The sequence below is a fragment of the Rattus rattus genome, chromosome 9, assembly GCF_011064425.1.
Source record: "Rattus rattus isolate New Zealand chromosome 9, Rrattus_CSIRO_v1, whole genome shotgun sequence".
Lineage (NCBI taxonomy): Eukaryota > Metazoa > Chordata > Mammalia > Rodentia > Muridae > Rattus > Rattus rattus.
This window is the reverse complement of record NC_046162.1, coordinates 26,216,500-26,286,211: the sequence shown is the minus strand read 5'-3', so window position 1 is coordinate 26,286,211 and position 69,712 is coordinate 26,216,500. Positions and strand designations below refer to the sequence as shown.

The 69,712-nt window shown below is 44.0% G+C and overlaps 2 protein-coding genes across 3 annotated transcripts; one reads left to right on the top strand and one right to left on the bottom strand.

The window, feature by feature from the left end:
• Positions 1–10,950: 10,950 nt before the first annotated feature.
• Positions 10,951–26,208, bottom strand: Slu7 (SLU7 homolog, splicing factor). Its single transcript, XM_032913133.1, has 16 exons — positions 26,111–26,208; positions 21,765–21,950; positions 21,096–21,249; positions 20,511–20,591; positions 20,108–20,272; positions 18,648–18,716; positions 17,418–17,465; positions 17,124–17,255; positions 16,779–16,876; positions 16,595–16,662; positions 16,121–16,260; positions 15,264–15,425; positions 13,699–13,803; positions 13,257–13,328; positions 13,040–13,153; positions 10,951–11,939 (listed from the first exon to the last, which is right to left on the bottom strand). Exons 2-16 carry the CDS (start codon positions 21,932–21,934, stop codon positions 11,760–11,762), a joined length of 1,758 nt encoding a protein of 585 aa, XP_032769024.1. The 5' UTR covers positions 21,935–21,950; positions 26,111–26,208; the 3' UTR covers positions 10,951–11,759.
• A 3,380-nt stretch (positions 26,209–29,588) lies between these two features.
• On the top strand, positions 29,589–40,953 carry Pttg1 (PTTG1 regulator of sister chromatid separation, securin). 2 transcript variants are annotated; one of them, XM_032912454.1, is made up of 6 exons: positions 29,589–30,188; positions 31,001–31,179; positions 32,849–32,942; positions 34,040–34,198; positions 34,865–34,968; positions 40,638–40,953. In XM_032912454.1, the coding sequence occupies exons 1-5, from the start codon at positions 30,101–30,103 to the stop codon at positions 34,942–34,944; spliced, it is 600 nt and encodes a 199-aa protein (XP_032768345.1). In that variant the 5' UTR covers positions 29,589–30,100; the 3' UTR covers positions 34,945–34,968; positions 40,638–40,953. The 2 variants fall into 2 exon arrangements, with proteins under 2 accessions (XP_032768345.1, XP_032768344.1); XM_032912453.1 differs by lacking the exon at positions 40,638–40,953 and having other exon boundaries at positions 34,865–35,021.
• The last annotated feature ends 28,759 nt before the right edge of the window (positions 40,954–69,712 follow it).

Below are 69,712 nucleotides of genomic sequence, written 5' to 3'. Positions count from 1 at the left end.
AAAAAAAAAAAAAAAAAAAAAAAAAAAAAAAGACCTGTGTGGCAGTTCTTGGAGAGTCTTCCCTTTGCTAACATGGATGGGTTTGGATCTGCGGGTGTGGCAGAGACTTACGGTGAACTGTACACAATGACGCGTTTTATTTAGGGGTATAGCGAAGATGGAAGTTTGTTCTTCCATTTCACGGGGAGAAAAAAAAAGTGAGGAGCTCAAGGACGGGTCTTTCCCCAAGATTACATCAGTGAGGGGGAGCTGAGGTGACCCAACCTTGGTCCTGGGCACACATTCCTTTACGAGAGCAAGACAGAGTAGTTTCCGAGGGAAAGGGAAAAGTGAGCGGAGGGAATTCTCCCGCAGCAGAATGGTTTCAGGAAAGCTGAAGTCGAGAAAGGGCTAGAGCTCTGACAGAAATGAAATTAGACAGAAATAGACACTGCATCTCCTCAACAGGAAGCGGCCAGAAATGCTCCAACCAGATTCCAGACGTAACTTGCTGGAGAAATCTCATTTTTAGAATCAGATGAAGAAAGAGAGGGTGGGGGAGGAAGAAAGGGAAAAGAAAAGACAAGGCAAGGAAAAGGCACTTGAAAAGGCTTTTCAAATGCAAGGCTCAGAAAGGAACGAACCAGGCTTGGTGGTTCACGCCTGTAATCCCAGCTCCTGTGAGACTAATGTAGGAGGATCGCTGAGAGTTTGGGGGCAAGCCTGGGCTATATAGGGGGTGACAGAGTAAGACCTAGTCACCAAACAAAACGGTCATGTTTGAGGGATTGCCTTAAACTGCTCTGCAGAGTCAAGCTTTGACGAGCAGCTGTGAACAGGACCTGCCCGTTTCTGCCGACGTAGTCGTGTGAGAGAAAAGGAAAAGGAGATTTTCCATCTCTGCACTTTGGCTTGGCAGAAAAAGCAGAAACCCCAGATCAGAAGTGGGCGTGGCTGAACTGTGCACACAAGCTGAGCTAGAGTCTAAGAAGAGACTATGGCTGCCGCGGTGGGTGTCTGCGGGAGCTCCGTCCGCTCTGCTCACACATGGCAGGTGTATTCGCCATCTGTGAACCCCATCTGTGTGCGTAGTCGTCTCTTTAATGATCTATAACTTCCATGCTCCAGCCATAGAGAAGTTGAGCTTAGGACCTGGGATGGTTGCAAAGTACCACGCGTGTGAGTTACAGATTAAAAGTGAAACGTGCTCATTAAAGAAAGGTCAAAAGAAAAACCAATTTTTAAAAAAAGGACAGGGTCTTTGCTATGTAGCCCAGTCTGACCTTGACCTGAGCATATGTCGTTCCACCAAGTTAGTCCATCTCATTAATGACGTTATGCAGATCAGATCTGATAAGGTGGTGAAGTACCCGCCATGTTTCAGTAAAATACCTGTGAGTCAGAGAACCAATTTTGCTGGAGTTTCTGATGTTCTAATACTACGTACGGAGCGTAATGTAACAGCTGTTTAATGGCAAAAAGCAAGTTACGATTTCTCATTCCTTACCACGGTGGTGAGGCCCGATGCGTGAGAGCCCGTTGGCCCCCTGAAGGGGTATTTCCCCAACCCACGTACCAAGTAATCCACAAGCCAGAGAGCAAAGCATGAAAGGCTCTGAAGCAAGCCTGGCTTCAGTGCTAGCTGCTCCAACATCTGGAGCTTCAGACCTAGCAGATCCAATGATGAGCAGAGATTCTGGATGGAGCCGGTGCCAAATGCCAATAGGGGTGAACCTTTAGAGCTTTTCGAGAAAATCCACACTCTGAGAAATAATAGCTCACGGTCTTCTGCTAAGTCCTGTGAAGGCTGAGCCCTTTACGAAGACACTGGATGCTATTCGAGTCTACAGCTCATAGCTCGGATTGGTGGACATTAAACAGAGGAGATAAGGAAGAAACTTTAGATGGCACAAGATTTACCCAGGTCATGTAATGGGAGCTTTCCTCTCACAAGGCAGCTGCTGCCTCCCCCTCCTCCTTTCCTCCCTCCTTCTTCCTCCTTCTCCTTCTTCCTCCTTCTTCCTCCTCCTTCTTCTCCTTCCTCCTCCTTCTTCTCCTTCCTCCTCCTCCTTCTTTTCCTTCTCTTCTTTTTAATTTATAACTTTGTCTGCAAGGGGTGAAGTGTTCCTGTTAGCATTCTGTCTAAGCTCCGCCCCACAGTTACCTGGCAACAGCCTGGTAAGCCTGACTCACTATAAAAGGGGCTGCTTGCCTCCTCTTCTCTCTCTTGCTCTCTTGCTCCTGCTCTTGCTTTCCTGCTCCAGTTCTCTCCCCATTCCCCTCCCCCTTCTCTCTCCATGTGCTCATGGCCTGCCTCTACTTCTCTCTCTCTCTCTCTGCCTTTTTCTGCCTCTACTACCCTCTTAACTCCCCTCCCCATGCCCTGAATAAACTCTATTTTATACTATACTGTTGTATGGCTGGTCCATCAGGGGGAAGGGATGGGCCCACCGAAGCACCCCCTTTCCCCATACCTAACTACACCTCCATAGAATGGACCACCCCTCTCTTTATAAACACATCAGTTCCTTGTAACAAGCTGAGTAGACAGAAGAAACTTTGGCCTGGTCTACAGTTTATTCTGACCAACAGTACTGATTGCTGTAAATGGATTACAAATTCAATCTCCTGACAAAACAGAAAGTTCCCAGGGAGAGTTCTGAGCATGATATGTGGTGTCTACTGGGTCTGAACTAGGCAATACCTAGAACGATGGGTGTAAGCTGCAGCGGAAAAGGGCTAAGCACTAGAGGTTTGGTGGGTAGTCATGAACTCACCAGGAGGCACGGAGTAGACCTTACACATAAGGGAATTAGCTTAGGATCTCTCGATATGAATCTGGGGAAATGCAAACACAGCTATGCACTATGTGGACGTACCTCAGAGCTCATCTGAGGTCATGAGAAGTCATTCTGGAACATATTAAAAAGGAAACTTGGTCAAGAATATGCTCACGTGAGGGCTGGAGAGATGGCTCAGTGGTTAAGAGCACTGATTGCTCTTCTAGAGGTCCTGAGTTCAAATCCCAGGACCTACCTGGTGGCTCTCAACCATCTATTGTGGGAACCGATGTCCTCTTCTGATCGGCAGGCACAAGGCACACATACACAAACACAGTCAAGATATAGCCATAAAATAAAAATAATTTAAACATAAAAAATAAAAGAATATGCTCTTGTGAAATTTGACTTACTTGTTTTTAAGGATAGAAGGGAGAATAATGGTAATTGTTTAATTGTTCTTGAGTAAACATGGAATAATGAAATCTAGGCCTTTGATCTCCAGTGTAGGAAATAAAGGCAGGAGAGAGAATAAAAGGAATGAGAAAAAATGTATTAAAATAAAATTAAAAGTCTTACAAAGGCAAAAATCTTTGAACATGGTCTAAAAGGGGTTTAGCCTGGTATGACAAAAATAGAGCCTGGATATAGACTTATACAATAGATAGAAGGGAATTTAATTAAAATTAAATACATAGATGAATAAATATTTTGGGGCTTTTGATCTTAAATTGTAGGTCAAGAGCAGGAGTTGAGTATAAAAATCTTACCTCAGGCAGATAACAGAAGTTTATGTTAATTCAAATTATATAAAGAGAAAGGGAATATATATCCCTAAAGATATTAATCTCCATAGAAGGGAGGATTTAAATATACTTAGATGAATAAATGATTGAGGCTTTGATCTTAATAGGTCAAAAAGTTGGGGGATAAGCAACATAACCTATCTCAGACAATAGAAACTTAGGCCTTGATCTCACTATTAAAAATTAATCATGTAAGAACAAAACAGGACATGGCGGGGGAGCGCTATCTCAACAGATACTTGTTTAGATTGTTTTTAATTGCTTTGAGTTGTTTTAATTATCAAAATGTAGATGACTACAAGTTTGGCTATATTTTGATATTAAAATTCCTCTGGGAGAGAGGTCAAGCTATACATTTAATGATTTCCAGTTACTGGACCAAGGACATGTTATTTTGGGAGAGAGGCTCTGTACTTGTGTTGACAGGAAAGGAGAAGAAACTTTGGACCCTTTCTAAAACGATGCGGATCGGGGAAGACCCCCTGAAGATCTTGGCTACAGACAGAAAAGAAAAACTTAAGAAGACCAAACAGGACAGGTAACTTGATCTGCTAATTCAATATGAGAACAGCCCAGTCAGTAACTGCCTTAGACATAAAAATGTCTCTAGCCAAAACCTAAATTTAGACAATAAATCTTGTTGATTATGAAATCCTTAAGATTCTTCGTGCCTTCCTTCATATGGCATGAATGAAAATTTATTACAATTGGTTATTGATCAAGGTAACTCATAAAAAGACAGTTATCCTTCACCCACTCAAAGAAGGAACAAAACTCATCCTTAACTGATCTGTGCACCGTGCACAATCCATACAAATATCTTAATAGTACTAACATTTTGGTTATGAGTTTTATTTATTGAAGAATGTACAGCTCTGACAAGATTTACCCTCAGGGATGCTGAACTGACTGCTGTTCCAGCCCCCTCTTCCTGATGCTGTTCAGAGACTTGCTTCCAGAACAGCTTCAGGAATTGCTGCTGATTCCAGATAGACTCGGTTTATCCAGTCTTTCCAATCAAAACTTCAGTCAAGACCTCAGCCTTCTAAGCATACAGAGACGGGATACCAGATGCTAGAGCTAGCTTCTTAAGTCTAACCAAATTTTCTAATTTTCCTACCCTTCCCCACCACTTTAAAGAATTTCTTGTCACCCCTATTCAGCAGGAAGAAGTTATGGAGGGTCATCATCCTGATCTCTTGGGTTCGAGTGCCTGGTTATGGTTATTTTATAAATTAATGGATTTTGGACAGGAAGGAAATGGCTGGGATGGATTACTAAATCTACTCTTAAACAAAACATATAGCCACAATCTTACATTGATAGAAATTTTTATAATTGTTACAAATTGAAGTTATAATTTTATATTGATACAGAGTTTATGGATTGATGAAGATTTAAAGTTTTCATTGATATAAATTTCTTATATTGCTACACAATTTGAAATTAATAGTTACTCTTAGATAGGCATTGTGGCTATGCAACTCATTTGAGAATACAAGGCTTAGACCCAGTTCTTCTAATAACTGCTATTACAGAGCATAAAGTGCGAGAAGGTTAACACTGCAAGCATTATTTCTTATGTAAATTATCACTTCTGCAAATATACAAATTATTTTTCTTTTCCTAGCTATATGTTTTTATCTTTCTTTTTTTCCTAACATTGGTGCTTCAAGCACAATATTAAACAGGAGAAGGCATAGTGCACAGTCTAATATTATTTCTAATTTTTTATAAAATTGCTTCAAGTTTTCCCTGCTTTCAATTACACACGTGTAACTTTTATTATGTTGAGTATATTCCCTTTAGTACTGTTTTATTTTCTATGTCTGTCATCATGTATACAGCATCTTCATTTTTTATTTTTTTATCCATTTAGATGATATGATTTTTGGCTTTAATTCCATTTATGCAATTTATTATATTTATTGACTTGTGTTTCTTGCACTATTCTTGCAAATTATGGAGAAAGTCAAATTTGTCACGGTATGTACTCCTTTTTTTTTTGGATCTAAGCTTATCAGGCCTTTGTCCCACCCCACCCCTGTCCCTTTCCTGTTATATTTTGTTTTCATTTCGGTGTTAAAGATATACTAGGTGCATTTAGCAACTTTAGGGTGCTCCTTCTATGTCTAGACCTCTTAATAGTTTAAGAAGAATTGACTTTAGATTAGTGAAATCCAATAATAGAATTATATTTTGATTCCAGCTGCCTCTGGATTTTTTAATTGGAAAACTTTACAATAATTTTACAGTTTTATTTGTTAAGGGTCTGTTTAGGTTGTTGATCTCATCTTGATTTAATTTCAGTGGTTTACTTAAATCTTGAGATTTCTTCTTGTAGGTTTTTGGATATAAAGCAGTAAAGTTTTAAATGAATTCCCATATAATATTCTGAATGAATTTGGTTGCTATTGTAATAATTGCCTGTTCGTTTTTGATTCAAATAATTTTGTTTTGGTCAGTTGTTTCAAGAGTCTGATGATCTTCTTTATCTTATCAAAGAACTGGCTCTAAAATTGTTGTTACTTTGCACTGCTTTCTTTGTTCCTATTTCATTAACCTCTGATTTTTATTATTTTTTTTGCCATCTATAGATTTTAGTTAAGTTTGTGGAGTTACATTACTATGTCATTTATTATGTTCTTTTGCATTTTTAATATGTTCACTTGCATACTCTTATCTGCTGAGCCATGTCTTTAGCCCCTAATACCTTTTGAATAAATGTTGAAGGTCGCACGTCCGGTAACTCAGCAGAAGCTTGTGTCTACCCAAACCTGCAGACAGTGACACCTACTGGCTATACTCTATTATTGTCTGTCTGAACTAATTTTAAAAAAAAAATCAGAAAACACATATGGTCCATCTGGACCAAGATGGATATTATTATGGAAGATTTGTGCATGTGGTTTTTTTTCATTTGTGTGAATGTCACATGTATGCAGGCCATCTTATTTATGAATTATACTCTAGCCACTCTAAATCTTTGAGCTTAGACAAGTACATCTAAGGAAATGCGTGATGTGAGGATATCAGGGGAAGGAACAGGGGTAGGAAAAGCAGCCGAGGTTGGTGCACGCTGGGTACTGGGTATTCCTCTCATCTTACCACACGACAGTCAGCAGAGTCTCTGTGGCGAGGTGCAGGAGGCCCTTGGCAGGTTTGCTGACTTTGAGCACTGACGTAATTGAAAAAAACCAACAGGCTAATGTATCAGGATATTTATCAGGATTATCGAATTTGCAGCATGGGAGAGAAAGGAGTAGTAGATGCAGCCAAAGAGTAAATTTAGAAGCAAAGTGTTATACAGGACATTCTTCCTTCCACTGTATTCCTTCACAATCCGCAATGGTATTGGGAATTGATTAGCCTCCTGGTAACAACCCTCACAGAGAAGGAAAGGGCCCCTGTCAGTTTGTCCTTAAGGATGGGTGTTGTGGAAATTGTCAAATCCCAATCCAGGGTTTCTATCCTACCTTTGACCATTTAGTTCCTGGATAAAAGACACATACAACCATTATATTTACAAGAAGCCTTAAACAGCACAAGAGCTGGGCAGATACCTACCCTCTATGCTATTAAAATCTACTTTCCTATCGATAACCCCGAGTTATTACTTACTATGTTTCGTCTGGGCTTCTCTTAATTCCAATTGGCCAGCACTCAGGGCCACATTTTCATGACTCACCTACCCATGGCAGGCTTCTCTCCTTTGTCCTCACCTTCTCCTCGCCCTTTCTGGTCCTCTTCTGAAACCCCGCCTATCTGCCTTCTGCCCAGCTATTGGCTGTCAGCATCTTTATTTACCAGTCAGAAATAACTTGGGGCAAGGTCACATAGTGTCTACCTGAGGACTCTCGCTTCCGGGGCAACCAATCTTGAAGAACCAACGTTAGCATTCAAATACAGGCAGCATCAGGCCAACCCATTACAGGTGGGAGATCCTCTCTTCTTGGGTCAGTTCCTAACCTATCAGATTTTATGTTTATTTAATGTTCTGGTGTTTATTTGTCTATTTAATTTCTTTTAAAAAGTCACTTAGTTAGATGATATTTCTTTTTTTCATGGATAACCACAAAGGTTCGCAGAACAGTAGCTCCTGTGTTCTGTCTTCTTTTTACATATTGCACAAATGCCATTAGTGGCTGCTGTCATTCATGTCATGCCTCAGCCAGCTGAGTGCCCGCCTTAAGAGGACTGGCTTTGAGATCTTCTAGAACCTGCCGTAGGATGTCCTGGCTCCTTTAATTAATTCTGGAATGGATCACACCATCTGACAAAGGTACCTGCTGAAGCTTCTTCTGGGCATCTGGGATCCAAAGGATTTGTGCTCTTTCTGACTTGTGCTGTTTTGGGTACACAAGATTTGACTAATCTTTAAGCTACGGCGTGAGGATTCTTCTCCTTGGCACATAAATATCCAAATTAATATGACGCCTGTAGTAAGGTACTCTCGTGTGATCCAAGTGTTTTCAACTGGCCAGATGGTGCTGACATATGCTTCAGGCTTATGGAGATTATGTCCGGGAATACCACTGCAATGTCTGTTGAAATAGATTGACAGTTTTGATGGCTGGAGGTCGGTGTTTGGAATGCACTGTTACTCACCACACACCTCGGATGCTGAGTGCCACCTTCATCATTGTACAGGCGGACCAGTAATCGTCGTCCTTCTTCCATCTGCATTTCTTTCTCACGGGACACATTTTCAGGGAATGTTCCAGAGATACCACAGAACCGTGCTTTTGAGTAAATTATAACCCCGAATTAAAAATGAAGCCGCATTACAAGCTAGTCTGTCCCTACATGCTATCCTGTCCACATCAAGAACCGTCCTGTGACAAATCTGTTCAAAGTAAACCAAGGCAGCATGGCAGTCCAACTCAAAGCCAGCCACTTAGAACTAATGTCCTGGGTGTAAGTGGTTTCCCAACAATTCACACATGGGAGAGCAGAGTCAGGCAAATTATTAATATCTATGAATCCTTTATGTATGAATCCTGTATTTATGACTTAATGTGTTTTCAATAATATTACAAATAAACCTGGTCTATCTCAAATCTCTTAGGAAGAATATCCCATGATCATCTTTCCATACATTCTGCACCAAAGACTTACGTCCACTAGGTGAAGAACCATGGACTAGATAAAGGAACCATTCACCAAATACTCACAGGAAGGGCAGATTTTGACAAAGTGGAGTATGTAGTGGAAACTTAAGGGTTCTTTTGAAGAGTCAGTGGTGTTGGATGGTGTTTTGCTGGGATAAACATGTGAGGGAGTGTTTTTCTGAAGTGAACACGGGTGAAAGACTAAGGCAGACTCATGAAGGAATGTTTCATTGAAGAGGACACAGGAGAGAGGATGTTCTGCTAAAGTAACACGTGAAAGGACACACGATGAAGGATTCTTTGCTAACAACATGCATGTAATTGATCTGCCTTACACTGCATAGTTGAATTCCATTTGTTGGGACTCTGAGGACTTGGGCTGACTGGTGATGCACATGCTGAGGTAAGACACATGCTGAGGCAAGACACGTGGAGGACACGTGATGTTTGGAGGACTCAACGGAGTGATGGGGACAGAGCTTGGCTTGCTGGTACAGTAGCTGTGCAACGCTTGTGGGTCTCACGCCTTTGCTGATCTTTGCTTCCCTGAGGCACAGCTGAGAACTTCTCTTGGTGTTCTGCTAACTGTGCATGGAGGTCAGAGGAATGTACACAGGTCATGGCCAGCTTTTACGTGGTATTGGGATCCAAACTAAGGGCTCGTGCTTGAGTCCAGCAAGTGTTCTTCCGCTGCCTCCAGCCTGGGGAATGCCATGAATTCAAATGACAGGTTTTATTAAAAGCCAATGTCCATGTCAATGCAGATACTAGAAAACCTGTCAGAGAAATTGCAAAAGACCAGCAGCCATCTGAGCCTGAAGCAGAGGAAGCCTTGACAGCTGAGGAATGCAACATTTGGATCTGACCCACGCTGGCTGAAATGCTTTGATTGTTAGCAGTCACGCAAGCTGTTCGGAGGTAAGGACTTGTGCTAACTGTAAAATACAAGTATCCTGTGCTCCATGACATGTATTCATGACAACACGACAGTTCCAGCTCAGTTCCAACTCTGGAAAAGGTGGCCGTTTCTGAGATAATAAAATGAAAGCTCACAAAGTGGGGCCCAGTGGTGCACACCTGTGTGTAACCCCAGCACCTGGGAGGTAGAATGTTTGTCCTCAATGTAAAATGCTACAAGATCTGCACATTACATCTCCATCCCCCAATTTAACAGTAATGTGACTAGGGACATTTTAGAATTCTAAAATCAGAATAAATCAGGCCTCAGAGAGGAAGGGAAACATTACCATAAAGGATGCTGAAAGTTTCTTGTAAACTCAAAAGTTAGCCACTTTCTTCAGCATTCCTATAACCCATTCCTCGGCCAAATAGTTAAGACACTGCAAATAACTCACAGCAAAATAGTCCCGATTGCACGTTCATCAACAAAATACACAAAATAGATACCAATAACTGACTTTCTGTTGAGCCACCTATGTCGGGGTAGATACAGAACACAACTTTGGCCTTTATGATCAGAGATCTGTTTGCGTTATAATTTTGTGGGCGTGTGTACAAGCATGGCATATTTGTAGGGGTTGGAGAATAGCCTCTTTCTCTGAAGCTGTTCTGGTACTTGCAGATTTGACTGAGCTGACTAGTGTTTGAGCCTCAGTTTGTCTGCCTCCCCAGGGCTGGGATTACAAGCATACACCACTGCATCTGGCTGGCCTGCTTTCCCTTTAATGTGGGTCCTGGAGCTCAAACTCACAACCTTATGCTTGCAAAGCCAGCCCCTTTCTGATTGAGCTAATCCCTCAAACTGTAGTTTTAAATCAGGCTGAATGCTGATACCACAGATATTTGGTGCTTTTCTTCTGCCTGTCTGAAGTGCTGACGTCACACAGTATCCTGGAAGTCAGTTTGGAACACATCGCTGAGTTGGTGTACTCAGACTATGTTCTCACAGAGGAGCAGCGTGGTCGGCATTGTCTTTGCCACGTCTCTAGGCCAGGCCAGCTTTAGATCACAGCGGTCTCACCAGCATGCATGTGTTGGAAGCTGTCCTCATGTCTTTAAAGTTTTTCCATTCTGTTTTTATGAAATGATACCTGCTGGGTACACAGACTAGGTAACTGGATATCAACCTTAGCTTTGTAACTGTTAAACGGAGCAGAATTAAATGACACACAGTAGTAAAAACACATCATAGATCATAAAAGTGACTTCTGTGTCTGAAAGTTCACATTCAGCAAGGTGTGAAATAATCAAAGTTGACCATTAAAAGCTAAGCATTTCAGATTAAGGGATAAGGAAATGTACAAAACTCCAACATTTAACAACCAAATGAAAAATAGATTTATTATCAGAATTAAGGGGACACAGATATTTACATGCCCTGTAGCTTTTGCTCTGGTGATGCAGATGAGGGTAGGATATTTGTTGTTGTTTAAAACCAAGACATTCTTAGACGGCAAAACCAACTGCTGTAACTGCAATTATGGAGTTAAATTACTAATGATGTCACGATTGGAACTGCTGGTTTTAAGAACTGGAGCTCTGGCTCTGAGAGGCCCTACATGGGTGGGGCTATACCCAAGAGACCAGAGACCTGACAGCACACAGCCGGAGCCTCACTATGGAACAGATGACTCGGTTTTTCCCTTCCTTCCTTCCTTCCCTCCTCCCTTCCTCCCTTCCGATCATTTTGCTATGTAGCCTAGGACAGCCTCATGCACTGCAGGCTGGTTCCAACCTTGCTATGTAGTTAATGCTGGGAGTCTCCTGCCTCAGTGTGCTGAGTGCTAGGATTACAGGTGTGCACTACCACACTCGGCTGACCTTGAACTCTTGGTCCCCTCCTCTACCACTCTCAGGTGCTGGCATTACAAGCATGAGTCATCATGCCAGACTCTGCAAGACACTAGAGAGGAAGAGATCTCAAATCGTTGATTAGGAAGGAAGATTTTAACCCTAATCATAACTGTATGCTCTTTCTTGCTTTGTTTGACTGTTGAGACTGACTTGGAGACTTCAGAAAACTTTATTAATGTCAGGCAGCAGAAGGACAGATGAAGATTTCCTATCTACAGGCCGCGAGGAGGTGAAAAGAACACACTGTGTTTGTGTCTGACCCTGACTAGTTACTGTCCTAGGAAAGAGGCCATGGGGTCATCCGGCCTCTGCCGTTTCATCCTGTAGGCCTCCATTTCCTCCTCTGTGGGCTCTCGGGTTTCATATACACTGTTGTAGGGCCGCTTCCGCTCATCAACCTGCATGATCTCCTTCACGTGAAGAAGGCGCGCCTCCTCTGCATTCAACGCCTGTGGTGAGAATGCAAACTCAGCACCATAAATCCCCACCACGAGACACAGAAGACCCCATGGGACAGGGTGCTCTGTAAACCCCACTGTCTGAAAGAACAGAGGAGTCAGTCCCTGCACTGCCAAACAACAACCGTCACTACTGGACACATTTGACTTTTCCCATAGAGCACAGAAGGGTCTATGACGTTCTTTAATCAGTTAAAGAAATTCTGTCGAGGGGCGGTGAGACGGCTCAGTGCATAACGGCAACTAGTGCCAGCCTGAGGACTGCAGTTTAATCTCCACAGCCCACGGCAGAAGAACCAACTCCTGCCAGTCTTCTGACCTCTTCATGAGTACACACACACACACACACACACACACACACACACACACACACACACACACACACACACACACACACACACACACACACACACACACACACACACACACACACACACACACACACCACACACACACACACACACACACACGCACACACACACACACACACACACACACGCACACACACACACACACACACACACACACACACACACACACACACACACACACACACACACACACACACATACACACCACACACACACACACACACACACACACACACACACACACACACACACACACACACACACACACACACACACACACACACACACACACACACACCACACACACACACACACACACACACACACACACACACACACACACATACACACACACACACACACACACACACACACACACACACACACACACACACACAGACATACACACGCACAGACATACACACGCACAGACATACACACGCACAGACATATACACAGACACATACACACGCATAGGCAGACATATACACAGACACACAAACAGGCAGACACAGACACAGACACAAACACAGAGAGTCAGACTCACACAATTGCCACTTATGTGACCTGGGCAAACAACACACACTCAGGGTGGTCTCCTCATTTCCAAAACTCAGCAGGTAGGCGGGAGGAATGGCAGTATTAGCCCCAACACCCTCCATCCCCCACCCTGTTTGGCTTGCTGTTTGTCACTTTTCTTATTGAGATGTCATAAAATACCTTTTTCAGTTTCTCCTGCTTCCTTTCCTCGTCGTCACTGTCAGAACTGCTCTTTCGGTGTTTCTTCTTCTTCTTTTTCTTCTTCTTCTCCTCTTTTAGTTTCTCCTGGTGCAGCTGACAGGGAGAATGGAAAGGCTATGTGAATACAGAGCTCTGGTACACGGTTCAACTCCCACCTCAGGACTCAGTGATTCCGAGCAGAGGATCCCACACTGACCTCCATGAGGGTCTGAGGTTTCTTCACAGGCTCCTCTCCAGTCGCATCATTTATAATACACTCCTCTGAATTCTGTGGAAGAAGAAATAGAATTTGAGTTGAAGACTATAGTTTTGAATCATTTGAAGAACAGGTTAGAATTTGAAATGTAAGAAGATATGATTTATGCAACCTTTAAGAACTAGAGAACAAGGGCTGGGGGTGTGGCTTGGTTGACAGAGTCCTGGCTTAACCTGCAAAGCCCTGGGTCTCAGCCCTCGAATCTCCAAAAGCCAGGCCTGAGCACATGTGTAACCTCGTATCTGGGAAGTGGTGGCAATACAGTCCAGCTCAGGGTCACCCTGGCCAGAGTGAATTCTTGGCTGGCCATGCCTACATGAAACCCCATCTCGTTCCTTACCAATCTCCTCCACAAAGAGAAAAGCTAGCGGGTAATACTTACAACACTCTCCTTCCCAGCTTCTCCAGTACAATAGGAATACTTAAAAAAAGAGTGGCAGCATTTGTATCCCCAGCGGCCTTCTTTCCAGTAAGATCCCCAGATATGCTGCAGAGAGAGAGAGACACAGGTTATTTGGAAAGGAGCCTATGATTAGAGACTTTCCCATCCTGCTGACAGGAGTATAAAATGATGTAGCCACCTTGAATGCATTTTTGGAGAAAAAGATTACATTGTTAAGTAACACAGAGACGGAGGCTAGATCAACTCCAAATGCTGGCAGGCTGGGCACTGTAGTTATAATGGTCTAAGTTCTCTTCCCAAAGCCTGCACGATGGCATGTGCCTATAATCCCAGCACCGAGGAGGCGGAGGAGGGAACATTCAAGTTTGAGTCAGCCTGGGTAAAACCATGTCTCAATAAACTGACTCCCACCCCACAACCTCCCAGAAAAGTCTCGGGAAGTCTTTACTGACACTCAGTGGTGCTGCTAGACAGTGCATAGACCCTGGACAGACTGCACTGTGCTGAGAGTGTGAGTTCTGCTTGACCCATTCTACTCTCTGCAGTACAGGTACAGCTTTTAACTTCTTTGATCCTTGATGTATAAAACTTTTGTTAGTTTAGGTTCACAACAAATGGGGTCAAGATTGTAGCTCGGTGGCAGAATGTATGAGGCCCTGGGTTCAATCCTCAGTGCCAAAAAATACAGACATAGAAATATTCTTTATGATGTAACACACGAAGGAACACATTATCACCTACTACACATTCTTGCCAAAAATATAGGTTCTCCTTAGTCTGAGCTTTGGATCTAAATTCTTGTTTTAGACCTGAAGGGAACAGGAGAAGTTATGATCCTGTTAGGGAACAGTCGAATGTAGAGCATGAGACAGTTTCCATGCCAGACCTGGCCAATGACCATCGTCTTGAAAATAAGCAGGACAAGGGAAAACCACCAACAAATGATCAATACAAGCTTAACTGAGAGGGAGCAGAGGGTAACGTGCTCCCCACAAGGCTGATGGGCCTGTGTGGACTCCTGGAATGCACACAAAGGTGGAAGCAGAAAATCAACTCAAACTTAACCTCTGCACATGTGCGTGCTTGCACTCACCCACGCACGCACTCACCCACGCACGCACGCACGCATGCACGCACGCACACAACCTGAGTAAGGCTAAATGAATTAAGAAGTTAATGTCAGTTTTCTGAGGCATGGCAGGCCTGCAGGGTTATCTAGAGTTCTCATTTTTAGAAGATGTATGATAAGGTGTTTGAGTGAAATGTCATATCTGCAACTTCCAAATATTTCTGCCAAAAGTTAGTAAATACAACATGCATGTGTTAATATGCACACTAGTGTACATTCAAACTCAGACAAAGTATAAATGGTTTAACAGACAAAAGATGTTTTGATTCTGGGTAAGCATGCAATAAATATAGTAACATTTTCTCTCACTTTCAGAAAAAATTTATAAGCAAGGCTAAAATGTCAACAACAACAAAGAGAAATCAATGTTCAACCATGAAGTTCTGTGGAAAACAGCACAGAGCTGAGCACTGACCGTGTGGTTATTGATCTTCACGTCTTCCTCGTACTTGGAACAGGCCACAGCCCGCTCCTGGCCTTTAATGACAGTCCCATGCCTGGAGTACTCCACGTAGTCTTCCGTCTGCGCTAAGAGCAGCTCAGCCGGAGGGGCATCCAGGTGTTCTTGGCCGCCATACTAAAACGACATTGAGTGTTTTTAATACATTATAACCAAACTTTTATATCAAATCTCTATGGAAGGGCTTATTTTCAATGACAACAAATAAAATATTTTGGGTTTTATTTCTAACTGAGAAGCATCACAAATTCTTCTGAGGTAAATGTTTCCCTTGGTAGCTATCTGGTCAGTGAGGTAGTTTCAAGATGGCCATAAGTCTCTTTGGGTGCGTACTGATATCCTTTGGCTCCATCCCAACTTTGCTGCCTCTCCCATCGAGAGATGGGGCTGATTTCTCCATCTCTGGAGTCTGGAGGTGAGCCTTTTACGTCTCCCACCAAAGGGAAGCTAGTAAACTCGACCAAAGCAAAGGCGTGTGCTGTGCACGGGGACGTACATTTGTACCCTTGCCTGGAACCCTCGGAAAGCATTTCACAATGCTGGACTAGGATATGAGACAGCAAGACGCTGTGATGCAGATGTGAGGGGCTGTTTAGGGACCCACTGCCATGACGACTCGTGAGAAAGAATAGGCATTTATCTTACACACTCCATCCTGGGGGGTTGTGATTGAAGCAAAAGTCTGTACCAAGGGAGTTGGTGGGAGGACAGGACCACGGTTCCTGATGGTCCATGGGTTAGAGGGGCTCTCTGTACTGCACACCAAGCTTAATGCTTCGTATGCAGTAAGTGAGGCCGTTTCTTGGTGGTACCTTTTCCAGGATGCTCTCCTTCTGCTGCTCTTTGAAGTCTTCTTTTTTGACTTTGAAGGACTTATACAGCAGCTCGAGTTTGGTAGGATCTGCCTGGAGATGCACTTCAGACCCCTTGTCGTAGGCTTCCCACGCGAACACTAGAGTAATTCAAAGTGTCTCAGTGAGTGCCAGCTCATGGTGGTTCTGCTTTTTTAGAGCAAGCTTTAAGTAGCTGCTCACAGTGCCTCTCCCATCCCCTCTCCCTCTTTTCTTTCTTGTCTGCCGGCTTTTCTGAGACAGTTGCCTCAGGCATGTGGCCTGTGGCCATCTTCCTGCCTTGGTCTCCCAAGTAGTAGGGTCATGGACATATGCCATCATGTCTGTTTTATAGAACTCCGGTCCTCAAGCCTGACAGCAGGCACCCTGAGCCATCTTGCTGGTCCTCAACCCTAAAGTCTACATACAAGGCTTTGGTATAGAGCAAACACTTACATTGTGTTTGAGCCATTGAAATGGTGTCGCCTGTGTATCGAACAAAGTTATCTCCAGCGTAGCTCACTCTGAAAGCACAGTAGGTAAAGTTGTCTCAGAGATTGCTTTCCTTTAAGAAAAACTCATTTACAGAATCAAAGCATTGGCCCCTTGTACCAGTCCGTAAGTTTAACTGGATACTCACTCGTCTGGATTCTTCCCTGCATTGGCGTAAGGGTTCTCTCTCATCGCTCTAGTTTTTGGATCATAATAGGCAGAATTTGGATCTAAATTTCTCAAATACTGAAAGGAAAACATTTGAAGACTGAGTTACCACTGACTTACAGCAAGAAAGGACTCAGCAGGGCAGAAGGGTAGGCTCTGAGAAACTGAACATCCATGCACGCTCCTGCAGAGGGAGCAGCAGATGCTGCCGTCCTTCGCAGCAGCTCTAATTACACTAATCAAACCACACACAGGCACTGTGCAGGCAGGGGCAAGTGTGGACCAGCCATCTGTCCGAGCTGTAGGTCAGGCTGGCCTGACTTACTTTTGCAATATCTTCCCGAATCCGGAGATTCCGAACAGTGATGCGCCTCTTAGAGTCGAAGTTCTGCCCCGGCATGTCAATGTCATCCGCGTACTTGTCTTCGTCCTCGTCTTCACTGTTATGATCCTTTTCCTGAAGGAAGAGTGGGGGACAAGAAAACTAAGCAAAAAGACGCAGCACTGTGGCCTTGTTTTCCCTTTAAACAAAGGCTATTGTGTGACTTAAAGCTATCATTATGACTACGCGCCACCGAAACTAGAGAGAGCGGCAGTCAGACGGACAGGCAAGCATTACCATCTGAGAATTGGGCTCCTCTTCTCCCCACTGGTGTTTTGGAGAATTCTGCATTGGAAAGAAGGAAAATAATTATACATCCTTTTCATTTAGTTTACAGTTATTTAGCATTTTAAAACCATACTATAAATGAGCATGGGTGAGTGTTTGATCCCCAGCACTGAAGAAAGGGGGGTGGGGGAGGTTGGCTGGTTCATTTCAACAACATGCTCTCATACTTCTCACCTGTCCTAGCACGTATATTCTGACACAAGCATGCTATTGTGAACAATTAATTTTATTAGTGCCTGTAAAACCAGAAGGCAAACAGACTTTATTGGTGTAGAATGTCTTTCATATGTAGTGTCTGTGGGTGTGCACGCATGTGTGTGTGCATTCCCTTGGAGGTCAGAACAGTGAGTTGCTTGGAGCTGGGGTCTCAGACAGCTGTGAGCTGCCTCATGTGTGTGTGGGGAATAGAACTGGAATGTTCTGCAAGAGCAACAGGAGCTCCAAAAAACCGAGCCACCTCTCCAGCCCCTGGGTGCAGGGTCAGTCACACTAACAGGAAGACTGAGACGACTGAAGGACCCGGTGTGCGCTCACTTCCATCTGGTTAGGCTTTAGCTGCATCGTGCTCGTTAATCCTGACGAGTTCCCTCTCCATGCAGTCTTGGGTCAGCACATGCCACTGTGCACATGTGGAGGCCAGTTCTCTCCTGCCACCTCTACGTGGGTTCTGCGGCTCAGACCAAAGCTGCCAAGCTTCCATGGCAAGTGCCCTTTCTGACTGCGCCATCTCACTGACCCCAAACCTCACTAGTTTTTTAAAAATCAAGTTCAAATAGAAAATGCTGTCAGAATGTTTGCAACCTAGGTTCAAACCCCACTACAGCATAGCACATATGCAAAAAGTGGATGGAGACAAGAAGTTCAGGTCCTTCCTAACTATAGACCTCTAAAATGAATTCTTGTTCTAAGTTCCATTTCAAAAAGCAGTGGTTCTCAACCTTCTGAATGCTCTGACCCTTTAATACAGTTTCTCATGTTATGGTGACCCCTAATCATAAAAATTTTTGTTGCTAGTTCTATCTGTTTGCTACTGTTATGATGCATAATATAAATATCTGTGTTTTCCAATGGTCTTAGGTGACCTGTGAACTAGTTGTTTGGGGTCATGACCCATAGGCCGAGAACCACGGTTTTAAAGAGTATGAATATTTTGCTTGAATAGCTTGTATCTTTACTTACAGCTTGCTCCACTAATTTTCCAGAGGCTAACTCTTCTTGCAGTTTCTGTGCTTTCAATGTTCGTTTTGCCTGAAAAATAATGACATTTAAATTTTAGTTACAACATTCAGGTGGCCATTTGGATTGTATATACTCAATGTGGGTGATTTTAGTGCTTTCTGAAATGGTCCTTAGACCTAGCTGTAGGATATCCGGTCTCAAAAAAAGAGGAGGAGGAGGAAGAGGAGGAAGAAGAAGAAGAGGAGGAAGAGGAAGAGGAGGAGGAGGAGGAAGGAGGAGGAGGGTAAAGGAAGGGCAGACAGGCTTATAGAGAGTTAGCCTCTTGCATGAATGAGTCTTGATGGAAACTGCAGAGGGAGCCCCAACAGCAGTGGCAGACGCTGTTGACTCCCAGTGACTGGCTGACTAATTTCTTTCAGGGTCAGATTACTGGATATTTCAATGCTCAGGAAAACATGACATCTAGATGTTTATATGCTGTCCCATGATCTTGCCAGGAATGGTGGCACATGCCCTTAATCCTAGTATAGAGGAGGTAGAGCTCAGAATCATCCTTAGCTACATGGGTGTTACATGGCACCCATAAAAATGAAAACAAAATAGAAACTGACCCCCAAAACAAAAACGCATGAGTTTTAAAATAATCTGTAATTCCTTAAAAGAAGAAAAAAAATGAAAAAATTGCAGAATAGACTACTGTTTTGAAAGAATTTGGGTAAGAAGACAGAAAGACAGAGTCATTGTTTATTTAAAAGAAAACAATTGAAGTTAGATTAATATTCAGTTTTCTTAAACAGGTTAGCTATTCTTATGTGGGATGCCAGAGAACCATAAAGCAGTTCTTAGACACAAGCTGTAGCTTAGGCATGAAGATTTCAGAGCTCCAAAAAGCCAACACCAGCTGTGTGTGGTGATGTACAACTTTCTTTAATTCCCCACTCAGGAAGCAGGCACGCAGATCTCTGGAGTTTTAGCCTGGTCTACACAGTGAGATCTAGGCAAGCCAGGGTTACAACATAGACTGCCACAAACAAACAAACAAACAAACAAGTAAATACAAGAAGATTTGGATGTCTGTCTGTTCTTACACGTCTAATGCCTTTGGTCACACTGGAACTAAAGAATAAAAGCCTTAAGAAACTGCTGCCAGCCAGGTGTGGTGGTTCCTGCCTTTAATCAAAGCATTTGGGAGGCAGATGCAAGAGTTCAAGGCCAGCCTGGTCTGCATAGCTAGATACAAGACAGTTAGCAGTATACAGAAAAGACCCTGTCTCAGGGGAAAAAAAGGGGGCAGGGGGGGGGTGAGTGCTGCACTACACTGCGTTCACCACTGAATCAGACATTACTGTAAGAAACAGCGCCATGTTCAGAGCGCCTGAAGGTGTGCAAAAGCATTGTCAGGTTAGAGACACAGCAGAATGGATCCTCTCTAGGGAAGCAGAAAGCAGGAACTGGCTCACCAGGTCAACTTTGGCGTATTCCTCAACAATTTTCATGTGCTCCTCTGGATTGTAGCCATTCCACCGGTCTCTTTTCCCATCATAGTCGAACATCAGCTGAGGCTGGATGTGCTCGTCTGGGGCGATGTTAGTACCTGTGAATTTAGCTCCAACCCGCCTTGGCCTCTGAAAGACAGCAGATCCTCCCTAAGAACTTACAGCCCAGAGTCAGTGTGGGCACTGTGGCGTTTTTAATGTCCTTAATTACCAGGAGCCTTTGAGAGGAAACGTTGATGATTCCAGATTAAATTCATGTAAATTACTTTTTATTTTTCTAAAATAACTTTAGGAAGCAGAAGCTCTCCGACAAGGGGAACACGAAATGCTGGCTGACGGTTTCGCAGCAGGCTGGGAGCTAACTTACCTCAAAACAATCTTTCCTCTTATGTGTCATGGCTCCGCAGTTCTCGCACGCACCTTTGCGGTACTTGGTAGTTATAGAGTTCTGTACAAAGACAGAGAGAACAGAACAGACATCTTCCTTTTATCAGAGTCATTTACAAGTAACTTTGGCTCTCATTATCTTGTCTACTGATTTTATTTGTTAAAAGGAAGACCAGGCCTGGAGAGAAGGCTCAGAGGTTGAGAGCACTGTCTGTCGTTTCAGAGGTCCTGAGTTCAATTCCCAGCAACCACATGGTGGCTCACAGCCATTTATTATGAGATCTGGTGCCCTCTTCTGGCATGTAGGCATATACTGTATGCTGTATACATAATAAATAAATCCTTAAAAAAGACCAGGTAGCCTTCGTGTTCTGAGATGACCAAGTTTAAGGGTTTCAAAAATATAAAATGTATGAAAGAAAAGTCTAACTAACATTTGTATAGACTGTGAAGTTCAACACCAGGGTCACACAATACCTTCCTATTTTAAACGGCATCACATTAAAAGTTTTAAATTCTTCACAAAAATCTCCATCAACAAAATGACACACAGGCTGCCACATACCTCCTTTACACCTCTCTTGTACCATTCCCCAGATGAACTGAATTGCTTCTGTTTCTCTGGTTGTGGTCTCTGATGTTTTAAAGTGGGTCTCTTGGATGGATCGATATACCATGGAACTGAAGAAATATACTGAGGAATATGAGGGTTGATATCTCTGTAATAAAATTTAAGTGGAATTGTGAGGAAGGAAGTTTGAAAATGGCATTCTAAGCACAAAGGTGTGGGCACAGAGGCTAAGGACGGAGACTCTGCAGTGGGATGGGAGAGGTAAGGTGGTTGCTATTTCCATGAACAGAAGAACTAAGGATAAAGATGTACACATACTACATGGAGGGACTTTCTAATCGAGAAGCGAGACTGAGGGTACAACTGCAAGGAGACAGAGTTCAAAGTTAAACTAGTGCCCACAGCCAACTGATTAAAATTATCACACTGGTGAGCATGTAAAAGTAGCTGGGGACTAAAAAAAGGTAAAAAAGGACAATTGCTAGTCACTATAAGCTCTTTGGTATAATTTGTCTACTAAACTATACACATATGAGTTTGAGAAAACAAGAAAGAAGAATACAAATTCTGCAAATGGTAAAGGACGGTCTCCTACCAAAGCAAAGGGCGGGAACCTGGTGAACTGGGCATGGACTGAAACAGATCACTCGAGAAAAGGCTTACTTTCCCTCTTCATCAACCTCTGCAGGGGCATTGCCCAGTTTTCTCTGTTCTTCTAGCTCCTTCTTTTTCCTCCAGTCCTCTCTGGTCATCTTTTTCGGCTCCTCCAAATTCATCTCCTTTGAGCCCGTCATGGGTGTGGCACTAACTGGGTCCACAGCTGCCGCCGACATGATGAACTGGCTTCCTCTAGAAAGGAAGTTTTTACAGTAGAGGAGGAATACACCCAGTGAGACTACTGAACCGTGTCCAAGCAACACACTGTGAGCTTTACCAGGGTCTCTCTTGCTTACACTCTTTTCTCCCTCTTACTTTTCAGACTTTTTGTGGTGTTTCAATCAAAACTGGGTCCTTGTTGCACTAAACAGCACTCTCCAGTCTCCTATGTTTTTATTCTTTCAACGTGCCTATAGAGGGCGTCTTTACATTTTATTATTAGTTCTGTGTGCAGGTGTGTAGAAGGGCTGGGTAGGACTGCATATGCCATGGACTGTATGGGCAGGTCTGTGGCTGGATTTAGCGTCTTTGTGGGCTCTTCTCTTCCACCTTCTTCATCCCTTCTTTTACACTTTCAACCCTCTAACACTAGATAAAAGAGAGAAAAGGATAGAGAGGAAAGAAAAGAGATCCCTGAATAAAGTCAGGGGTCAGAAAGGGGGAGATGTTATCGTTAGCCTACTTCCTGCTGATGGGACATCGAGTTCCTTGGGGGAAGTCTGATCTTTGCTGTCAGGATATCTAATTTCTTTTTTTTCCTTCTTTCTTCTTTGCACATGATTGCCTAACACACCTCAATCACCAACAATCAACAACAGCCCCCCACAACTAACGACCCACCGTACATCTCAGGGCCCTAGTATTTATATACCCTCTAAAAAGCCCCCAGAATTCCAAATGTCAGATGACTGCAGAAACTATCTGCAGTTGCTGGCAAAACCATGACTTTGCTAGCGCATGAAGCGAATTACAGTTAGCTGCTGCAACAGTCTGAAGCAGCCCCATATCCCTACACCTGGGATTAAAATGAGAACATATTCTTATATTTCTGTGTTTTAAAGAAGCCAAACTCCAAAACTATCACTACAACTGTCAGAGGTCAACTTGTAGGAGTTGGTTCTCCCCTAATCACCATGTGGGTCCCAGGGATCACACTCAGGTCAACAGGTTGTTGGCAGTAAATGCCTTCACCCGCTGAGCCATCTCACTGGTTCTAATGGCTTCTTTCCCTTACTCAAAAGGCTCTAAAACCGAGTACTGGAATATACGACCTTAATCCTAGCACTTGGGAAGCAGAGGCATGTGGATATTTGGGAGTTAGAGGCTAGTCTGGAACTAGGTTGGTCTACATATAGAATCCACAGCTAATCAAGGCTCTATAGTGAGACCTTGTCTCAAAAAGAAAAAAACAGTCTTTACATATTCTTCGCACCAATTTTCTTTACACTCCAATTTGTAAGCAGAGAAAGGCATGTATATAAAATTTCAAAGACTTTCATACAGGTGTTCCTAAATTAGCCCTCCTGCATCTCTCAAACTTTTCTTCCACAGTCAACAAAACAAAACAAAACAAAACAAAAAACAAAAAAACCCACCACAGAGCCCATCACCCTTGCCCTTGAAGGCCCAGTGCCTTAGCAATTACTAAAGTTCAGGGGCTGGGGACAAAGCCTCAGTTGATAGAGCGTTTGCCTAGCATGCACAGAAGTTTGATTTCCAGTGTGGCAAAAACTAGGCATGGTGGTGCATACCTGTTATCCAGCAATCTGGATGTGAATACAGGACCAGAAATTCAAGATCACCCTTGGCTATACAGAGAGTTCAAGACTAACCTGTGCTACATGAGACCTTATCAGAAAGAAATGTAGATGGGCCAGTCTATATTCAGGGATGCCTAGCACCTCCCCCGCCCCTACATTCATAGTGTGTCTATTTTTACACCTCTGCCCTTCTCAGCCCTGGGCACTCTGACTTTGCTTCCATTCCAAACCAATCCACTGAGGGCCACCGCTACATTAACCAGGTAACTACCAATCACCGTATAAATCTACTGCACATCTTTCGGTTATTTCCTTCTTCTGTCAGAGATCCTTGGCTTCTATAACATCCTACTGGTTCTCCATGAACCCCTCTCCTGTTCTCGATCCTTGGCAGGCTCCTCATTGTACACATTTATTTAGAGACCGATTCCTCACTCCAAACAATACCGGCTGCCAAGACGCAGGGGGAACAGTAGGATTGTTCCGAATTATTTCTCTGCTCCAGAATTTTCATTTCATCTCTGAATCTACATAACCAACTGCGTACATGACATCTCCCCCTACGACCCTCGGAAGAGTCTCTCCACAGCGTGCCTTCAGCTCCAGGCCCTTCCTGTGAAACTGAGTCTTTTCAGGGACAGCTCTCTGTGTTCAGGGTATCCTCCCATCCATGTTACTAATAGAAATTTTCACTTTCTAAATATCACCGTTTACCTACTCCTTTCATATTGAACCCTACGCATTTAGTGCATGTTGTGACTTTTTGAGACTCACCGGTCTCCTCTGATTCTGTACAATTAATTTATTCATACTGTACAGTTTAATATTTCAAAATACAAATCTGATCACATGCCCACTGTTCAAGCTCAACATCTCTCCAGAGCAATATAGAAAAGTAGGGATGACAACATATATAACTCTCTGTTTCTGAGTGACATTATTAAAGAAATTAAAGGGGCCAATGGTAGTAAATGCCTGTAACACAGGAGGATCATGTCAGTCAGGCCAGAATGGCCTTCATAGCAGGATTCTGACAAGAAAAAAAAAAATACACAGAAGAAATAAATCAGCTTTCATAGAAATTTCTTAGCTAAATATTTCCAACACAGCATAACTTCAACTTCCAATAAACAACAGAAAAATCAACTTGGTTTTAAAATCTGCTATGGCTGGGAAGTGGTGGTGCATGCCTTTCGTTCCAGCATTTGAGAGGCAGAGGTAGGCAGATCTCTGTGAGTTTAAGGCCATCTTCAGTGAGTTCCAGGACAGTCAGGGCTATTACACAGAGAAATCCTGTCGCGAAAACTCTTAGTTTTAAACGGACAAGTCACATTTCCAGTCTCCACAGCCACTAGCAGCTATCACACCAGACAGTGCAGAGTCAGTGGATGCTATTATTCCAATTCTATAGGCCAAGACTGGTAACATCCATCAGCCAAAGTTTGATACCTGGTTTCTAGCCTCACAGCTAATTGATTGATTCTCACCGAACACTCCTCCCCTTCCCCCAAGCCACACCCACTCACCCAAGCTTCGGTAGCAGTTCTCTTACAGTCAACGGGTGACTTTCAATGCTAAGTGCTTAGTGACCAGATGTCTAAGGTGCTGTTCAAAGTTCTCGTCTGTGTGTGACCCACTGAAAATATCCATGGGTGTTTGTTTTGAGACCGGATGTCCCATAGCCTAGGTAGCAAAGAATAAACTTCGGATCCTCCTGCCTCTGTCTCCCAAGTACTGGCTTTACAGGACCCTAGCTCAGTTCTCAGCCTCTGCACCAGGTGCCTCACAACTGTCTCTAACTCCAGCTACAGGGATTCCAAGAAGACAGTACATGTTCTTACAAGGGCACAAGCCCACCCACCCACTTATACGCATAACTAAAATAAAATTGACTTAAAAAACAAAAAATAGAAGTGTTAGAAATCGGTGGTAGCCTAAGTATACTGGGAGGACTTAATCGGCTTCATTTTAACAATTTAGATTTCTTTAATTTGCCGTGCACACCGTTACCAAATCTTTACAACAACCCTATTTTGTGGCGAGGAAACAAGTTTGGGGAGGTTAACACCTTCAGACGACTAGACATTAGTCAGAGAGACAGATCTCAAACCCAAGCCTGACTTTACTGTTGGTCCTTTAAATCGTGTTACAAACCACAGACACTGGAGTGTAGGCCTGTCACATTCAAGATTAAGACAGACTGAAGTGTTCTGTCATTAGATTACTCTCTCCAGGTTAGAACAACAACTGCCACTCACTGACAGCAATACATGCATTCTAATTAGACCCTCACATTATAAGATCATCTCCATCTATCGAGAAAATTGAACCTCAAAGGAATTCTTTTGGGGATAGAGGGGTCAGCCTCGGTACGGGCCGCCCAGGATGTCCGGCCCACAGTGACCAGGACTCTTTCCTTGAGGACTCAGCCTCTGTCCCGCTGGACGCGAGGGTGGCGCCTGCGTCCTGGGCCACAGTCTCCTCCCGGGTCCGCGGTCCCACGACCGCTCATCACCAGGAGGACCCACTGTAGGGGATACCCGCGACCCAGGGCCCCCAGTTCATCTGCTCAAACGCAGAACCCCAACTTACCCAGTCCCGCCACAGACCACTCAAAACCATCCGCCAGAAACGAAGCGACCCGACAATGTTTACTTCCGGGTTCCTTGCCTCTTTCTGGCAGTGCAGCGATAACTTCCGGGATATCGACGCCTGCGCACTTGCTTGGCTTTTTTTTTTTTTTTTTGACCCAGAGAGGCGGTCGGCGCAAGTTATACACCTTGTGGAGAAGTGTTGGCAGTGCAGTTTGGAGCTCCGCGCAAGGAACCGTTGTTCTTTCTGGAACTGCAGAATCTTAGCAAAAATGTTTACTGTAAAAAGCCCCAAAGGTCGCCGCAATGGCACACACACCTTTAATCCTAGCAGAGATAGATCTATCTTTGAATTCCCGGCCAGTGACATAGTAAGACCCTTTCTCAAACAAACAAAAAGTTAAAAGACAAAACATAAAAGGAAAAATATTAAATAAACTACTGGAAAATAGTTGATTTGGTTGGGGTTTTTTTTTCTTTTAAAAACGATTCATGTTTTGTTTTATGTGTGTGAGTTTGCACATCATCGGCAACAGATCGTCTGTGACTTGAAATACAGATATAAGTCTGTGAACCAGCACGAGTACCCAACCCCTGCAAGAACGAGCTGTTTTGACTACTGAGCCATTGCTTGGAAATTTTTCCGTATGTTGTTTTGTGGTTATTTATACTTCCCCTACATGAACTGCTCTTCAAATAAACAGAACTATAGTCAATATCCCCACCTCAAAGAGCCCAAAGTAGTTAATTTTTTTTTTTTTTTTTTTTTAAGAACTTGAAGGGCTTGGAGTTAGGAATGTAAGATTTTGAGTTTTTTCAAGGCAGGTAAAGGAAGAGCAGAAGTCAGCTGACTTGTTCAGAGGGCAAAAGGAGGAATTTTTCCAAGGCTTGAGTTCTCAAGAAGAGAGCATCTTTGGATGAATGCTTTTTTGTAAAGCTAGATTAGGAGAGACTTGTATTAGCTGAGGACTCCATAATATACATGGGTTTACCAACCAGATACATTATTCCCCAGTAACAAGTGGGGATCACAAAGTTGGCCTAGGGATACCATCACTAAGAAAACCATGGACTTTTAAAGACAGGGTGGTGATAGAATTTACACTTGCAGTGGACCTGGGGAAAAGCAATGTTTCCTGTTGGTGAGAGGGGAAGAAAACCTCTCAAGGAATTAGACAATGTTCACATGGAAGCTGTAGGAGTGTACACAGATTTATTTTTGAAAGCGAGACTTCTGTGTGCTGGTGATTTAATACGAAGAGACGCAATTCAGAAGTAGATGCAGAGAGAAAATAACAGATTGAAGGGGTAAAAGGAACAGGAAATAGATGGGACAGTAAAGGTATAAGTGGTGTGTGTGTGTGTGTGTGTGTGTGTGTCCATGTGTCCATACATCCATGCGTCCATCATGCCTGAATGTGTTGTTTTTATTCAACTCCTAGAGTTACATATTTATTAGGAACATCACTTTGCTCACAAACAGATTTGAGGAAGTAGAGTAAGACAGATCCCAGTCTGGTGTGCCGAGGGTAGCCCTGTGTAGGGAATAGCTCTCAACCACAAGGTAAAGGAATCACTCGCACACATCAAACTGTCCTCGCATTTACCAGATTACTTTTTTTGGATCCTATTCTACTGCTAGTGACTGTTTTCCTATCTCACTTTATAAGTGTTCCCCTCAACCCCTTTTTCAGTTGAAATTTGATTAGACAATCACGAGCTTGCTTTCTCTTGGTTGTAGACTGACGGCTACAAAACCATTCCTCAGTTGTTTCCTCTCCTTTTAAATTTAGATTTGATTCCTTTATTCTCTGGGTGAACAGTATTTTAGTGGACGTTAGGAAAATAGTTTTGCCACTTTCTTGCTTTGAGTTTCTAAATATCTCTCCCCACTTCCCCGCACCCTGGTTAGGGCCTTCCTTATGTTAGGCAGACACTGCTACCCAGCTACATACTCAGCCCTCAAAAGACTACTTAAGAACATCATGCCCAAAAAGTATCTCTGGAAAAAAGTGTGTTTTGACGTAAGTCAGATCATAATTCGTTTCTTAGAGTTAAAGATCATGTCCCCTCCCCTCTCCTATCTTTGCTCTCTCAGGCTGGCCTTGAAGTTGCTATGTGGCACAGAATGACCTGGTCCTCATGTCTGCCATTTCACTGGATTTACACTCTTCTAGGTAAGCTCTCTCTCTCTCTCTCTCTTTCTCTCTTTCTCTCTCTCTCTCTCTCTCTCTATATATATATATATATATATATATATTGAAACTTTTCAAAATAAGTGTAAGTTCCTTAAATTTTATCAGTACCAAAATGTTTGCCTTCATCACTTCACAAAGCCAAGATTTATATCCACCACTTCTCTTTGAATATTTCCTTCTTTTTCTTTTGGAGATATTCCCTATGTGGTCTTGTATAGCTTCATGAACTCAATATGGAAACCGGGCTGACCTCAACAAACTCACAGACCTTCTTTTGCCTCTGTCTCCCAAGTGCTGAGATTAAAGGTGTGTGTCACCACGCCCAGCTTCTTCATTTTGAAGGACCTCTTTGGATAGGATTATGGGAAGCTCCCGAAGCTAAACGGGATCTGTTGGTACTGAATAAACAACGGCGTCCCGTTGTGTCTAGACTGAGGAAGAGTCACAGAGAAGGAGATGCAGGATTTGACTAGCGCTGTGAAAATTTTCTACCTTATTCCTAATAGAAAGCTTTCTTGATCTACCGCCCACCACTCACACATCAGCATCTCTTGTGGCTCCATAGAGCTGAGGACTTCACAAACTGTCACGACCATTTTAGAAAGATTCTGCCCAGCAGGAGGGGGATGGCCGAAAATCCTAGCTCAAGTATCCCACTGTCAATCGTGGAACTTTAGAATGTTTTCAGGAGACTAAGGAACTTTTAAACTAATTAAACGTAATCACACACATAGCAGAAAGGGTTATTAACAATGCCGATTTCAACGGGAAGGCCTGGCTTCTCAAATGTCCATTCTTTGTTTCCAAACCTGTCGAGTTTCCCACAGTTTCTAAAAATAAGAAATTAACTACTACTTAAGAGGCAAAGGCAGGTAGATGTGTTAAGTTCTAGGTCAGTCTGGTCTGCATAGTGATTTCTAGGACAATCAGGGTCCTCTTCAAGAGCAACAAGTGTTCTTTCCAGTCTCAGATAGGTTTTGATGGGGGCCGACCCAAATCATCTCAGTAGATTGGTGCCTCTGACTTTGACTTGAAGATTTAAGGTCTGGATTAAGCCTCTGGACTTCTTTAGTTAAGTTTTTGTGTTTATGTTGGTCTCTACTACTACTCTTCCCTCCCCCCCCCCCGGGAGGGGCGGTGGTTGAAAACTTCCGTTGCTCTCATTGGTTCTCAGACACTAGGCCCCGCCTCCCATCGGATGAACCAATTGAAGCGCGAGTTGTAGTTCAAACTGCGGTGCGCCGGGTCGTTGGTGGCGCAGTCTTGGGTGAGTTTTAGCTGCGAGAGTGTTGTTGCCAAGGTTGTCTTGGGCGAACTCGGGGTGGCGGGGCAGGAAGACCCGGGATTGGAGGCTGGAGCAGGGTCGGGACTTGTGCTTCACTCGGCCCGGCGTCCCGGGGCGCTCTTGGCGTGCTCGACCCAAAGCGACGCTGTTTTCATTTTCTTTATTCCCTTCCCACACACTTCAGGGTCTCAAGCAACCCAGACTGGTCTTGAATGGTTATGTAGTTGAGGCCACCCTTGAGCATCTGATCCTCTTGGCTTCTCCTTCCTATCGCTGAGATGGTAGGCTGGAGACAGTTGTTTGGGTGCCAACATCAACAACTGATTTCTGTAGTTTAGCGTTTATGACCCTGGCGTGAAGATTTCAGGTCTGGATTAAGCCTGTTGACTTCTCCAGCTACTTCTAAATTTTTGTGCATAGGTGCTCTGGTCTCTGTTGCTGCTTAGTTCTTCCAGCCTTCTTCAATGCCAGTTTTATAATATGCAGGTCTCTCCCTCAGTAATCCAGGATGGCTACTCTGATCTTTGTTGATAAGGATAACGAAGAGCCAGGCAGCCGTTTGGCATCTAAGGATGGATTGAAGCTGGGCTCTGGTGGTAAGTATCAGCTGCCTTGAGATACACAGGTGTCGTGAATGGATTATGTCCCCTAGCATTTAGTGTACTTTTGTGGTTGACCGGAGTCAGGTTTGATATATTTTCATGCTTATTATCTTTCTTTTTAGAATAAGGTGTCATGTAGTTCAGACTTGGTCTCTAGTTCCCTATGTAACCCTAGGATGGTCTTGGACTTCTGATCCTTTTGACTCCCCGCAAGCCCAGGGCAGTGATTACAGGCAGGGGCCACTGTGCCCAGCTTATGCGCTGTAGGGGATGGAACTTGGAGCTTCTCAAATGTTAGGCAATCACTCTCCCTAATGGTCACATCCCCAGGCACTATGCTTAAATCATTTTTTGAGACGGGGCTCCCCTACATAGCTTTAATTGACCTGGAATTTGCTATACAGATCAGGCTGGCCTTGAACTTATCTCTGCCTCCAAAGTGATGGGATTAAATGTGTGTTGCTACGGTGCCTGGCTTCATGCTTATTGTCTTAATGAGTTTATTGAAGGGTTCTAAGTCACTGCCCAAAATGAAGCACAGGTTTGTGGGTGAGAATTAAGTTGATGAGGTGTTTACATGGCCTGACCTTGAAGAACAATGTATTTATTACCTTTATTTGTGATGTGGGGGGGGGGGCGCACACATGCCATGGTGTGCCTGTGGAGATCAGAGGGCAACCTGTGGGAGTCCGTTCTCCTTATGCTATGTGGGTTTTGGGGGTTGAATTCAGGTTGTCCGGTATGGCTGAAAGCCCTTTACCCACTGAGTCTGTTATACTTTTATGACTGTCCTTTTTTTTCAACAGTCAAAGCCTTAGATGGGAAATTGCAGGTTTCAACGCCACGAGTCGGCAAAGTGTTCGGTGCCCCAGGCTTGCCTAAAGCCAGCAGGAAGGCTCTGGGAACTGTCAACAGAGTTACCGAAAAGCCAGTGAAGAGTAGTAAACCCCTGCAATCGAAACAGCCAACCCTGAGTGTGAAAAAGGTGAGCGTGGGCTGCGAACACTTGCACATGTGTTGGCGCTTTATAAAAAAAAAGTTTATTCTTTGTTTTGTTTATGTGTCTGCGTACAAGCAGACTACATGTGTGCAGGCACCCAAGGAGGCCGGAAGAAGGCGCTGGGTTCTTTGGCAATGGAGTTGCAGCAGGTGTGAGCTGCCTTACGTGGGTGCTAGGAACTGAATCTGGCTCCTTCGCAAGAGCGGCAAGTGCTAACCACCGAGCCATCCCTAAGCCCCGCTGTAGCACTCCTGATGCTTAAAAGCGGACTTCCCCCTGCCTTTCTTCCTCTGAGCCCGAGGTAAATAGAGGTCCACAAATGGAGAAGAGTCAGGCTGTGCTACTTCCGGTTTCTCAGCACCCTGAGATTGCAGCTCTCAGGAATAGTAGCTCACGCCGATTCTGCCTCAGCTGCTCTTAACTAGTGCCAGGAAGCAGTTGGCTGGAAGGCCTGAAACAAACGTGTGACGTATTTAACTGGGTTTGATAGGCACCTGCAATCCCAGCACTTGGGGCCTGAAGCTGGAGGAGAGGCTAGTTGGAGGCCTGAACTACACGCCCTCCTCCCCACTTTGGTATACACATAGAGTGGATAAGATCGGATGTTTCTGCTGCTGCTTAATTCCATATGCTTAAGGAACACGAACTTGTTGATATTAACAAAGTAATTAAGGTAACAGTGGCAGAAAAATCACACTTTTATAAGGTAAAAGTGACTTCCAGGATTAGCCACTATTCTGGGGGTGCCTCAAGCCTGTTTTGCTCACTGTTAGGTTTGAACAGTTGAGTTGATTAACTTTGAATTAACCCTGCTCATTATTCTTAGTGATATCTGTTGACAGGTGCTAAGATGTCGTGACTTTAATAAGAGTACTTTTAATTTATGCGTTTGGATATTTGCCTGTATGGTATTGTATTGGTTAGGGTTTTAGGTGAACAGTAAATGTAACAACATTTAATTGGGGCTGGCTTACAGGTTCAGAGCTTCAGTTCATTATCAACGCAGGAAGCATGTAGCAAGTGTACAGATAGGTATGGTGCAGGAGGAGCTGAGAGTTCTACATCTTTGTCGAAGGCGGCTAGGAGAAGACTGGCTTCCAGGCAGCTAGGACAAGGGTATTAAAAGCCCACGTCCATTGTAACACACATATTCCAATGATGAGGCCACACCTCCTAATAGCATCCTTCCCTGAGCCAAGCATATACACAGCATCACAGTATGTACGTGTACCATCCCTGAGGAGGACAGGAGACATTGTTTCCTTTGGACTGGAGTTACAGATAGTTGTGAGCCACCCTGTGGGTGCTGGGAATTGAACCTTGGTCTTCTGTAAGAACAGCAAGTGCTCTGAACCACAGAGCCATCTTTCCAGTGCGTGCGTGCGTGCGTGCGTGCGTGAGTGCATAGGGCAGGGCTGGCACATGTGATGGCATGTGTGTCAGAGTCCGAGGACAACTTCCAGGAGTCAGTTCTCTCTTACATTTACACTGAATCCTGAAAACTAAGAACTGTGACTTCTTAGAAGACAGCACGGAATTGACAAATTCTAAATAGTGACGTCATCATTTGAAGAGGCTGCCCAATCTCATGCTACCACGCAGGTGGGCAAGACTTCCATTCTCACAGTGCTTATTCTCTTTGGTTTTTCTCTAGATCACCGAGAAGTCTACTAAGACACAAGGCTCTGCTCCTGCTCCTGATGATGCCTACCCAGAAATAGAAAAGTTCTTCCCCTTCGATCCTCTAGGTAACAATGCCTTTGGTGTGATGGGCAGGCCCTCTGCTGGAGATTTCTCTCAGACTGTAACTCCATGCGACTATAACGTGCAGCTCTAGAATCCCAGACTGTCTGAACCTGGGTTACTTTGAAAACATAGACTGTTCAGGTGGACTCACTTGTAGCACCTTCAGAATGGGAGCAAAGATATCAAGGAACATCAAGTTCAAGGTGGTCATTGTGTGGGTTCAAGGCCAATCTGATCTACAGAGCCAGTTCCAGGACAGCCAGGGCTATGTAGAAGGACCCTGTGGGGGGAAAAAGTGTAGTGGGCTTGGGGGTGCACACCTTTAGTCCCAGGCAGAGGCAGGCAGAGCTCTCGAGTTTGAGGCCAACCAGGGCTCTGTAGAGAGACCCTGTCTCAAACAAACAAACCAAAAAAGAAAAGGCCAAGTATTAAGTAACGTAAGATAATATAAAAATTCAAATTAATGTCATGCTAACTGTTACAGGTGAGTGTTCCATAATTCTAAACTTTTTCCCATTTCTGAATTCCTCATTGGTGACAACATTTTCCTTGAAGTGCGGTAGACTTCCCTCATTCCTTGAGGAGAGAGTATGGAACGAATACATTCTCTTGACTGTAGTTTGCCTTTCAGATGAAAACTGTCTCCCAGGAGAACAACCCTGGCTTGGCTTGCAGCTCAGAGCACTATAAATTCCTTTTTCTGTGGCATCAGCATGCTCACCGTAGTTTTTTGTAACAGAATCTTTGACAGGGAATGGGGACCTGCTTTGCAGTTCAGCATGGTTTTGAACTCACGGCGATCTGCCTACAGTCACTCTCCCACATGCTCAGTTTATAGCCACATACCACCATGGCACTTGCATCCCAGAACCTATTAAAGAATGTTCAAGAGCTGGGCCGTTAAAATTATACTTTTTCCTAAGTCTAGCAAAAGTAATAGTTAAATTAGGGTGGTAACTTTATTATCTAACTGGCTATTGTTAAGTTGGATCTTAACAAAATTCTAAATGACGAATAGTGGCGAAGAATAGTTTGACTTGGTGGACCTCACTGGGGCCACGGGAGCACTCCCCTGATGCTAGCCTCTCCTCTGTGACAGATTTTGAGAGTTTTGACCTGCCTGAAGAGCACCAGATCTCACTTCTCCCCTTGAATGGAGTGCCTCTCATGATCCTGAATGAAGAGAGGGGGCTTGAGAAGCTGCTGCACCTGGACCCCCCTTCCCCTCTGCAGAAGCCCTTCCTACCGTGGGAATCTGGTGAGTGAGGCCATGCCCTCTCGACGGGCTGTAAGCAACTTGTTACATGGCACGTGTTGTTGTGGGGACAGTTGTACGGGTGAGCCAGTGTGCAGCTTTGGGGATACAGGGACAACATCTAGAATAGTAACTTTCCTTGGTCATTGTGGTTGGGTCCCAAAAGGTGTTCTGGAATCTTGGTAAGCCTTTGGTGATAACAGAGGATGGAGTTTACCACACAGCTTCTTAGGCTATGAGTTGAAGCCTATAGTAAAGTAACTGAGACTGGACGAACACTCCAGTTTCCGTCCTCGGCTGTCAGAGGACCAGTGTAGACCGACAGTTAGCTTGTTACCTCTGAAAGCTTAAGGCTTTAGTGGGAACCAGTGGTCAGAAGTGCCTCCCGCCTGTTCTGATGAGGTGGGTTGCCAGTCTGATTTTATGATTTGGTGAGACTTTATGCTCAGGAGAGCAAGAAGCTTCGAGTACTTCAAAGACCTTCCTCTTGAGGAGGGTCAGTTCCCAGGCCACATACCCCCCCCCACCCTCACCCCTCACCTCCCCACCCCCTGTCGTTTAGGAAACCTGCATGTGCGAGTGAGATTCATTAGCTAATGTTTGTTACGGATAATGGATAATGGCTATAACGGAAGTGCAGAGTCTAATGAGGAATCCCTCTTCCTCCAGATCCGTTGCCGTCTCCTCCCAGCACCCTGTCCGCTCTGGATGTTGAATTGCCGCCTGTTTGTTACGATGCAGATATTTAAACGTCTTACTCCTTTATAGTTTATGTAAGTTGTATTAATAAAGCATTTGTGTGTATGCTCTGACTACCTAACCCAAAGCAAAGCCTGATTGGTGTTTCTTGGTGTTGGGAGACGCTCCGTTTTCCTTTGGAAGTATATCCTTCAGCATGTACTCTGTTGCTTTTTCGTGGCTGTTAACCAGTGACAGTTATCAGGTCTCTTAGAAGAGTCCCTTCCAACTCATCGAGTATTTATAGTTAGGCATTCTTTATCACCAGCTCGGTTTAGTCATTAGTATTCATTTACCGAATACTAATGACTTTAGTATTCGGTACCCAGAATTTGAAAGGCTTTAAACCTTCTGAGAACCCAGTCTCCTTGGGGTCACTGGTCAGATACTTTGACGATCACTACAGGTAATTTACTTACGGTAGGGCTCACTCCCCACCTATAGGAAATGATTGTGTATCCAATCGTGGACATAGTATTTGATAAGCATTAGTGTGGTTGATGTCTAAGCCTATATTCTTAAACAATGAGGAGCTGGGACCTTTGCTTTTGAGGGAGCGATGTTTGCAACAACCACACCATGGCCCGTGTCTCTGAAGTGCGATGTGTTTTGCAAAAGATGTGGGGCTCCAGCCCCGAGGAGGGAAGGGCCTTACATCTCAGTTTACCTCCTGAGGGTACGGTATAGGATACATGCGGAAATGAAGAATGATCAGAAGCCTGGAGGAAGGAGCTTCAGGGAGGGAAGAATGAAGTCCTCTGGTGTGCTTTTGCATCTGTCACTGGGAAGATGCTGCTCCGGGATGCCGTTTTTCCAGTAGTGTACCTGGAAGGCTTTTCCTTTCCGGGGCATTCTCCCTTAAAAATGAATTTTAATTACTGTCCCATGGAGCTCTGGATGGTGTGAAGTCTGAAGCTTTTCCTTGATGGGGGTGATGTCTAAATTAGAGCCACGCCTGCCTCAGCCCTGCCCTCCGCTCTAACCGGGTTCAAGGTCCTTGGGAAATGGCACATTCTCCTTTCTGTGCTCGCTGCTCTCACTGAGTCTGGGTAAAGCATTAACTAAGTCACGCAGTCACTATTATGCTGTCCTAATTTTATCCAGCAATAATAAAGCCACTTTTGAATTCAGCCCCACTCAGGTTTTGGAAATCTGGTTGAAATGGAGCTGGATTCATTACCAAACGTAACACGAGTGGTCTTCAGTTCCCGCAAAGAGCTCTTGTTCTCCGTAACCCAGGGAGCAGTCCTTCCTGTCCGTCTTTCTAGCAGCGATCCAGTCTTCTGAACTCCTCCAACTGACGGTCCACTCAGCCTGCTTCTCCAAACTCTTACCTCCCTCACACGGATGTGTTCCCCAAGGTCTACAAGGCCACACTGTCATGTTTGTTACAGCAGCGGGTCCATGCTTTGGTCCCACTTTTTAGTATTATGTAATCCATCACAGTCAGGAAGGCAGGGCTGGAGCGCCTCCTGGCTGCGGCATCAGGTTAAATGTCTCTGTGAGGAAGCAGGAAAAAAAATGGGCTGGGTGCTTAGCTTGCTTGCTTTTTTTCCTCCCTTCTTGGTCAATCCAGGACCCCAGCCAAAGGGATGGAGGCATCTACGTTCCAGAGTTGTTGGGTCTCTCTAAATCCTGTCTGAAACCCTCAGCTACTCTCCGGTGATCCTCACTGATGCCTTAGACATTCCTTAACCCAATCAAGTTGACAATCAAAAATACCCACCACAGGGGGCCATCTTGAATCTGCCCTTCCAAGCGTAGCCTTTCAATGCTCAGAGAACCAGAGTAGATGAAGGTCTCCCACCACATCAGGATCTCCAGGCTCTAAGGCTTGGGCTACTTTAGCAGGTGTCCTACTCTGATAAATACCTGGACGTGGAAGCAGGTAGCTAAGTCTTCAAGTTTCAGGTAAATGCCCATCGGAGACTACTCAATACTGTGGTAATGGGGTAGGAAGGGGTACCACATTCTCTGCCATTTCTAGGATGTTCCTCGGCAGCCTTCTCCTCTACCATGCTTTGCTTAGCCAGTGGTGCCAGAGCAGGCCCAGTTCCTGCAGCTTAGGCCAAGTGCATCTTGGGTAAGATGACTTTCAAGATTCCAGTCTTTGTTCACGGCTTCATGTGACTGCAGGAAGGGAGGAACTCTTCCGCAGCCATGGACTCTGCGTTTTCCTGCACACATCCCAGAAGCCGGCTAACTTTAGCCCTCCTTCCTCTCAGGGTGCTTGTTACTCACAGGGCTCGCATCTCAGCCCAACGCTAACTTAAATCTCTCTCTCTCTCTGTGTGTGTGTGTGTGTGTATATGTGTGTAGGGGTGTGTGTAGGTGTGCAGGTCTGAGGACAACTTGTGGGAACCTCTGCTTTTGTCCCATGGGTCGCCGAGATAAAACTTAAATTGTCAAGTTTGGCAGCAAAATCCTGTATAACATGCTGAACTGTCTTGCCAGCCCCAGTGCTGATTTTGAATTCAATACTCAGTAGCTTTGGAGAGCTCAGCCACATGTGTTTAAGAGACAGGAACAACCAGATGCAGGACCTGTTCCTCCTGTCCAGCTAGGGTAAACTCTAGCCAAGGGTCTTATCTTTGTTAGTCTCCAAGTCCCATCAGCTTGTGGAATTGGATTCCGACAGGAAGAGTGCTTTGTCCTGTGTACCACGTTGTCCTGTAAGAGGAACTTTGGATTCATGGTCCACTTCTCACACCACACAGTGGAACCGGCCGCAGGCCCTCCAGTATGCAGAGCAGGAGGGGTTTCCATGGTGATCGCCTGTACCATCGCTCACCTCACAGTTGCTGCTGTATGCAGAAGTGGGAGCTGCCTGCCCTTGGCATGCCGCTCAGAGATCCGGTTGCAGCTGGCTTTTGTCTTCCTGTACAGTTGCACCTCAACGACCAGAGGCATAGTGGGGCCGGAACCAGAAGTGATGGCAAGGGCACCTGGCTTGGGAAACACCTTCATTTTCCTGGGAAGATGAAATTGAGCCTCCTCCATATTTCCAGGTTGAAAACTTGGCACGTGGCTAGAGTAGTGGTTCTGAACCTGTGGGTTTCAACCCCTTTGAAGGTCAAACAAGCCTTCCGTAGGGGTCACATATGAAGTATTTACATTATGATTCCTAACAGTAGTTATATTAGTTATGAAGCAGCAGTGGGAGTAGTTTTATGATTGGGAGTCACCCCAACATGAGCAACTACAATAAAGGGTCACGGCGTTGAGAAGGTTGAGAACTGGGGCTGGAGTTGGTTGGCTCAGTGGTTAAGAGCACTGACTGCTCTTCAGAGGACCTGAGTTCAAATCCCAGCAACCACATGGTGGCTCACAACTATCTGTAATGAGAGCTGAGGCCTTCTTCTGGTGTGTCTGAAGACAGCTACAGTGCACTCATATATAATAAAAAAATCTTAAAAAAAAAAAAAAAAAAAAAAAAAAGGTCGAGAGCCACTGAGCTAGGGCAACACAGCAGTAGCTGTGTTCCAGCCCCATCTTGTAACTGAGGCAGAGGGAAATGGGTGTCAGATGCTGACAGGACAGTTGGATAGAGAAATGACAGGTCATAGGGTTTTACTGCTGCGAACAGGCACCATAGCCAACTCTCACAAGGACAACATTTAACTGGGGCTGGATTACAGGGTTCAGAGGCTCTGTCCATTATCAAGGTGGGAGCGTGGCCACATCCAGGCAGGCATGGTGCAGGCAGAGCTTAGAATTCTACATCTTCATCTGAAGGCTGCTAGTGGAAGAATTCTGACTTTCAGGCAGCAGGATGAGGGTCTTAATAACCCATACCCACAGTGACACACCTACTCTAACAGGGCCATACCTTCTAATAGTGCCACTCCCTGGGCCGAGCACATACAAACTTTCACATGACAGTAGAAAGCGAGGGAACTGGAAACCAAGAAAGCAGATATAAGTAAGGAGAGATGGCCCATCAGTTAGGGATGAGAACCGCATCAGGCAGTTCACATTACCCCCATTACTCCAGTTCCAGGGGCATCCCACATCCTCTTCCGGCCTCTGTGAGCACGTGCACGCATGCGTACCAAACTTCCTTCTGAAGTCACATTATTAAAAGTAAATCCCAACCAAGCAGACATAAGATCACATAACCTGGCGCTGTTGAACTTTCTGGTTTGTGTCTCTGAAGATTAACAATGACCCCGATGGACGCGTATAGTGTGCACTCTGGCTCTTGTAGGGCACTAGGCCAGGCTGGGTAGCTGAAACCTTGGAGATATATCCTCACAATTCTGGAGTTAGAGATTCAAGACCCAGATGTGTGTAAGGTTGGTTCCTTTCGGGGCCTCTTTGATTGACTTGCAGTTAGGGTCTGTACCAGAACGGACCAATGTCTTTATGGGAGGAAGAAAATAACATTACTGCAAAACGACCTGAAGTTTCAAGGCACATGGAAGGAGTGCGGGCTGGTACCCCAGTGAGGGGATGAGAAGACGGCGGAACAGAGATTCTCTCCACTGATGCTCGGGGAGATGTGAGGTTTGGTGAGTAAAGAGGCTGTGGAGTCCAGAGGACATCCTGGTACTCTGGGTGTGAGGTATGTCCTGAACGAATCGGCTCACCTTAGTCTGATTCCTATTGCTGCCGTAAAGACTCCGACCAAAAGCAACCTGGGGAGGGCAGAGTCCTTGGTTACACATCCTGGTAACAACGCATCACTGAGGGAAGTCAGGGCAGGAACTCAAGGGCTGGAACCTGGAGGCAGGAGCTGCTGCAGAGGCCACGGGAGAGTTGCTCAACGATTCACTCAGCCCGCTTTCTTACCTTTTGGCATTAGCCTAGCTTTTCCCAGCTGAGCCATTTTCTCAGCCCCAGCCTGTTTTCTTGCACAACTGAGGACCATCTGCCTAGGGGTCGTACCACCCGCAGCGAGGGCTTTCCCTCATCAACCATTCATCAAGCCAATTTGATGGAGGCATTTTCCCAACTGAAATTTCCTCTTCCCTGCTGACTCAGTTTTGTGTCAAGTTAACAAAATACTAAGTAGCACACTGCTGGTAAGGAGGTGCGTGCACACACGCACTCACGCATGCACGCATGCTACACATTTTGCACACACGCACGCATGCATGCTACACATTTTGAGACAAAGTCTCCTTATGTGTCCGGGGCTAGTCTTGAACTCAAGATCTTCCTGCCTCAGCATCTTGATGCTAGGATTTCAGGCGAGCATCACCACATCCAGCTACATATTTTAATTAACATGCAGAGATGGCGTCCCTTCTGATACCAAGCTTCTTAGACTCCATGGGATTGTGTGGATATTTTTCACGAGTTCTCTTTCTAGACACAGAATAGGAGCCAACAGGTTATTATTCTTGATCATAACGAGCAAGAGTCATTTAGGACTGAGCCAGAGACCATCTTCATTGCTTGACGGATTCTCTTCAGGGTTATCATCTCGCTGGTGGCTGGTGGCTGCGTGCAGAACACACGGGGAAGGGATCTGCCTCAGAATGCCAGCATTGTCAGGAAAAGCAGACAAGAAAATGGCAGGCACAACAAATTCCCTGGGATGCAAGGCTACTTTGCCCATCTACCCTTTAGAGTAGTTATTCTCAATGGCTGTCTAGAGAACCCCAGGGGTACTCCAGACCTTTGTAGGATTTCGTGAGATCGAGTCTATTCTGTTGATAGCACTTACATACCTCGTTATCTCTCTCTCATTCTTCCACAGGAGCACGGTGGTATTTTCCAGACGGGGACTTTAAGTGTGAGATCACAGCCGACTGCATGCAGAAGCAGCTCCAAGAATCCAGCTGTTAAGGAGACCTGAAAGTGTGGTCAGCAACACCGGCCTCCTCACCCACTTGTTTCCTTTGAGAAGAGGATTGTCTTTCATAGACTATTTTGTGTTGACACTAACAGGCTTATTATAGCCATGTTTCAATTAATTAGCAACTGTTTAAAAGAATTCCTCAGGTTTATTTTTTTTAATCACTATACACATCGATGGAATCCTTACAAATAAAATCTTTTGTGGTCTTTAGTAATCTTTCGTGTGTAATATTTTTGTGTGTGTGTATGTTCATCTTTGTTGAGGGTGCGTTTATAGTCACGTGTGTGTGTGTGTGTGTGTGTGTGTGTGTGTTGGGGGACATGGCAGAGGACAACTTTAGGCCTTTGGAGCCAGGCACTTTTGTTTGTTAAGCCAGGGTTTCTCTGTGTAGCCCTAGCTGTCCTGAAACTCCATCTGTAGACCAGGATGGCCTCAAATTCAGAGATCTGCCTGCTTCTGCCTCCTGAGTGCCGAGATTAAAGTGTGCACCGTTACTACTGGGTAGAGACAGACTATTTCACTAGCCTGGGCCTCAGCACATCACTGTAGTGGCCAACTGACAACCTGGGAACTTGTTGTCTGCTTCTATAATGCGGGGATGAAAAGAACACACTATCATGCCTGGCTTTACAGATAATTACGTTTATCTTGTGTGTGTGTGTGCGTGTGTGTGTGTGTGTGCAAGTGTGTGCACATGTGTGTGCTCATGGTATGGAGTGGTATATATGTCACTATTTCACATAGGGAGAGCAGAGAACAAACCTGCAGGACATTGATTGTCTCCTTCTAACTCATGGATCCCAAATAGCAGATCACCAGGCTTAGAGATAAGTACCTTTACCCCCGGAGCCATCTTGCCAGCCAGCCCTTCCCTGTCTCCCTCCCCGCCCTCCTTTATTTCTTCCTTCCTTCCTTCCCTCCCTCCTTTCTTTGTTTCTTTCTTTGTTTCTTTCTTTGTTTCTTTGTTTCTTTCTTTCTTTCTTTCTCCCTCCTTCCCTTCCTTTTTCCCCTTCCTTCCTTCCTTCCTTCCTTCCTTCCTTCCTTCCTTTCCTTCTTTGTTTCTTGCTGTGAGCCTAGCTTTTAATGGCTGAGCCATCTCTTCAGCCCTTTATTTCTTTTGAAATCGGGATTGAACCCAGGTCTTTGTGCTTACAAGCAAGCACCGTACTGATGGAGCCATCCCACAGCCCTTACCGTGGGATTGTAAAGAGTGTAACAGACTCTGGAGACCAACCCACTTGAGAATTGTAACTGCACAGGATATGGGTTTATCGACTGTGGGGCTTATGTGTTTGGGTTCAAACCCCTCCGTTGTCATCTTAAGTGAGTTACTTACCTTCTTTGAGACTTAATTTCCTTATCTACAGACTATGTTACTTTCCTTATTCAGTTATATTTTTAATCATAAAAAGATGGGATGTCTGCTCTGTGGGTAACTGCTCAGTGCTGCAAAGGCTGTACAATGGCGAGCGTCACAGCTCCCACTCTAAAGGGTCCTGTCACTCTGCAGAGCCGAGATGTCCAGACTGTTGGTCTGACTGGGATTTATGGTCTGATTTAAATTAGTCACTTCCTTTGGGAAAAAGCCAGACTATATGCCTTTATTAAGGTACACTGAAGAGACGACAAATTTCCACTTGTCCATTTCAGACATACCGTCCATTAAATCAGATGGTTTTTTCCTTTTTCTTAAAAAACAAGCACCAAGTCCTCCTCTGCTCCTTCCCAGAGTCTGTCTTCCTGTGGTAGTGTAATCATGCCACCAGAGGGCGCCACCTTCGTTTCTTGCTCATTTGCTTTCTTTTCTGCAGTCTTCTGCTGAGATGGAGACCCTATGCCTGAAGGACATGTTTAGCTTGTGGCTGCTTTAACTTTTGCTTGAGAATTCATCTTTTTTGACACAGGGCTCACATAGCCCAGGCCCACCCTAAATTTGCTGTGTAGTTGAGGCTGGCTTTGAACTCCTGGATCCTGACTTCTGCCAGGTGCTAAAATGACAGGCACGTGTTTTTGTTTGTTTGTTTGTCTTTGTTTTGCCACACCTAGTCTATCTCTTGGTTTTAAAATCAGCTGTGCTTACTGAAATGCCTTAAATTTTATTTTATTTTATGTACACTGGTGTTTTGCTTGCACGACTGTGTGAGGGCGCGTTGGATATTGGAGTTATAGACATGAGTTGCCATGTGAGTGCTGGGAATTGAATCTCAGTACTAACCACTGAGCCATCTCGACAGACCCACTGAAATGTCTTTAAATAAACCTGGGCTGGTGGGCTGGTCGTCACCGCAGTCCCCCAGCCTTTCCAGAACCTTTGTTTCTCACCAGATCTATGCCAAGGGCATTTGACACACATCTCATGGAGTCGCGGGGCCATAGCGTGTGCAGGTGCGCTGTCCTTGTATCCTAAGAAGCAAGCTCAGATTCTAGTTCCTTATGTAATCTCTGCTATATCCATCTTGAGAGGACATTTGATACTGTGAGCGGCTCTCCCAGGGCCTTATCCCTGCTGGCTGTAAGAAAAGCCCAGGGTAGGTTTTAGGTTTTGTTCTACAAGAGTGGTTCCCAGGTTTATCAGACGCAGCGCTTTCTGTAACAAATATTCTGTGCTAAGTAATTTGTGCTGGCCATTTGTTCTGAGTTGAACAGACCAGACCAAACCAATGTGGAATTCAATCACCCAGGCCCTGCAGCCAATTAACTAAGTTGCAACTGAGCTCTGGGCTGACGACGAAGGTGTAGCCAATTATTTTTTATGTCTCACTTTCTTTCTCCTGTAAATGCTGTGCGTTCGTGTTGTTGGCTGGAGTTCTCAGAATCGGCTCTGATGTTTGGAGCTGCCCTATGTGAGAATCCCGGGACCGGAAATAGCTAAGTCAGTAAAGCGAGAACCTGACTTTTGAGATTCCATCTCACCCCAAGCCGGGCGTGGTGACACATCCTTGTAAACTCAACACTGGGGATACAGCCAGCTGAAGAAGGATTTAGCCTAAAAATTATACGACTTGCTGCCAATACCAAAGGTATAGCATGTGGGCGCCAATTCCCACGTATTCCACCAGAGGGCGGTATATCCTCTTCAACCCGTGCAAACTACTTCATTCCTAATCTTTTTTTTTTTTTTTTTTTTTTGGGTGACAAGGGCGCCCCTGTTAGAAGACTGGAGGTCCCCTGAGTGGTGAGGCGGGTGAAGAGGGAAGTGAAGAAAGGAAGTCACAGAGCATAGAGATGACCCCCACGTTAGTGTGGTAGATTTCTAGTCACATGGTATTTACCATGACTTCAGTCATGTGCTTGACAGTTTTAATTTTGTTACTAAGTCATTTTTTGGCAAGGTGATTATGAACTAATGCATTTTACTCTCATTGAAATAGCTTTTTTTTTTTTTTTAGGTTTGATAGCCAGCGATCAGTATTCACTGAATAATTTTTTTAGATTGACTTAAACTTTTGATTAATCTGATATTACATGTGTTTAAATGAAAACTTTTAATGTTTAAGCGATATATAGGCATAAAACTTGCATCATTTGACATAATTAGGGGTGAGAGAGAGAGAGAGAGAGAGAACTAACTGTGTCACTAAATTCTTGATGACCCTAGCTGGTCTCTTTCTCACTAAAACTCTGTCCAGGGAAAGATTTATCTGCCTTAAGGACATGTTAGTGCAGGACCCTGACTGTCCTTAAAGTAGTCAGTGGGATGAGCAGGAATGCAGCATGGATACTTTTCCCATTGTGTATATTGACATTATTTAAAGCATCCTTCAGCCTTCAAACCACTTTCCATATCCTGTGCATGAAAAGCTGTTCATGGGTGTGTGTGTGTGTGTGTGTGTGTGGGGGGTGTCAATGGCTCTTTGGACGAGGACTGTAGGTAGGGTCTACTTAAGAGCTGTGTGTTCTGTTCTGTGCACATGCCCTCTCTGGGTCTCTATACCTCAGCGCCCAGAAGAAGATGGAGTAGATCTCTAAATTCTTGGAGCTAATAATTTACAATTCTTTGAGGTCCTGGTTCTCATTGGAAGAGGTGGCAGCCTTTTGATGACTTAGGAGCTTTAAAAGTCTGGAGAAAGCTGCAGAGCTTCAGTCTAGCTGGTACCCCATCTTCTGGGGGAGCAATTTAACTTCTAAGAAAGCTAGCGGCTGGAGATAAAAAACATAGAGGCTTGCTCCAGACTTCTTCAACAATTATGGCTTGAGCAAGCGACTGAGCGCGCTGGGCACTGTCTTGCCATGTGTAAGTCCGGAATGTGGTTGTGTCCACTGTGAAGACTTAACTCATTAGCGTGCAGGCCAGCTGTTGACACAGCGTCTGTCCCGGTTGATGGAGTTATTCCTGTTACTATGCTAATTCCGAAGATTTTATTTTTAAGAACAAAACTCGAAAATCCTAGCAGTCTTCGGGGAAATTATTTGGTAGCCCAGTTCTCTGTAGCTTTAACTGGGCAAGATGGAATGAGTTTCAAAAACACCAACCCCCCCCCCCCCCGACGGAGGGAGGCCTGGGGCAGGACAGGTGAATGGGAGTGTAAACGGCCAGCATGCTCATATGGTCTTGGTGGTAATGGGAGGTTCAGATGTGTTTGTGTGGGTTTTAGGATGGCCTTAATGATATATTTTAAACATTTATTTATTTTTATTTATTTTGTGTTTATGTGCATATGTGTGCCACAGCATGCGTGTGGATGTCGGAGGACAACTTGAGGAACCGACTCCTCCTACTGTACTGGCTGGTTTTGTGCGTCAACTTGACACAAGCTGGAGTTGTCACGGAGAAAGGAGCCTCCCTCAAGGAAATGCCTCCATGGGACCCAGCTGTAGGGCATTTTCTCAATTAGTGATCAAAGGGGTAGGACCCAGCCCATTGTGGATGGTGTCATCCCTGGGCTGGTGGTCTTGGGTTCTATTAGAAAGCAAGCTGAGCAAGCCAGGGGAAGCAAGCCAGTAAGAAACATCCCTCCATGGCCTCTGCATCAGCTCCTGCTATCTGACCTGCTTGAGTTCCAGTCCTGACTTCATTTGGTGATGGACAGCAACATGGAAGTGTAAGCTGAATAAACCCTTTCCTCCCCAACTTGCTTCTTGGTCACGATGTTTGTGCAGGAACAGAAACCCTGACTAAGACACCTACTGTGTGGGTCCCAGCAACCAGGCTCAGATTGTCAGGCTTGGCAGCAAGGGCCTTTACCACCCATTGAGTCGTCTCAGCAGCTCTAGGAGTTATTTAGTTTTTAGATTAAAGTCTCTTATATATCACAGGCTGGCCTGTGAATTTGCTATGTAACCGAGGACTCGTGTCCTCTTGTCTTGTCTTAGTTAGGGTTTTATTGCTGTGAAAAGACACCATCGTCAAGGCAACTCTTATAAAGGAAAACATTTAATTGGGGCTGCCTTACAGCTTCAGAGGTTCAGTCCATTATCATCATGGCGGGAAGCATGGCGGCGTGCAGGCAGACATGGTTCCGGAGAAGGAGCTGAGAGTTCTGCATTTTGATCTGAAGGCAGCCAGGGGAGACTGCCTCCCCAGGGTGTGTCTGCTTCCTATACACAGGTGACAGCAAATGTGTGCCTGTGTGTGCACTTGGGGGTGGGTGGGGAAGAGCAGGAGAAACAGAAAATGTGTGTTTGCCCTGGGGGTGCTTGGGTCTCCTCTAGCCTGGGTGGGCTGAGGCAGGGGGGCAGTGGAGGTCTGAGGTACTCATGTTCCAAAACTGCCTGTGAATGGGCTGCAGTGCCAGAATTCTCCTGACCAGGTAGACGTCTCTGAGTGAGTCCAGCCTTTTGGGGGATAGTGTGGATGCTCCCTGAAGCACAGAGCGTTCCACCACGTAAGCTGATGGTTTGGACTTACGTCTCATCTCCACCAGTCATCAGAGCTGTCACCTTGGGTGAGATGTTGAGTATCTCTAGTGTTTCTTTCTTCATTTCAAATGAAAGAGTAGACCTTCCTAGTGGCTCTTAAGTAAAAACCTGTCTCCGTGTTTGTAATAGATAGATCTTGGCTCTGTTTGACAAGCAATGAGTTATAGATCACTCCTCTAGGAAAATGAAGGTCCCAATGTTTGTAAAAAAAAAAAAATGTTTTGGAGACAAGGTCTAATTGTAGCCAACGAGCCTTGAACTTGCTATATAGCTGAGGCTGGCTTTGAACTCCTATTTCTTCTGTCTCTACCTGTTCAGTGCTGGGATTGTAGGCCTACTATAAATCCCCTTCCTTCCTTCCTTCCTTCCTTCCTTCCTTCCTTCCTTCCTTCCTTCCTTCCTTCCTTCCTTCCTTTCCTGTGATGGTTTGTACATGCTTGGCCCAGGGAGTGACACTGTTAGTAGGTGTGTCCTTGTTGGAGAAGATGTGTCACTGGGGTTTAGGGTCTCTACTCTTGCTAACTTTCAGACCTCAGAAAGTGATCAAGGGAGTCAGAACATGGAGGTGGGCCGACGAGACATTGTTCGGAGGTGGAAGGACTATAAATGAAAGAGGTAAAATTAGGAGAGGAGGTAAGCACAGAGGAGCCCGGACTAATAGAATCATCTCTTGGATGGTAATAGGGCATAACACATTTCTACTACAAAAACCCAGAGAGAGAGATCCAATTCAAAAGTTGTTAGCAAGAAGATATGGTTGGCATCTGACATGTTTTCAATTTGAATTTGCAAATCATTTAGTGCAGACAAGGCAGCAGTGGGATTATGGGGAATATACACACAGCGTTTGACCTTGATAACAATGGCACAGTAGCAACAGCTCCTGAGTGGTGAGGTTCTCTGAAGCTATACAGTTCTGTGTTCCTGCTGGTAGAGGCAGGTGATAGCCTACTGAATCCTGGTCATCCCTGGTCAAGCATTGATAAATGTCCCACAGGCAGACAGACGGCTTTGATTCAAGGTATTGGTGAGACTCTCAGGGCTATTCACTGACATTCAGTTTAAAGGCTCGTTAAGTTACAATAACCCTGAAGAAGGGGTTTTGGAAAAAGGAGCTTTTCATTTATCACATGCTTTTGTTATTCTTGTCATTATTCCCCTTTGGGGATCCATATAGAAATTTAGCTACAAGGCCATATCTAGATCTTATCCAGCATTAGAATGGTAGAAGCCATGAGTAGTCTATTAGTCCCACAAAGGCCCCCCAAAGACCCTAGGTTATTTTCTAAGTGTTGCAAGGGTCTGGATGGCTTGAATACAATCAGCCAAAGAGCCTTGTGTTCTGGAGTTAAGATAAATTTAATTTAATACCTTTAGGGATAATAATTCGGTCTTTGGATTTTACCATAGTCTGTCAGCTAGGGAATTCAAAGACTGCGTTAGGTGGTTTGAGGACTCATTTAATGAAGGAGGCCAGATATAAGAACTCATCCATGCGATGTTAAGACCATCCTGTTATCTAAGGTTAAGTCATTCAGGCCCCTAGCTGTCCAAAAAGTGTGGATGCTGGCTCCAAAACCCAGGGAAGAAAAGTCTAGGCTAGTTGACTTATTCTGACGTTGCACACTGGTCCATCCAAAGACAAAAGTGAATTGAGACACAGATGGTATGGGGACATACAGAAAGAAGGTGTCTTTAAGATGCAGGACAGTATCATTGGGCATTAGAAGGAATTGTGTACAGAGGACTGGGACTCCTGGGCACACAGCTTCACCGTCTCTGTTAAACGTTTTGGCCAACACCGGGGTATTAATGGGTGATCTGTAGGGAGTTAAAAGTCCATAATAGAGACATCACTGATTAGGGGGTGAAGGCCTTCCCCAGGCTTCGGGCTGCAGAATGCATCAGTAACAGTTAGGAAAAGCATGAGAATCCTTCAGTCTCACTATAGCTCTTGTGGCTGTAAGGTCCCTACCGGGCAGGCCAGTAGCCATGCTTCAGGATGAATGAGGTGCCTTGTAAGATCATAATAATTATTTTTCCCTTTTAAAAATTGAGACTACCTCTTTCTACTTCAGATTGCGACAAATCACTACACCTTTTGGAAAGCCCAATGGGTGTTAAAGATTAAGAAAACGGGTGAAAGTTAGCCTTTTGTTTTCTTCTGCTGAAGGTCAATTGAAGCTCCTCGAGGTTACTTTTAGGGATATGGGAAAGGTCCCTTATCGACTTTAGTTTTTGCTCAATTAGTTTTACCATGCGCTGAGGTGTATTGGGGTCTCACTGGTACACTTGGGGGCACTGAGGACATTTGCCTCTGTATTGACTCTTCACATATTCTATTAGAGTCCAAACTAACCAAAAGTCCATGACCTTTCTGATCAAGAAGATGTGAGTTTCCCAAGCTTTAGGATGTTTTTAATGGGGTCCAGTCTTCTGTGGGACATGACTTACAAGGGGTATGGGGTCAGCATATTGTCTTAGCCCCTTGGGATTGGTGTACACATGTGACAGATAAAGACTGATCAGTTATACCAGTTTTTCTGTTTGTATTCGTCATCTTAGGCATGGTCTCATCCATTCCAGGCTGGTCTCAACTTGCTACAAACTTGAGGATCACCTTGACTATTATCAATCCTGTTGCCTTTACTCCCAAGTACTGAGATTATAGGGACCGCCATATTAGAAAAACTAGTTTTGAATCACAGTGACTTAAAATATAGTTGTTGTATAACACTCAGATAAAGTTGGACAAAACAGATTTTTATATAAGCAGGGGGTCTATTACAGAGGTTCTCAACCTGTGGGTCATGACTCCCTGACAAACCTCTATTTCCAGAAATACACGACCATTCATAGCAGTAGCAAAGTCAGAGTTATGGAGTAGCAACAGAAATAGTTTTATGGTTGGAGGTCACCACAATATAAGGAACTGTATTAAGTGGTCAAAGCATTAGGAAGATTGGGAAATACTGCTCTATTGGGAGTGTTTCCTAAGTAGTTAAAAGCCCTACAAACACAGAGGATAATATAAGCAATTACCTTATTAGAATGTAAAATTCCTTTTCTCTAAACCCGTATTTGGTAACTGTTATAAAGAATAGGTCGACATTTAAGGAAAACTTTTCCATAGACAGAAAATCAGGCTCCAGTTCTGCATCAGTACATTGAATTCTGATCTTAGGAAATTTTAATAATTTTGAATTATAGCCAATTTAGTCATGGCTATAACGTCTCTAAGTTGTAACTTCTTGTGACATACTTTAACCTCCTGGCTTTGTTCTGCTTATTTTTTCCTGTTTCCATTTTGAAACAGTTCTTTCCTTAATTGTAGAGCCAAATTGTATTTCACCATACAATGCCCCTTTATTAAAAAAAAAACACATTTTCTTTTTACCAGAAATACATTTCTATGCCTGTAATCTACATCTCCTTTTCACACTTGCTGGTTTCCGTTTTACTTTCCTTTACAAAATTCTTCATGAAATTGAATTACTTGAGTAAAACCTGCACACAGGACATTCTTGACCTTTGGTTTTTTTTTCTTTTTTTGGGATCTTATAAAATTCATGTAGCTGGAGGATGGCATTAAAGCTTAAATTGGCAATTATTGGTCATTTTACTCTAGCATATAACTTAAATTGCTTTGTTATATTATTCACATAATCCTGGGTCTTTAGGTCACCACACACACACACACACACACACACACACACACACACACACACAGACACACAGACACACACACACACACTTTCCCCAGATCCAGTTCTTTTGTCCACTAAAAATTGTCTTTATTTTATATGTATAATTGTCTGTAGTTTTGATATTCTTTTTAATACAGTATTTTATTGGAGAATTTAATATATACATACAGTATATTTTGATATTATTTATCCCAACTCCTTCCCCATTTCCCCTAATTTCTTTTAGATAAATTCCCATCCCCTCATTCTTTCCTAACTTTGTGTCCCCCTTTAAAAAAAAAACAGAACAACACTATCAAAAAATATCGAGTCCAATTTGTGCTGTTTTTATACACATGGGTATGGGGTCATCTGTTAGAGCATGATCAATCAACTAGGAGTCACAAATGTGAGGAAAAAAAACTGACTCTCCTTCTCCCAAGAAACCATCAACTTTCAATACATCCTCAGCTAGGAGTTGGACTCCTGAGCCCTCTTGGCTCCATGCTGTAGTGTTGATTGGCTTGCTCTTGTGTCGGTCTTGTGCAGGCAGTCGATCACCGTTGAGTTCAGGGGTGCAGCAGCCCGGTCATATCTAGGAGACACTGGTCCACCCCAGGACCAGATTTTGAGACACAATACTGTAGTCTGATTGGTAATAGGCAGCATGGAATGGCAACTTTCTGAAACTGGCTGACTCAGAAATGGCAGAGATTAGAGAGAGGGAACCTCCGACTACTTGTGCCTTGGGCTTCCTTAGGAGAAGAGCAGAATCTTCCAGTCTGTTCTCTGCAGTCGTTGTGCTCTCTATAGTTCAGGTTCTTTTGCACTTTTCACCCTCCCTCCATCACTGGAGGTGGTAGGGGAGTCTTCGTTGTGTGCAACTAAGAGTGTGAAAGATAAAAATAGTAGACCAGAGGTGAATGGGAGAGTTCCGCAGTAAATCAGGAAGCCAAGGATTCTGGCTTAGGAACCCAGAGAATGCTGGGTGACCTTGGTCAAGTTACATAACAAAGTATCAGAGCTTACACCAAATGAAAACAGCTTATTATGTCTGAGGGAGGAGTGATTGTTGTGAACATCTTGGAACTGTTGCCATAGTTCAAAGAATCAGTATTCTGTGCTAGTAAATGTCCCATTCTATCATGTCTATATACCTGCCTTCATACTGATAGAATGTTCGCATAAGGGTTTTTATTTCCTTTTTCTTCAAAGATGATAGGTGAAAGGAGACACTTAGAACACGTGACATTGATCAGGCTAGAAAAGAAAAATCCCAATTTAGAAACCAAATACAAAAGTAAAGTCATCATTTCAAATCAATACTTGACTCTCTTTCATTGGCCTGATTTGGACTTCTGCATAGGCTTGGTGAGGGCTAGGGTTTGGGAAAAAGCTTGTGGGGATTGTATGCCCAGGGCAGTTCTTCTCAGGATGCATACTGGAATGATAGGCACAGGACTCCTGCAGCTTTGTGCTGGTACTGAGAAATGCCCACAGAATACCTTCTTTCTGTGAAGTCCAAACAATCCTTCCACCCACTCTCTTCCTATCCTTGTTCTCCAATCAGCCATGCTTCACCCATTCAGCAACCACATTTGCTGTTTTCTATTCTTCCATGGTCTTCACCCCCCTCCTCCCCCTCCTCCCCTCCTCCCCTCCTCCTCCTCCTCCTCATCCTCCTCCTTCCCAAGAAAGAGCTTGTCTTACGTAACAAGCTTTGGTTGTCCTGTACTCACTTTTCAGACCTGACTGGCCTCGAACTCAGAGTTCTACCTGCCTCTGTCTCCTGAGGCTGGGATTAAAGGTGTGGGCCACCATGCCTGGCTGGTTTTCATCTCTTAAATCAAACTTCTCTTTCTGTTCTCAGCTTTGAAGTCATTTCTGAATCCTTTGCTGATATCCAAGTTGAAGTACAGTCCCTTACTTGATACCTCAATCTCCCATGGATTATCCTACCCTGGCAGGATGGTGATGGACTGTTCATTTATCTGGAACTTTCTAGGAGATCTTAAAGACCCAAGAGATAGGAGCCGGAGAGATGGCTCAGGGGTTAAGAGTGCTTGCTGCTCTTCTAGAGAATCTAAGCATCTATATTGAGTAACCCACAGCTGCTCATAACTCCACTCTACGGGACCTGACACCCTCTTCGGGTCTCAGTGAGTACCCACATGCATGTTGTCCACATACATGTGCATACATGTGGCACACACACACACACACACACACACACACACTTCAAGAAATACATGTCTTCTTCATGGCTTATTTTTGGTTACATTTATTGAAAGAACTTTAAAACGATTTGCTCAGGGATTCCAGAGTTTTACATACTAAAGAGTAAAGCATGCTTGGCCGCATCCTACATTCACAAGTCCCCATTTCTCCCTCTTCCTCTCATGGGATAACTTGGGTTTATTGAACTAACCAGTTTAACTCCTTTGTTTCTAGATGTTTAACTTCCTAACTAAACATCATCTGGTCACCAGTGTTTAGATAATGTAGATGGCAGCCATGTCCTGGGTCACAGTCAGCTTTTCCTGCATTATTTCCACTGTCAGTGCATTGCCCTGTGACTGCCTTCTCACAGAACACTGCTTCTCACCCACCAGCATCAATATTTACTGTGTTCTGGATGTTTCTCCTTACAGCATTTGAAACTTTACCCCACTTCACTCGTTGGTCTCCAGGCTGACTCTGGATTCTTAGCTTTCCCATAGGTATGTTTATTGCCGCCGTGTCTATGTTGATGTTACTCCCTTCTGCCCTGTCCAGTGAAGTTCTACTTTTCTTTTCTTTTTTTTTTTTTTTTTAAGTTCTACTTTTCTCTTTGGAATTATCTCAGATCCTCCTCTAAGTTTTTGCAGAGTAAGATGACCTTCACTCTCTGACTATTTCATTCTCAAGTTTGAATGAGTGACAGTGACCTATCAGAAGTTAACCGGTTCCCGAGCCTGGGGAATTGGCTCAATGGATATAACTCTTGGGACACAGGTATGAGGACTGGTATTTGGACCATCAGAACCCATGGGAGAAGCTAGTGTTGATTTCTTTCATGCCCCAGCACTCAGGGGCCTCAGTTGGGGGTCACTAGACCAGGTGGGTTAGTGAGCTCTGGGTTCTGGAGACCTTATGTCAAGAAGTAAAGTGCAGAATGGTAGAGGAAGATACTTGATGCCAACTTCAAGACTACACACACATGCGCACATGTGTCCAACCCATGGGACATACATGCGCGCGCACACACACACACACACACACACACACACACACACACACACACACGCTATACACAATACACATGCAAAAGATAAAAAGGTTTCTGATTTCTGAAGATCCAGAACATAAGTTTATCCAGAGGTTAAAAACTGTCACCACAATGCCCCATGTTTTCAATGCTTGCAAAGAACCTGGGATGTATCACCTTTAATTTTCACTGGGCTGAGGTGGTAGAGAATAGTAGGCTCTTAGAATATTTTTTGTGATTCAATTTTCTTTCAGTCACTACCAAAGAAGTGGTGAGTGCTGGAGCTCACCTTGAATCTATCCTCCTTCCCTCTGGGGCTGGTGGTGATAACTCGGGTACCTTCCTGACTGAGGGAGGTTGTTGCGAACATCTCTGCATGGCTAGTGCACACACATGGTAGATGGCCATCAGCCTTCAGGCAGTGAATGGTTTCTAATCGATCTTCTATTACCTTCCGTCGATAAGGTTTGATAACAACATGGCACATAAATCCGGTCAAATAGAAGTTCCGTGCATGGATGATAAATAGTACAGTGCATATGGAGAGAAATTAAGTTTCCTTCCCTGTATCCAGGCTGCCCAGTCTAATCCCCGGAGGCAACTACTAGGAACGGTTTCTTGTTTATCCTTCTGGAAAAATTCCATGTATAAATCAGCATACAGAATACAGATTTCATTGAACAAGCTCGCATGGGAGCCGTGTAAATGTGGTTCTTCCTGTTGCTTTTTTTTTCCACATAGAAAATGGATTTTGGAGGTGGTTTCACTTAACACACACTCAGTCTACTGCTTTAATACTGCTTTGAGGGCAGCCCAGTATTCTGTGGAGTTTTTAGGCTTGCGATTGATTTAAGTGAGGGAAATACTGACGGGCAGTATCATTTACTATTGTATTTCCTTATACGTAAATGTGGACCCTTGAGGGAACGTCCGAGCGATTCCCTTTTAAATAAGGAAGCCACGGTTTTTTAGGGAACCTTGTGAACAAAGAATTGGAGGGAGGTGGTCAGAAGCCTCTATATATTTTTTTGGGATTAGATTAGAATGCTTAAATGTGGAGCTATTCTGGTGTTTGACTTAGAAATAAAAACCACAAATTTAATTGGAGGAAAAACAAAAGCTTATGTCATCATACAGACCAATACAGCATTTTTTTTTTTTTAAACAGCTATTTCGTTTTCAACATTCCTTTTCCATTTTTGGTCCCCCCTCTTTTGGGGAACCCCAGCACAAGCTTCCCTGGCTACTGCTAGGCCCAGTGAGAAATGAGGGCTGTATGGAGTAGTGGTCAGAGCCTGTGTGCAGAGAGGAACTAAGCCCATGTTTGCAGTCCATGTTGCAGCTGTGGATTCTCAAGGAGAACAGATCCAGAGGTGTCTATGCCAGTTCTCAGTCTGATGTCTTTTAAAGTAGACGAAAGCCTAGCATTCACTCATAACGAAATGTAGCCCCAATTCTTTGTCTCCTCCCTACTCTCAAGTGCAGTAAAAACACAAACGGCTTATTCCAGATCCATATCAGGTTAAGAGTCAGCTGTCCTGGAAAGATACATCATTTAAGATGGAACTCTGATTTATGACCTTCTGACAGGAGATGTGGAGGGTATCCGTAAATGGCCCTTGGAGTGCTGATGGGTGCTGACAGTGACGATTATTCAGATGGTACAATGACCGTACCAATAGCTTTGAGGATGGCCATCAAGGACTGCTCAGATGATGATCAAGCCTGTTCTCTGGAATGGAGAACATTTCAGACATTGGTATGTCTGAAAGAGATCCTAGCCACTTACAGAGCAAGGAGCTATCTGAAGTGGTTCCACTCACTGTCAAGAGAAGCTTGTAAGACTCCCAGCAATGAGGGATATGGAGCCTGAGCTGGCCATCTCCTGTAACCACGTAAGACCTCCAATGGAGGAATTGGGACGCCAACCCAGTCACAAAACCTTTGACCTACTTCTTGTCCTGCTTACAAAATGTGCTGGGATAAAGATGGAGCAGAAATTGAGGGAGTGGCAAACTAATGGCTGGTCCAGCTTGAGTCCAATGCCATGAAAGAGAGCCCATCCCCAACACTGCTATACTGTGCTACACTTGCAGACAGGAGACTAGCATAATTGTCATTAGAGAGGTTTCATCCAGCGACTAATGGAAACATATGTAGAGACCCACAGCCAAACATTAGATGGAGTTTGGGGAATCCTGTGAAAGAGGGGGAGGAAGGATTGTAGGAGCCAGAGCAGGTCAAGGACACCAGTAGAAAACCTACAGAATTGAGTAACCTAGGACCACAGGGGCTCACAGAAACTGAACCCCAACGAAGGAGACTGCATGGGACTAACCTAGGCTCTCTGCACATACTTTCCAGTTATGAAGCTTGGTCTTCATGTGGGATCCCTAAGATGGGAACTGGGGCTGTCTCTGACTCAGTTGCTCACCTTTAGCACCCTTTCCCCCTACTGGGCTTTCTCTTCTAGCCTCAATAGGAGAGGATATTTCTAGAGGATCTTTCTGCAAGTTGGTATGCTAAGTCTGGTTGATATCCATGGGAGGCCTTCCCTTTTTTGAAGAGAAAAGGAGGAGGGTTGGTGTGTTTGGTTGTCGCGCGCCCAATGTCTCGCCAGCAAGAATGACGTGCGGACACCAGGATCCTTCTGCAGCAAAGCGTTTATTGCATCTTGAAGAGGAGAGACCCGGGGCCCAGAAAGGTGCTGCTTATAAAACTCTAGCACGGCGCATCCACGCCTGATTGGTCGCTTACCCATGATCTCACTGGCACGCCCTAGGTGAGCAAAGACTTCTGGTAATTTTGCACACTCTTGCACATGCTTTACAGCTAGTTTCCTGAAAAGGGAAATCGGGCTGGCGCAGTGGGCTCAGCGCCATCTTGTAATGGCAATGCTATCGCTGACTTTCCACATGGGGCACAGTGGGAAGCGGCCATCTTAGTAATGGTAATGCTATCAGCTGACTTTCTACATTTGGTGACCTCTGATGTTGAGGTCTTTGATCCACTAGGACTTGAGTTTTATGCAGGGTGATAAAGATAAGACTATTTTCATTCTTCTACATGCAGACCTCCAGTTAGACCAGCAACATTTGTTGAAAATGCTTTCTTTTTTCCATTGTATGATTTTTGGCTTCTTTGTCAAAAATCAAGTGTCCATAGTTGTATGGGTTCATTTCTGGGTCTTTGATTCTATCCCATTGATCAATCTCTCTGTTTTTATGCCAATGCCATGTGGTTTTTATTACTATTATTTTATAGTACAGCTTGCAATCAGGGATGGTGATACCCCTAGAAGTTCTTTTATTGTACAGGGTTGTTTGAGCTATCATGGGTGTTTTTGTTTTTGTATATGAAGTTGAAAATTTCTTTTTCAAGGTCTGTAAAGAATTGTGTTGGAATTTTGATGGGCACTGCATTGAATCCGTAGATGTAGATTGCTTTTGGTAAGATGACCAATTTTACTATGTTAATCCTACCAATCCATGGGCATGGGAGATCTTTCCATCTTCTGAGATATTCCTCAATTTCTTTGGGGACTTGAAGTTCTTGTCATGTAGGACTTTCACTTGCGTGGTTAGAGTTACATAAAGATATTTTATATAATTTTTGGTGATTGTAAAGGTATTGTTTCCCTTATTTCTTTCCCAGCCTACTTATGGTTTGAATAAAGGAGGGCTACTGATTTGTTTTCTCTTTTTCTTTTTTCTTTTTTCTTTTCTTTTTTTTTCCGGAGCTGGGGACCGAAACCAGGGCCTTGGACTGAGCTAAATCCCCAGCCCGCTTAAACTATTTTTTTTTCTCTTTTTCTTTTTTCTTCTGATTTGTTTTAAAGTCGATTTTGTATCCAGATACTTCACTGAAAGTGTTTATCAGGTATAGGAGTTCTCTAGTAGAATTTTGGGTTAGATGTGTGATTTTAAGCTTTAGCAATGTTTCCATTACAAATGTAGGTACCCTTGCATTTGGGGCAGAGATATTCAGAATTGAGACATCATCTTGGTTGATTTTTCCTTTGAGTATGAAATATTCTTCCCCAGCTCTTTTGATTAAATTTGGTTGAAGTTATGCTTTATTAGATTTTAGAGGTACTACTCCAGCTTGCTTCTTGGGTCAATTTATTTGGTGAATCTTTTTCTAACCCTTTAGTCTGAGGTTATGTCTATCTTTGCTGCTGAGGTGTGTTTCTTGTATGCAGCAGAATGAAGAATCCTGTTTGTGCATCCATTCTGTTAGCTGTGTATTTTTATTGAGAAATTAAAGTCCATTGATGTTGAAAAATGTTAATAACAAGCAACTGTCAATTTCTGCTATTTTTATGTTGGTGGTGATTGTGTGTGTGTGTGTGTGTGTGTGTGTGTGTGTGTGTGTATGTGTGTGTGTGTGTGTATTGTGTATTTCTCTTCCTTTGGTTTGCTGGGTTTGGGTTTATTTGTTTCCTGTGGGGTAGTTTTTGGGTGTAGTTAGCCTCCTTGGGTTGGAGTTTTCCTTCTAGTCTCTTCTGTAGGGCTGGATTTGTGGATAGATAGTGTTTACATTTTTTTGGAATATCTTGTTTTCTCCATATACATTGATTGAAAGATTTTCTAGGTATACTAGTTTGGGATGACATCTGTGGTCTCTTAGAGTCTGTGAGACATCTGTCCAGGTTCTTCTGGCTTTTAGAGTCTCTGTTGAGAAGTTTGGTATAATTCTGATAGGCCTGCCTGTATATGTTACTTGACCTTTTCCCCTTGCTGCTTTTAATATTCTTTGTTTATTCTGCACATTTAGTGTTTTGATTATTATGTGGTGGGAGGATTTCCTTTTCTGCTCCAATCTATTTGGTGTTCTCTTAGTTTCTTACGTGTATATAGTCATGCTCACCCAATATTTATTTACTGTCTACCTTGGGCTTGTAAGACTTGAAGTGAGTCTGAACTACCAGGAGACCCCTCCCAATGCCCACCCCATACGAGATACAAGAACAAAGTTCAATGCAAATGCAAGAGGTTTATTTTCCTGTGTGATAGGGTTGACCCTCAATCAGCTTCTTGTGGCGAGTAGTGACTAAAAGGCGACCCCAATGTCTGTAACAAGCAGTTTTTATGCTTTTTATGGGTATAGGTTATATCAGCAAGGTTACAGTTTAAACTTATTAGCTAGTCATATTGACCTTGGAATCTATTGGCTAGCAAGCATGGGCAGATTATAACATGCATTCAAACTCTATCTGGAACCAGAGGGTCAGGTGACTATCAATCAGTACATTCTGTGGTTTTTCAAGAATGTTCCTGCTCCTCCCGAGAACTGTGGGTGGAGAATGGAACCTGGCCTAGCTTTGACCTGAGGCAGGTAGGTGTAAGGCTGGCGAAAGCCCCTAGGGTCCTTCAGGCTCATTACTATATTCTAGGAACCGGAGGCCCACCGTTGAACAAGTCAGATAAAATCCTGACCTGCAAGGCGGTTACATTTTAGTTGGGAGAATAAGGGTTAGGAACTAATATGAGGAATAGGCAGTTTAGATAGTGTTAGAAGATGGTTAGCACTGGATAAAAATGGAGTGGAGTGGAGTAATGGCCCCTGGAGCGTGTGCTGATTAAAGTGTGGGTAAGCCACTGAGAAGAGCTGGAGTGAGCCCTTGAGGGAGATGTGATAGTGACCTGTAGTAGAAGATAAGGTCCCAGGGTTGAAGGGTAAAGTAAGGGGGCAGATTCCACTGGGATGGGCAGAGGAAGGCGTTTTATTCTTAGTGTCCACTAGAGACTTTTGAGTAGAAGGATAACTTTGAAAGGTTATTCCAAAGTTATTCTGGGGCTCAGTACAGCCCCTATCTAGGCCCGTGAAGCCCTGGTTTAATGCCCAGTGTTGTGTAATGGGAATGTGGTAGCACATGTGTGTGCTCTCATCACTTGGGTGCTGGAGGTAGGAGGCTCAAAGTCATCCTTGGCTGAACAGTGCATTCTAGGCCAACCTGGGCTACATGGTACCCTGTCTCAAAAAAGTTTAGTTTTTGAACATTATTTACTAAATTAAAGGCCAGAAGCTACTTAGACGGTCATCTGTAAGCAGTTGGCTGAACAAACACAGCTTTAGCAAAGAAAGCATAGCCTATGTGATGCGGTAGGAACTAAGAACTGAATATTTGCTTCATGGTTGAGGTTTGGTCTTTTGGTATGCTAAATACTGGTTGCTCCAGAGACCATGCCAGGTAATGCTATGTGACCTCCCCCCCCACCCCAGTTATCCCTGATTGGTAAATAAAGATGCTGGGCAGAAGAGACATAGGTGGGGTTTAGGTTCCCAGGCTTTGGATTGGATGAGATTATGGAGGGTGGAGGAAAAGAAGGTGAAGAGAGGAGAAAGTGCCATGGGGTAAGAATCTTAAAATAATGGCCATGTGGGTTGGCTAATTGGATTTAAGAGCGGCCCAGACAAAACATGGCAAATTAAGTAATGGGATCGTTGGCTGGGAAACATATATAATAGCATAGAGGATAGACCTCTGCCCAGCTTTCATGCTGAGATTAAGGCTTATCATAAATAGAAAGGCTGTGTGTGTGTGTTATCTGGGAACTAAATGGTCAAGTGGGTAAGCCAGATTGAGATTAAATATTTCTACAACTCTCCTCTCCCAGATTTAGAGTTTACAACCTAATCCCCAAGGTGGTGATATCAGAATGTGGGGTCTTTGGGAGGTAATTTAAGTCTCGAGACACCCCTTCCTCCCTTCTTTTATCCCCCCCGCCCCACTACTCCAATTCAACAAGAAAGCATCCATATCAACCCTGGTGGATGTCATCACTCTGATTTTAGACTTAAGCCTCAGAACATAAGAAATAAATGTTTTATTGTGTTTATACAGTACATCACCCTGTAGTGTTATCGCAGCCTGAACTGCTAACATGACCCCCAAGACTTCAAGTTGTCGAAGTACATAGGAAACTGATGGCTGCTGGGAACCCTAGTGCTTACTCTGCAGTGTAGAGCATGATACTTTAGAAACATTTTTGGTTTCCATTTAATTTTATGGTGCTAGAGATTGAACACATTCTAGCCACATGCTCTACCACACGGTTGAAAGTTTGAGGCCAGACTGGATTATTTACCAAGACTTTGAAAAATTCGTAAAAGCGGGAGGGGGAACTAGGGAGAAGACCTGTGTGTGGCAAGCCATGAGTTTAGTCTGCAATATTGTAAAACAAACAGACAAACAAACAAAAACAAAGAAGAAAACAAAAGTATATACTTGTCTCAAGTCAGATGATGTAAAGTGTATATTAAGAAAAGGTTAAAAACCAGGCATAGTGATCTATACCTTTTATCCTGGAGCAAAGGAACCAGAGGTAGGCAGATGTCTGTGAGTTCTAGGTTAGCCAGGGTTAGAGTGATACCCAGTTTTTAAAAGGATGTTAATTACTCCCTGCTCATACCTTCCACTCCCACTGTGTGAGAAAAGCTGTCTTGTATACCTCTTTAACAGCTCTTTCAGTGGTCAGATATGGGTGCACAAAACATCTAAGCACATCTGAATTTTCTTCTGAAAACAAGGAACAAGAGGTGGGGTTAATTCACTAGTCTGTAGCTTGCTTTTCCTAAGTTAACAAAACATCTCCCTTATTTTCCAGGCTGAGACAATACATCAAACCTTACCTCTTGATTCCAAGCAAAAACCAAAACCAGAGGGCTTGGGGAGTGAGAGAAAGAGAGAGAGAGAGAAACTGAAATCTGCTTCAATATTCATATACTCCACTTAAAAGTTTAAATGGTTGAGGACAGGAAATCAATGTATTGTCCATTGGCACAAAAGATGTGGTATACTGAAGACTGTACATGGATTGACCCTGGACTCTGACTTCGTGGGTGGCGGTGGGTATCCTAGTGGGAGCGCCGGTTGAGGGGGAAGCCCTGGGTCCTGCTGGGACTGAGCCCCCAGTGGGCTGGACTGTTGGGGGGAGGGCGGCGGTGGGGGGAGGGTGGGGAGGGGAGCGCCCATGGGGGGGGGGAGAGGAGTGTTTTCCTGGAGGCCGGGAGGGGGAATGGCACTCGGGGTGTGTATGGGAAATACTCAAGTTAATAAGAAAGAGGGAAAGGGGGAAAAGGATGTGGTATAGTGAGTGGTGGACAGAATGCATTCTATGACTAACTATTGGGTTAAAATGATTTTGTGAACTGTGTTGTACCGTGTGTATTTTTCCGTCTCACAAATAATGTTTTGTCATTTGTCTTAGTGAAAATAACTGCTGTGCAAATAGAATTTAAAAAAAAAATAAAACATTCACCCAAAAAAAACCTTACCTCTCATTTCGTTTTCTGTAGCAAAAGCATGCGATCTATTAATGTGCCACGCTCACTTACCACGCCCTTCACTTGGAGCACAGTTCAGCAGTCTAGGGTCATTGTGTATGCACACCCCCAGACTGCTGGGATGGACCATTTATTCACCACAGTGAACCTTCTAAGCTGATTTCAGATCCCCTATGTCGGTTATCTGGGCTGGATAAGGCTGTGAAACCTCCCATGTCTGAAGCAATGTGATGAGCCAAATGGATGACTGACTTCTGAATTTTTTTGAAAAATTTTCTTTATTCCTCTATTATACTTATATCCCTCTGCTACATCAGCCTCCCTGGGCCATCCTGGGATATCAAAAACAAAACAAAACAAAACAAAACAAACAAACAAAAAAAAACAAAAAAAAACAACAACAAAAAAAACCAAACAAAAAAACCCAAAAAAGCAAAAAAACCACATCATAACAAATTACAGTAAGAGTAGGCAGATTCCCTTATAGCTGGATAAGGCAACCTTGTAGGAAGAAAGTAGTCCCAAGAGCGGGCAGAAACAGTCAGAGCAATACCCACTGGCGCTGTTAGGAGTTCCACAAAAACACCAAGCTACAAAACCATAACAGATATGTAGAGAGCCTAGGTTAGACCCATACAGGCTCCCTGATTGTTGGTTCAGTCTCTGTGAGCTCCTATGAACCCTGCTTAGTTGATTCTGTGGGCTGTGTTCTTCTGGTGTTCTCGACCATTCTGGCTTCTATAATCCTTCCTCCCCCTCTTCCTCAGGATTCCCCGAGCTCTGCCCAATGCTTGGCTGTGGGTCTCCGCATCCGATCCCATTGGCTACTAGAAGATGCCTCTTTGTTGATGACTGGGCTAGGCACTGATCTATGAGCATAGTAGAGTATCGTTAGAGATAACTGGAGAAAACTGACTTTTAGTCCAGCTCTGCTACTGAGCAGCTCATTGTGTAACTGTGGGCAAGTCTCTGCCTGCCTCTGGGTCTCAGTCCATCCCGGTGTCCAAGGAGAACTAGGTGAGGTGGTCTCTGAGCGCTAGGATCCTCGAGGGATCGAAAGTGTCATAAGGAGACCCACACTTGTTCCACTAACTGTTGCCGACTTGAGTGCTAAGCACAGGTAGGACACTTAATGAGTACTCACTGAACAAAAGCATGAATGGATGCTTTGCTGACGTCACCGGGCCTGACAGCGCCCCAGCTGTACAGACTTCTGCTTCCTCCCCTTCTACATCACCCCACCTCCCACTTCGGAAATCTCGTTGCCCTTGACCTTTGAATCTTGCGATCATATGACCTTTAACACAGCCACTGGTACTCACATGACGCGAGTCTCACTACCAGTGGATCTTTTACATATTAGGCGGGGCTCTAATCTTAGCACCATCATTTGTTGCCTGCCTGGACTCCGGCAAGTTACCAGAGCCTATTTCCTCCTATATAAATAGGAGTGAAGGATCAGGACATAGCATGTACGAGTGCTCTGAGGTACTTGCCCAGTGCTTGGCGGGTGGTGGGTGCTTAATAGCAAATGGTTGCAGATGTGTGAAATGGTGCCCCTTATGCAGTGGTCATTTCAGGCCTGCAAGTGTGGTGGCATCTGTTAGCTGTGACTCTAGCCTGCATGTGGGGGGTGAGTCAAAGCTGTGTGATCAGTGTGCCTCGGTCTTTTAGGAGCTCATTAGCAATCCCAGAAACATCCACAGTGGAACCTTCTCCAAATGAGTAACTGTATTGTTGCAAGACATGCTTCTTGGCTTTTCCCAGCTAGTTACTGGACACACACACACACACACACACACACACACACACACGAGTAATTTGAATTCAGAGTTTCACATGTTTGACTTAGTTCCTGTGTTTCTTATTCCAAATGCCTCAACCACCCATGTCTCCTACTGTTAGGTTTGGAAGGCGCCTACCTTGGAAACTGTGATGGATTGAAACAGTTAAGGACCGGAAGCAGTGGAAGCCGGGTTTGCCTTCGTTTTCTTTCAGTTCTCCATATCTAATCCTGTTAAGGTAGAGAATGCCTTGACCATGGTCATTGTGCAGAGAAGGAAGTGCAAAGAATTATTCAACTCGGAAAAACAAATCAAATAAAGCTTCTTACCCACAGCTGATAGAAGACAAAACCAAGCAGCTTAAATAACAGCCAATTTATTCTTCATATTCAATGGGATGTCCCACAGGAGCTCTGAGCTGGGTGAGGCTGGATCTAGGGATTTCCTCAATCACCAAGTGCTTTCTTGTGGCACTGATGTCATCGTTCCCTCTCTCACAAGTGTCCCACTAGCCACCCTGTACCATCATGCCAGCTCAATGGTACCGTGTTTATTTACAGCAGTGTCTCTTCTGAAGACGGGATTGTTGTTCTTCTTTCATGGCTTGTCAGGATCATGGCCCCTTTCTTGAAACAATCCTCATTGTTTAGAAGTTTGAAGCCAATCGGTGCCAAGATTTGGAGGTAAGACTAAAATCAACTCCACCCAAAATAACAAGGTTGCCTTTCTATTAGAGCGGTCTGGGATAGTCCCAGGAAGGGAAAGAGGGACTCCAGCATGCAACAGGTTGTACCAACTAATTTAAAGCTAGGAAGAGCCACTTGAGACAATGCTATCTTAAAAATCTTCAGCACGAAACAGCAGCAGCATCGTGAGATCTGGAAGGTGTCCACCCTGTCTCCTATGGCCCTAGGCAGTACAATTCCCCATAACAACACCAAGTCACGGTGTTTACCCTACACAGGTGGCACCTTCTCTCTAAGAGGTTCTGGTCCATGAAACCATTTCCTTAGTATTCCGTGCTAGAAATGATAACTCCTCACAGATACTTTCAGAAGAAAATGACGCTGCCACATCGCTGTGTGCCATTCCATTTAGTTGAAAGCCTTTGAGTAGTTTCAGACTGTTTTCATGCTTTTAGCAGTCTGTAGAAAAAACAAAGTAATTTGTGTTTAAAATTACCACTAGATTGCACTTATCTTTTATCTATAAATATTTGCTGCCAGCAAGTTCCTAGTTCATCATCTGGAATCTTTTTCCAGCAGCCTGGCCAGTGATGTCAGGCTTTGCCCTGAAGTTTTGAAGAGGCAGAGCAGAGAGGTGCACAGCCTGGGGAGGAGCTTGGCGGGAGGAGCTTGGTAGGAGGAACTGGGAGGAGCTCGGTAGGAGGAGCTCGGTGGGAGGAGCTCGGTGGGAGGAGCTCGGTCGGGAGGAGCTTGGTGGGAGGAGCTTGGTGGGAGGGGCTTGGTGGGAGGAGCTTGGTGGGAGGAAGTGGGTGGGAGGAGCTCAGTGGGAGGAGCTCGGTGGGAGGAGCTCGGAGGGAGGAGCTCGGTGGGAGGAGCTCGGTGGGAGGTATCTGTGACCTCTACCTTCTGTCTTCCTTTCTTTCTTTACCCCTTCCCCTTTTCCCTCTTTCCTCCTTTATCTCCCAGACTAAAATATAGTCTAGTTATTGTTTTCTCTCCCCCAAATTCTCCCCACCTTCCCTTCCATTCAGCTCCATACCCTGTCTCTCCTTAGAAAGCAAACAGGAATCTAATAAATAATAATAAAGTAAAATATGATAAACCAAAAACAAACAGATTGGGATAGGACAAAACGATGAAATAAGAAAAAGAGCCAAGGGCTAGAGAGATGGCTCAGCTGTTAAAGGCTAGGCTCACAACCAAAAATATAAGAAAAAGAGCCAAAGGGGAAAAAAAAAAGCCCAAGAAGTGCGTATAGATGCACAGACATACATGTTTGCATACACAGGAATCCCAGAAAAACACAGCCCAGAAGCCACAGCCTATAAACAAAAGACCCGAGGACATATAGGGTGGGGGAAAACAAGGAAGAAGAAAAAAGAAAGAAAAAAAGGAAGACAAAGAAAGAAGAAAGGAAGGGAGGGAGGGAGGGAGGGAGGGAAGGAGAGGAAGAAGCCCTATTTTAACATTATGAGACAAAGAACCCCCCCAAAGATGCCACTGAGTTCATTTTGTTCGGCCATCTTGGCATTGGGCCTATCTTAAGAGTAATTTGTTTCTCCAGTGAGAACCCCTAGGGGAAAATTGATTGTCCATTAATGGGTGGCTACCAGTTGAAGATTGCTTGTGGGTTAGAGATGTGTCCACTTCTCCCTTTAACTCTAGGACTCCATCTGGTGCAGACCTTGCCCATGCCGTCATGCATGGGTTTATATATGACTCAGCCCTGATGTGTCTAGAAGGCCTGGATTCCTTGGGGTCTCCCATTTCCTCTGGCCTTCCAGCCTACAGGGTTCCCTGAGTCCCAAGGGGAAGGGTCTCATCTAGACCTCCCTTTTAGGACGGAGTGTTCCTAGGTTTCTCACTCTGAGTAGTGTTTGGCTGTGGGTCTCTGTAATTGTTCCCATGTGCTCCTGGAGGAGGCCTCTCCATGGATGAACGAGCAAGGCATAGCTGTGACTATGGCAGAATGTCCTTAGGAGTCATTTCGCTACTACATCCCTTCATCAGTACAGTAGTATTAGCTTTCTGCCTAGGTCCCTGGCCTACTCATGAATATGGGAGATGTCCCCATCTTCTGATAGCTCCTTCAATTTTTTTCTTCAACAAAACTTTCTTCCTTTTTTTTAAAAAACTAAATCATTACAAGTCTTTCACTTGCTTGGTTAGAGTTACCCCAAAATATTTTATATTATTTTAGACTATTGCAAAAGGTTTTGTTTCCCTGACTTCTTTCTCAGTCTTCTTTGTCATTTATTTATAAGGAAGGCTACTGGTTTTATGGGTCAATTTTATATCTTGTGAACTTTGCTGGAAGTTTTTATCAGCTGTAGGAGTTTTCTGGTGGAATTTTTAGGGTCGTTAATGTATACTATCATATCATCTTCAAGTAATGGTACTTTGACTTCTTCTCTTCCTATTTGTGTCCCCTTGATCTCCTTCAGTTGTCTTATTGATCTAGCTAAGGCTTCATGTACTATATTTAATAGGCACAGGCAGAGGGAACGACCCTGTCTTGTTCCTAGTTTTAGTGGAAATGCTTTGAGTTTCTCTCCATTCAAATTAATATTGCCTGTGAGATTGCCGTAAATCACCTTTATTATGTTTAAGTATGTCCCTTATATCCCTAATCTCTCCAGGACGTTTACCATAAAGGGGTGTTGGATTTTATCTCAGGCTATTTCTGTACGTAATGAGGTGATTATGTGTTTTTTATCTTTCGATCTGTTTATATGGTGGGTTACATTTATCGATTTACACGCATTGAACCATCCCCGAATCTCTGAGATGAAGCACACTTAATCATGGTGAATGATTTTTTTGATGTGTTCTTGGATTCCGTTTGCAAGTATTTTATTGAAAATTCTTGCGTCTATGTTCTTAAGGGAAATTGGTCCATTATATTCTTTCTTTATTGATTTTTTTGTGAAGTTTGGGTATCAAAGTAACTGTGACTTCATAAGACAAAATGGGCAATGTTTCTTTTATTTATTTATCTATTTTATTATGTTAACTTTTTTGTTTTTGTTTTTTTCCCATTTTTATTAAATTGGGTATTTTTTATTTACATTTCAAATGTTATTCCCTTTCCTGGTTTCCTGTCTGTCAGCTGCTTAACCCCTCCCCCTCCCCTTCTGTATGGGTGTTCCCCTCCCCATCCATCCCCTATTACCAATCCCCCCAACAATCCCCTCACTGGGGGGATCCAACCTTAGCAGGACCAAGGGCTTCCCCTTCCAGTGGTGCCCCAACAAGGCTATTCACTGCTACATACGCAGTTGGAGCCCAGGGTCAGCCCATGTAGTCTTTAGGTGGTGGTTTAGTCCCTGGAAGCTCTGGTTGGTTGGCATTGTTGTTCTTATGGGGTCGCAAGCCCCTTCAGCTCTTTCAGTCCTTTCTCTAATTCCTCTAACGGGGGGGGGGGTCCTGTTCTCAGTTCAGTGGTTTGCTGCTAGCATTCGCCTCTGTATTTGTATCTGGTTGTGTCTCTCAGGAGAGATCTGTATCCGGTTCCTGTCAGCATGAACTTCTTAGCTTCATCTATCTTATCTAGTTTTGGTGGCTGTGTATACATGGGCCACATGTGGGGCAGACTCTGAATGGCCGTTTCTTCAGTCTCTGATCTAAACTTTGTCTCCCTATCTCCTCGTATGGATATTTTTGTTCCCCTTTTAAAGAAGGAGTGGGAGCATCCACATTTTGGTCATCCTTCTTGAGTTTCATGTGGTTTGTGCATTGCATCTTGGGTAATTCGAGCATTTGGGCTAATATCCACTTATCAATGAATGCATTATGTGTGTTTTTCTGTGATTGGGTTAGCTCACTCAGGATGATATTTTCTAGTTCCATCCGTTTGCCTATGAATTTCATGAAGTCATTGTTTTTGATAGCTGAGTAATATTCCATTGTGTAGATGTACCACATTTTCTGTATCCATTCCTCTGTTGAAGGGCATCTGGGTTCTTTCCAGCTTCTGGCTATTATAAATAAGGCTGCTATGAACATAGTTCTTTGTTGTATGTTGGAGCATCTTTTGGGTATATGCCCAGGAGAGGTATAGCTAGGTCCTCAGGTAGTGCAATGTCCAATTTTCTAAGGAACCTCCAGACTGCTTTCCAGAGAGGTTGTACCAGTTTGCAACAACAGTTTCCCACCAACAATGGGGGAGTGTTCTTCTTTCTCCACATCCTCACCAGCATTTCTTCAGTTTCTATTTGTGGAATAATTTGAAGAGTATTGGGGGAAGGGTAACTCTTCTTTGAAGGCCTGGTAGAATTCTGTGCTAAAATCATCTGGCCTGGGAATTTTCTTGGTTGGTAGAATTTTAATAACTACTTTGACTTCACTAGGTCTGTTTTAATTGGTTATCTGATGTTGATTTAACTTTAATAAGGTGGTAGGTATATATCAAGAAAATTATCCATTTATCTTAGATTTTCTAATCTGGTGGAATACATGTTTTTAAAGTATACCCCTATGATTCTCTGGATGTCCTCTGTATCTGTTATGTTCTTCTTTTTCTCTCTAATTTTGTTAATTTGGATCTTCTCTCTCTACCTTTTAGTTAATTTGGCTAAGGGTTTCTGAATCTTACTGATTTTTCTCAAGGAACCAACTCTTTGTTTCATTGATTGTGGTTTTTTGCTTTTTTTTTATTTTATTGATCTCAACCATGAGTTTGATTATTTATTGCCATCTACTCCTTTGTGCATTCTTTTTTCCTTCCTTCCTTTTTTCTTTTCTTATTTTTCTTCTTTCTCATGGTTCCACATGGAGAGATTTAATGGGAGAATGAGAAAAGGGGGAAGGGATGAGAGAAAGAAGAGAAAGAGCTCTTTTTTCTTCCTTTTTTCCTTCCTTCCTTCCTTCCTTCTTCCTTCCTTCCTTCCTTCCTTTCTTCCCTTTTTCTTTCACGTTTCCCCCTAGGGCTTTCAAGTGTGCTGTTAAGTTACTGGGATTACTGGGATTCCCCACCCCTGCCCCCTTTATATAGGTACTTAGTGCTATGCATTTACATCTTAGAACATACTTCGTTGTGTCCTGTAAGTTTGGGTATGTTGTCTTTTCATTTTCAGTAAGTTCTAGCAAGTCCTTACCATCTTTCCACTTTCTGTCTTGATCCACTTTTCTTTCAGTAGTGAGTGGTCCAGTTCCCATGAGTTAGTAAGCTTTCTGTTGTGTCTGCAGTGGTTGATATCCAGCTTTAATCCATGGTATTCAGAAAGGATGTTATTTCAATTTTCATGTATCTGTTGAGACTTTTGTGTCCAAGTATATGGTCAGTTTTGAAAAAAGTTTCATGATGTGATATATTGTTTTGTATTTGGGTAAAAGAGTCTGTAAATATCTGTTAGGTCCCTTTGGTTTATGACATCAGTTAGCTCCAATAGCATTTGTCTGAATGATTTACTGGTGAGAATGG

Bases quoted from the DNA above. Each gene is read 5' to 3' on its own strand.
- Slu7 (XM_032913133.1), bottom strand. From the start codon at position 21,934: ATGTCGGCGGCAGCTGTGGACCCAGTTAGTGCCACACCCATGACGGGC. The intron at 17,256-17,417 runs GTAATGCTTGCC...CTCTTCCTTCAG, and splicing joins AGGAGCCCAATTCTCAGATG to GAAAAGGATCATAACAGTGA. The intron at 16,877-17,123 runs GTAAGTCAGGCC...TTTTCCTTTCAG, and splicing joins TTCGGGAAGATATTGCAAAA to TATTTGAGAAATTTAGATCC.
- Pttg1 (XM_032912454.1), top strand. From the start codon at position 30,101: ATGGCTACTCTGATCTTTGTTGATAAGGATAACGAAGAGCCAGGCAGC. The intron at 30,189-31,000 runs GTAAGTATCAGC...TTTTTTCAACAG, and splicing joins ATTGAAGCTGGGCTCTGGTG to TCAAAGCCTTAGATGGGAAA. The intron at 31,180-32,848 runs GTGAGCGTGGGC...GTTTTTCTCTAG, and splicing joins CAACCCTGAGTGTGAAAAAG to ATCACCGAGAAGTCTACTAA.